This window comes from Anguilla rostrata, chromosome 5, assembly GCF_018555375.3.
Source record: "Anguilla rostrata isolate EN2019 chromosome 5, ASM1855537v3, whole genome shotgun sequence".
In the NCBI taxonomy this organism is placed as follows: Eukaryota; Metazoa; Chordata; class Actinopteri; order Anguilliformes; family Anguillidae; genus Anguilla; species Anguilla rostrata.
In genome coordinates, this window is record NC_057937.1 from 62,887,295 (window position 1) to 62,957,991 (window position 70,697).

The 70,697-nt window shown below is 46.9% G+C and overlaps 5 protein-coding genes and 1 long non-coding RNA gene across 10 annotated transcripts in view; 4 read left to right on the forward strand and 2 right to left on the reverse strand.

The window, feature by feature from the left end:
• The window catches only part of LOC135255903 (protein NipSnap homolog 3B-like), a 5,089-nt gene extending 2,107 nt beyond the window's left edge, over positions 1-2,982 (reverse strand). Inside the window, exons 1-3 of the mRNA XM_064337678.1 lie at positions 2,625-2,982; positions 1,061-1,268; positions 284-442 (exon numbers count right to left, since the gene is read on the reverse strand). Of these exons, the coding sequence (XP_064193748.1) occupies positions 284-442; positions 1,061-1,268; positions 2,625-2,708 (451 nt within the window). The 5' untranslated portion in view covers positions 2,709-2,982. The remainder of the gene's footprint in view (positions 1-283; positions 443-1,060; positions 1,269-2,624) is intronic.
• Positions 2,983-7,658: 4,676 nt separating this feature from the next.
• Positions 7,659-12,107, forward strand: LOC135255905 (exosome complex component RRP40-like). The gene is made up of 4 exons (XM_064337681.1): positions 7,659-7,923; positions 8,517-8,666; positions 9,266-9,417; positions 11,193-12,107. Exons 1-4 carry the CDS (start codon positions 7,729-7,731, stop codon positions 11,398-11,400), a joined length of 705 nt encoding a protein of 234 aa, XP_064193751.1. The 5' UTR covers positions 7,659-7,728; the 3' UTR covers positions 11,401-12,107.
• An 11,788-nt stretch (positions 12,108-23,895) lies between these two features.
• On the reverse strand, positions 23,896-42,412 carry LOC135255904 (beta-1,4-galactosyltransferase 1-like). Its single transcript, XM_064337680.1, has 6 exons — positions 41,259-42,412; positions 37,022-37,257; positions 31,478-31,665; positions 27,663-27,785; positions 25,557-25,661; positions 23,896-25,453 (listed from the first exon to the last, which is right to left on the reverse strand). The coding sequence occupies exons 1-6, from the start codon at positions 41,560-41,562 to the stop codon at positions 25,318-25,320; spliced, it is 1,092 nt and encodes a 363-aa protein (XP_064193750.1). The 5' UTR covers positions 41,563-42,412; the 3' UTR covers positions 23,896-25,317.
• LOC135255906 (uncharacterized) lies at positions 31,662-38,538 on the forward strand. The gene is made up of 2 exons (XR_010330311.1): positions 31,662-32,156; positions 37,635-38,538. It is a non-coding gene; the product is annotated as an uncharacterized LOC135255906 (long non-coding RNA).
• Positions 42,413-48,874: 6,462 nt separating the features above from the next.
• On the forward strand, positions 48,875-60,602 carry LOC135255929 (RE1-silencing transcription factor-like). The gene is made up of 5 exons (XM_064337760.1): positions 48,875-49,227; positions 51,901-52,840; positions 53,061-53,144; positions 54,060-55,814; positions 56,387-60,602. Exons 2-5 carry the CDS (start codon positions 51,910-51,912, stop codon positions 56,590-56,592), a joined length of 2,976 nt encoding a protein of 991 aa, XP_064193830.1. The 5' UTR covers positions 48,875-49,227; positions 51,901-51,909; the 3' UTR covers positions 56,593-60,602.
• A 795-nt stretch (positions 60,603-61,397) lies between these two features.
• The window catches only part of LOC135255918 (zinc finger protein 501-like), a 10,877-nt gene continuing 1,577 nt past the window's right edge, over positions 61,398-70,697 (forward strand). Inside the window, exons 1-3 of one of the 5 annotated variants that reach the window (XR_010330314.1) lie at positions 61,398-61,857; positions 62,437-64,887; positions 65,283-66,793. Coding sequence is in view for 4 of the 5 variants with exons in the window: in XM_064337731.1 (XP_064193801.1) it covers positions 62,675-64,030 (1,356 nt within the window). In the remaining variant the exon portion in view is untranslated. Of the gene's footprint in view, positions 61,858-62,436; positions 67,702-68,300 lie in introns of those variants that run through there. The other 4 variants (XM_064337731.1, XM_064337732.1, XM_064337733.1 and 1 more) reach the window with 4 other exon arrangements.

Consider the following 70,697-nt stretch of genomic DNA (forward strand, 5'->3'; position numbering starts at 1 on the left):
ACAGGGGTATAGTCCTGATGTTAGGGTTCATCTCTCTAAACTGCACTGCTTTTTCCAGGCTTAAAGCACAGGGGTGTGGTCCAGATGTTGGGGTTCATGTAAAACACGCTGCTTTTTCCAGGCTTAAAGCACTGGGGTGTATTCCAGATGTTGGGGTTCAGGGCTCTAAACACAGGGGTGTGGTCCAGATGTTGGGGTTCATGTAAAACATGCTGCTTTCTCCAGGCTCAATGCGCAGAGGTAGAGGCGTGGCACCGTAGGTTTTTGATTGACAGTTCCTCACCTTCCGTGGGGGGCGTCTGAAGCCCGCACCAGGGCACCAGGTAGGTGACCTCGTTGTCCTGTGAGGTCAGCATGGGCATGGCCTTAGAGATGTACTGCTCCATCCACTGGGGGTCCTTCGCCAGGGCTGCCCGCACACCCGCCCGCTGGGCGTAGCTGTCTGGAAGACACACACGGCGTTGCGGACCGAGTGGAGCAGGAGAGCAGAATGAGGCGCGCTGAGATTCTGCTGTGCGTTTACTGCGGGCCAGTAACCGAGGAAGAGGCGATGTGTGGGGAATAAAAACACCGTTCTGCAGCCGCAGATACGGACCCTGCTGATAAAAAAGGTCCTGCAGATCCCGGAGGAATGCTCTGCGAAATGTGTCACAGACCAAAATGGACAATCGTATGCAGAATTTCGTTTTTGACTACAGATGAAAATATATGTCCTTTTTTTTACAGTAACCGTCAGTAACCTGCAAGGTTATTTTTACATGTCATTTTCATGTCAGCCTAAATAAGGGAAATTAAAAAGCATTTTATAAGCTGACCTGGCTTGAACCCATTGCCGTTTTAATTTGGCCAAACAGGTTTGTCTAACAACTGGCATAGTTTTGGTGTATTTGTCTGATCGGCCAAAATTGGAGTACTGGGACTCTGGTATTGGTCTGTCAGACAGGATTAATTCAGGAGGAGAATCTGTAGGCCATATGCTAGCAAAGACGAACAAAGATTTATAGTCTGACTCACATTAGAGGAACACGTGTAAATGTGATTTTTTTTTTCTTCTCCTCACCGTACTTCCAGATGTGGAACACCTGGTTGAGGCCTCCGTACTCCACACTCCAGTAACCCAGGAGCTCGGAGTGGGCCGTTCGCAGGTTGATCTTCTCGTTGGTCAGCTTCAGGAAGGCCGCGTTCTGCTCGGGCTTGATGCAGTACGTGCGGAACTCGTAGAAGGTCGCGTGCTGCTGCTGCGGTCCCGTGGAGATCGATGAGCGGGCCTGGTGAGTCAGGGGAGAGAAATTGGTAGACAGGTGCTGCCTCCTGCTGGTCGCATCCATGTACTGCTCACACATAGCAGTACTCTCATTCTATAGATTCGTCTTATTTATTATCCACTTAGACCAGGAGTGCGCAAACAAGGACCAATCGGTTTCAGGGTTTTGTGCCAACTTCTGCCCTGAACTATTTAACTAAAGATTTTTTATCGTCCTCGGGTACAGGAGTGAACCAGCGCAGTTTATAGAGCTGTCAGAAAACTAGAACTAAGATAACTGGTTGGAACAAAAACCAGCACGCGGACTGTGCCCCCTTGGTTTAGACATTCACCTTATTTTGTTTGATTTATCAGTTTTCCCGATAGATATGAAAGATATATATTAACCTATAAATAAAGTTTTTTGTTGTTTTTTTTTATAAGTAGAACCCCTGTAATGTCGTATAAACTACTTTTTCAGTAAGCCATTCTGTTTTATTTATTTATTTATTTATTTTTAAATAAAATATATTCCATATCAAAATTGCTGACTGCTGTCTCCGGAAATGTTTTTATCTAACACGGTGACTTCAATCCGTCAATTTAATGTTAACTCGGTGGGGTATTTACTCTCCAAGAGGGGAAAAACAACCATGGACTGTGGGGAAATTTGACCCGTCGAGCCCTAGTCCGGAACGCCCCGGACCGTAATCTATAGTGCAGGCTAAAGTGCTGCGTTTAGCGCGCGCGTTGGACACATGTCATTATCAACGGCCGTGGCATTTCTACCCAGCATTATACATGCAGTTGACGAAAGCATTTGCGTCTCAAGAAGCCATTTCCAAAAAGTAACGGAAGGGCATGGATAATCCGTCCTCCCGAAACGAAGCAGGCATACTGAAAAATTACATATGCATTAATTAAATAACCGTAGCCGATTTTAAACAAAGAATTTAATTAGTGAAACAACGTCAGCATTACATTTGTCTACTAGTAAACAAGAATGAGAAGAATTTCGACGCTACTTCTAAAGCGTCTTTACGAAGCAACAGAGTAGGGGAATTTTAATTATCAACAAGTACTGAAATAGAAAGCATAAATTTAAACAGGTAAAAGAACTGTCCCGTTGTCAAATGGGTCATTCAGCTTGCAGGGCTGTTGACGTGCAGACACACTTTGGACTTAAATAGACTTTAATCGGGCTGCAGCTAATCGGGCTAGCCTACACGTCATTTCAGACACTTGTTTGAATCGTTTACGTTATAATTTGTTTTCCGACTGCAGCGAAATATAATATTAAATATTTGACATTTTTGGTTTCCGGTGGCTGGGAAATTAAATATTTAAAGCAGCATAATACGTTCTAAAATACGCAACATACCTCGATCGAATTCTTCCTAAACTTTGGAAGAAAATTTTCTGTGATACTGCATGCTTTTCGGAGAGCTGTCCTTAATGCGGTCATCTTTGACAGAACGAACAAACACCGTATTGTCGCTATAGTGAAGAAGTTTCTGGTTGGTGCAAGTGAATGAAAACGTGCGGTGCATTCGAAAGCAGTCTACGGAAGCCGGGAGGGCGAGGAATCCCCCAAACCGCCTGTTACTTTAACCCCAAAGTTATATTTTAACTCGGCAATTATATAAAATGCCAAAATGTAACATATTAGTTGTATTACCGGTTACAGAGCGTGTTAGTAAGAGCCGAAGAACTAGTAGAAAGCAGGAGTAAAAAAAGAGATTTGCTATCGTAGCTGTCCTAAGTGGGGGGGGGGGCATTCTGCACATAGGCTAGATAAACAATAAAATTAATTTTTAAAAATCATGGCGTGAGCCATGGAATTGCGCGTGGTTTGTTTGTCTTGCTGACCGGTCCTCCTGTTCCTCCCCACGGCTCGCCCCTCTCGACCAGGGGGTCTGTCTGGGGGGCAAATTTAGGGGGGAACACATTCAAGCATTGTGTAGATGATAGTAACTGATCCGCTATCATTAACTCCCTCACCCCCCGGTTTGCAATCGCTACTCCCCCCCCCCCCCCCCACACTCCTTACAATACCCCTCCCCCCCCAGCTCTGCTCTGCACTCTCATCCCCCTGATGGAGGAACGACCTTCCCCTGTCAGTCAGGAAGGCAGGTCCACTGGCTGTCTTCTGCACCCGTCTAAAAACCCACCTTTCAGATGACACCTCAGAGCTTCCGTTTTAAAAAAGAACACATTTCTCTCTTCATCTCACAGGTCTTGAGGCAGCATACATGGCTGTAACTGCACCCATCCCTGGCTCTTCTGGTGTCTGCTGACTATGCAGAATGCACTTTTGTAAATCTCTCTTTTGTAAGAATCCGCTAAATTACTCAATTGTGTCATGCATAGGTAGGAGGTAAGTCTCTACATCAACTAAAATGAAGTAGTTTCCATAAAAATTGCCAATTGCCGAAAAAGTACTATACATTATATACACTATTTATTTCAGATTTAAATTTTATAAGCAACAGCAGTACCATCAAAAGCATCAACAACAGGATACAAATTATCAATTGCATCAAAGTGTATCTGTATCAATTTGTCAGGGAGAAAATGCGTGTAGCTTGGAAAAGCAACGTGGGAGAGGCCTTGGTGGGAAGCTAGCTATCCTGCGGCTAGCCGCGCAAAATTACGCAGCAGCGTGCGCACGGAAACTCACGCGCTCAACGTCGACCGACAAGGCTGTCTCAAAGGTGAAACCATAAAGCAAAGCACCACGGGTACTTCATATTTTGCCTTCTTACTAATCTGCGATAACGAAGCAGCACTCGGTCCTGTCAGCTGCAGAAGTTCCCACGTTGTACTCTGCTACATAAACCCACACGTTGAACACCGCGAACGCTCTGCGAAACCATGGCGAGCAAAATGCTGTTGCTGTTGTGCCTGTTTATTTTCACAGTCGGTAAGAGACTCTTCCACTCATTTTTAAGTTAGTTGAAAGTAAGACACGTTAGAGGGTTTCATGACTCGCAATGCAAATCTAAACATGATTCTGGTGGAACAAGTGTGAAAAGTGAAGTACCTTCCTGCATTTTCACTCAGTTGTAGTCGTTTTGGCGTATAGCGATATAAAGTAGTAAGTAAATGTAGTGAGTGAGTAAATTCACAAGGAAATAAATTCCGAGGATTCACACGTTCTAACTTTGTGCTTGTTACAGATGCTGAAGAAAAGTCTGGGCTGTACAGAAAGGTTTGTCGATTTCTTACAATTTACGCACTTGGAGAAATAACGGAACAGTGTCTGTATGCTGGTAGTCTTGTAACGCGTTAAATACGATTGGCAGATATTATTAAAGCCCTCGCCTCCCTCTACCTTTAGAAGTTATCTCCGTTGAGCTTTGGTTGGTTTGAGCGATAAATCTTTGGAGCCCCAGTTTTGCGCAATTGGTGCAAGTCACGTGTAACTTACGAGAAAAAAGTATACTTCCCAGTTAAATCAGAGGTTGTGAAAAGTAAAATCACAAATAATTTCCTTTCCAGGACAAGTTTAAAGTTCTTGCGTTGTGAATGGAAAATCGCTGCACATTGCTGCTCATTTATGATAGTGGGGAGGTTAAGTACAGGCACAGACAGCCCTCAGGAACATGCAACAGTTCTACATTTGCCTATTAACTAAATCAACTCAGTTAAAGCAGGCTAACTACTCCTGCAGGTTGTAGTTAGTGTCTAGTCTGAAAACCATTTGTATCACAGCCCCAGTCAAGGCTTGGTGGCCTTCTGTTCATGACACTTCTGTTTCCCTGTGTGTGCGTGTGTGTGCGCGCGCGTGCGTGAGTATAGCCTTCCTGTGGCGAAATGAGTGCCATGCACGCGTGTCCGATGAACTTTGCCCCCGTGTGCGGAACGGACGGCAATACCTACCCCAACGAGTGCTCGCTCTGCTTCCAGAGACAGTGAGTAGGCCTACAGCCGCGCCGATCCGATCGTGCCATGGCCACGACGTTACGATGAAAATGTGCGAACTATCCACGCGATGTCCGCAATCATGCAGACTACTGGGCGACTCCCGCGACTTTGGAGAATTCGTTTAGTCACCTACAACGATTGTTGCAATACTGACTGTAATCAGTTATAGTTCACACGTCCTACGCATATTCATATAAATACATAAAAACGATGGCGGTTCCCTCAGTATTTTTGCGCTTGATATAATTGGCTGGTGTATTCAGTTAAAGTCTTCATTTAAGCTTGTCATGTATTTCACTCACTTTCACAAATGTTCACAAAATGATTGTCAGTTGAGTGATTTTACTGCACTGAAATGCACTTTGAACTGTAACCCAAAAGGTGAGATTCTGTCAACCAAGCAACCAAAATGCAAAGAAAACGCTCTGCATCCCTGTGCCACAAGCACTTTACACAACACCCTACGATAATTGTACTAAATTCTATCACATCAATACCAGTTTAATTTAAACGATGTGGAGTGAAGAAGTTTTGTGTTGAAACAGATTGCCTTTCCATCCTCCTTAGCGTGCAGCAATAAATGTCCTGTTTTTCTGTCTCCAGGAACACCAAAACTGACATCTTGATCACGAAGGACGACAGCTGCTGAATAGGGGTGGTGATATCATATCTTATGGGTAGAGTGATGTCACAAGCATGATGCCTCCATTAATTCCACAATGACATCATGTGGATTTCCCTAAAGCTGTACCTCTGAATAAACACTAATTCAACTGCAGACCAATGAGATACTGGAAAGGTGTTTACTCAGCACACACACACACACACACACTCTTTACGCACACACTCTCTCTCACACACACACACACACTCACACTCTCTCACACACACACTCTGTCTCTCTCTCACACACACACACACACACACTCTCTCACACACACACTCTCTCACACACACACTCTATTACACGCACACACACACTCTGTCTCTCACACACACACACTCTTACACACACACACTCTATTACATGCACACACACACTCACACTCTCTCACACACACACTCTGTCTTTCACAAACACACACACGATCACGCACACATAGGATGTGTGGTTCCTTTCTTCATCTGATTTACAGAGGGTGGACGGGTGAAAGCAATATGTTGGAAACCTCATCCGACCAACTGTATTCACTTCAGATCAGTGAAATGATGAAGGAGGGAAGGTATGGCCTCAAGGACACCATGGTACAGAAATAAGACTGGCCAGTGTTACACTGTCATACACCAAATCAGGGATTACAGGGCAGGGAGAGCCAGTGTTCTATGACACAGTGTACACTTCATGAGCTTCAAAAACCTAACAACTGAGGTCTCACATTTAATGACCGTCTTTTATTTTTAAAATTGCTGGTATTTCCATCCTAGGAGCGCTTACACTACACACGTAGTCACAGGCTGTGGTCACAGGGAGTCACTCACTGTACGAACCGCACCTAAAGACTTGAGATAAAATCTAATAAATTTGATATCACATGATAGGGGCGACATAGCTCAGGAGGTAAGAGCGGTTGTCTGGCGGTCGGAGGGTTGTCGGTTCAATCCCCACCCTGGGCGTGTCGACGTGTCCCTCTGACCGTCTGACATTAAACGGCCATCAGGCAGGTATGCAGGTATGTCGGGCAGGTACGTCGGGGGCAGGTACGCAGGTACATCGAAGGCATGCTCGCATAGCGATCACACAAAGACTGGGGATTTTCTGAAGATCTTGAATAAAAATCCAGTAGTATCCTGCAGTAGGCATTACCTTATGTTGAGTTGGAGGAGACTGCTCATATCTGGTTGACTTTGAGGAGGCTTAGATGGCAAGGACCTTTGACAGTGGCCTCCTACAGGCCAAGAGTGGTACAGGCATGATGCTTTGAACGTTCCATAATCCCTGTGAGTACATGTGCCTACAGACCCAGGGGATGGAGGATGACACAAGAGGCAGGTTCTCCTCCAGACAGGTCTTCTGTCAATCAGACTGGAAGTGACTTCTGGATTAGGGTCCGGGTTAAGGGGAAATATTTCCCGTCCTGTTCATTAATCTACTCACTTTACATTACGTGACGTGTGATTGTATTGTGAGGTTTGGGTCTGTGAGTACGTTTTTTTCCACGCAGCATCGATACAGGTTCTTCACCTTGATCAATCAAAGCAAAATACTTCTTTCCCACTCCAACCAAGGTGATGCTTCAGCTGCTACGAATGGCTTATGAATATCTTATTACGCACTAATGAAAACGCGCTAACGGCATTATCATATTTTTCTGGATAGCTGGCTTTCATTATTTCTGTCCCACAAATAAATTGCAATGAATAGATGAAATGTACAGCGACAAATTATACATTCCTGGTAAAACCATCTCGTGTGCGCCACGTTTGTCTCCCAATACGCGTCACCACAAGATGGCACTGTCGGTTACGAAGCTTCGCTCGATAGATTTGAATGTTGTGTTTCATTATTTTCCTTCCCCCCCGGAGTAACTTCACACAAGACACAAGAAACACGCTAAGCAATGTCGGACTGTTTGAAAGAAAAAGTTGGTGAGGTTTTACTACCAGGAGATATATTTTCATTTGAAAATACATCAGAAAAAGTCATATGTGGGCCCGGACTGCGACGAAACGTAGACGAAGTTCTTGTGTGCAAAAGCGGAATTTTGCGCCACAAACACCCAAACATGTATTGGGTTGACTCTCAACAAAAACGGGTAAGTAAGCTGGCTAACAATTAGTTCTGTACTAATTAACAGTGCTTCTCGTGGAGCAAGTAAAAGTAAAATGTTTGGGTCAACAAAAGCTATTCATGGTACAAAGGTTAAAAAGTGAAAAATATGTGTCTAATAAGCTAGTTAACACAGTCATTACCACGTGGGTCAAATCATTTGGGGGCATCGCGTAGCTAGTACAGTTGCTTTCGTGGTAGTTGGATCATTTTCAACGTTTATTATATTCTATTGTATTGTTTTTCTTCTCCCTCGACCAACAGTTGAGCATTTCCATTGCTTGTTATCCAGCCGAGCAGGAGAATTTAAATGCGCTTACGTTATATTTAACCGTTAGCTCGTTAGCTTGCTAAATGTTTAGCCTGGCAAACCGGGAGGTGCCGCGTGCACCAATACAGCCGTTCCGCTGCTGTTCACTAGCCGTGACCCCAGCAAACACTGACAGACAGCGACTGAACTGCACGTCACCTCCGTGTTTCTGAGCGAGGCGGGCACGCTGGTGTGTAGAAGAGGTTCTTTTAACCCCAGGAGGTCACTGTACGTTTAACAAACACGGTTCCTCTCTCTCTTTACCTCAGTATGTCCCGGCCAAAGGGGAGAGTGTCATCGGCATTGTCACTGCCAAGTCCGGCGATGTCTTCAAGGTGGACGTTGGAGGGAGCGAGCTGGCATCGTTGTCTTACCTGGCATTCGAGGGTGCCACCAAACGGAACCGGCCCAACGTACAGGTGAGTGGTGGTGTCGGCTCTGTGCAGTTTCATAATCAACTGCTGAAGGATTTGGCCGAGCTATTTACAGAGCCTTTTTCGGTGTCCTGTGCAATGGCAAACCTCACCAGTTCCAGATCAGCGCGCTCATTAATACGCGTTTCTAAAATTACTGCAGATCACTATTACCGCGAAGCACTACCTGCCTCGTCAATACTGTGTTAATATCGGGTTATGTTTTTAGTCGAGTTGGACTCTACATGAGTTGTGCGGTCTACTCTTTAGGTGCATGACAGATTTTTGCACCCTATCAGGAGTTAATGAATCTCATGGTGATCTTTTTATATAAAATACATGTGTTACCTGATTATTTCTTACACGTTTGTAAATCCCCACCATAATCTGTCAATATGCTGTAGAGTAGAATTTTTGTCACTATTACTAAGTTAGTAACATGCGTCTGCAGACCAGCTGTGGAGTGGTGTTGGTGTGTTTGGACGGGCCGATAGCGGGTCACAGTCTCTGCTGGGTATTTGGGGTGATATTGGGGTCGGTGCAGAACCGGGGTTAGTGCAGATGAGTGCTGTTGCTGTGGTAACGCAGGTGTGCTCTTGGCGCAGGTGGGAGACCTGGTGTACGGCCAGTTCCTCATCGCCAATAAGGACATGGAGCCGGAGCTGGTGTGCATCGACAGCTGCGGGCGGGCCAACGGCATGGGGGTGTTCGGAGCGGGGGGGCTGCTCATCAAGGTGTCCCTCGGGCTGGTGCGCAGGTACGTGCCTTTACCTGTACCTGCATGCGCTTAGGCAGGTAGGTGTGTTTACCTCTACTGCCATCCTGCATGCACTTACGCAGGTACATGCCTTTACCTGTACCTGCATGCGCTTACACAGCTACATGCCTTTACCTGTACCTGCATACGCTTACACAGGTACATACCTTTACCTGTACCTGCATGCGCTTATGCAGGTACATACCTTTACCTGTACCTGCATGCGCTTACACAGGTACATACCTTTACCTGTACCTGCATGCGCTTACGCAGCTACATGCCTTTACCTGTACCTGCATGCGCTTAGGCAGGCAGGTAGGTGTGTTTACCTGTACCTGCATGCACTTACGCAGGTACATACCCTTACCTGTACCTGCATGCGCTTACGCAGGTACATACCTTTACCTGTACCTGCATGCGCTTACGCAGGTACGTGCCTTTACCTGTACCTGCATGCTCTTACGCAGCTATATGCCTTTACCTGTACCTGCATGCACTTACCCAGCTACATGCCTTTACCTGTACCTGCATGCGCTTACGCAGCTACATGCCTTTACCTGTACCTGCATGCGCTTACGCAGCTACATGCCTTTACCTGTACCTGCATGCGCTTACGCAGCTACATGCCTTTACCTGTACCTGCATGCGCTTACGCAGCTACATGCCTTTACCTGTACCTGCATGTGCTTACGCAGGTACATGCCTTTACCTGTACCTGCATGCCTTACGCAGCTACATGCCTTTACCTGTACCTGCATGCGCTTACGCATACATACCTTTACCTGTACCTGCATGTGCTTATGCAGGTACGTGTGTTTACCTGTACCGTAGTGCTGCATGTGCTTATGCAGGTGCTTGTCTTTACCTTTACCTGCATGCAGTATGCATGTGTGCTACTGACTGTGGCTCTTATTACTTGTATGCATTTATATTTATTATTATATCATGGGACTGGGTTGGCATGGTTTCTGGTAAAATGAAGGTCAAATAAAAAACAAATAATTGTTTTAGTGTTTGCACTTTAGCTGTTTTTAGCCTGGTCTATATCCCTGTAGATATAACTTGTGTGGATGTACTTACGTACTGTCGCATGGTAGGCTACTCTGTAAGAGTGTCTGAAAAAGCAGTGCATTGCTAGGTCATTTAAACTTAAAGTTTTTTAGTGGATCCTTATCAAGTGCACCTGCACAGCAGACACACGTTAGTCAAAGGACCAGGTTCGTATGTTATTTCAAGTCTTCAGTGTCACGACCAGCAGTTACATAAACTTACAACGGAACCTGAGGTTTTGTAGGGCGTGTAAGAGGAATTGACCAAAACGGTCTCATTCCAGCTGCTGGCAGAAAAAAAACTTAACTAAACTTAACTAAAAAATAAATAAAAAATATCTGGGTTAGGACACCTCGGATAACTTAAGCCCGCGTCTGCAAATTTTAAGGGTCAGTACCATATTCAATTTACGAATCCAAAAGTCCTCATCGAACATAATAGGCATTTTCACTTCATCAATTGAAAGTCTGTCAGCCCAGCCCTGGCATGGACCCCCTAGTGGTGAATGTGCGTCAGTGCGGAGCGGCTCACCAGGGGGGTATTTCACGAAGCAGGATTACTGAGTAAAACATGGAACAGCTCTTTTTTTTTTACCTCAGTCCATGTTCCAGGTTTGGGAGGGTTTGGGGTTTTACTCAGTGCAGGTGCTGCTCTGTGAAACGGGGCCCGTGCTGATGGGCGTGTGCTGCTGTGTGTGACCGTGTGCTGACTGGCGCCCCCTGCAGGCTGCTGGCCCAGCAGAGCGCGCTGGTGAAGGAGCTGGAGCAGGTGTTCCCGTTCGAGATGGTGGTGGGCCTGAACGGGCGGGTGTGGGTGAAGGCGCAGAGCATGCAGCGCGTCCAGGTGCTCGCCAGCCTGCTGGAGAGCTGCGAGAACATGACGCCGCAGCAGCGCCACGCCCTGTTCCGCCGGGCGGCCAACGGCGCCTCCTGATGGCCCGCGCCTGCCGCTGCGCCCCGCTCCACCCGCTAACCCCCCCCACCTGCTGCGCCCCACCGCGCCGCGGTTTGGGTGGGGGTCCACGCTGGGAGACGACTGGACTGGAGGTCACCGTGGCGATGATGTCAGAGGAGCTCCCTGCTAACGCCTGGCAAGCGTTTTAACAACACTGCAACTGGACCTCTCCACCTGCTGCCAACGTTTGATGCTAACCCCCCCCCTCCATTTTGACAGTGGTGCCACCCAGTCACTGCCATTAATGAACCTCTCCCATTTTGCTTCCCTCCCACGTGATTGGACAAATGGGGAAGTGATGCGCTTTCACAGCAGCCAATGAAATGTCCAGAATGGAGTTGGGTGAAAAATGCAGACTTTCCTTCAGTTATTCGGCAAATGGAGCATGCTAATTTTGTTCATCTTGGGGGGGACTTTTTTATATCAAATGTATGCCAAGCACCCAAGAGAACTAGAGGAGGAGAAAAAAAAATTGGTTTTGAGAGAAAGATCTAACGTCAAATATGTAACTTGATATTTTGATGGAATGCTATATTTTGATTTGTCTCATGGACGTAACTTGCAAAACGGTTGTTTCTATGAGATGTGAAGTGTTTTCACTTAAATGTTTTCATGGTTTACCCTTGGCAGCTCTGCATGGGTTGCATATGAATATTTTTTTGTAAATAAATTAATTCATGAACACATTTCAACTTGTTACAGTCATTTGTAAATCACTCTCAACTAGGCAAACACAAGTATAGCATTTTAAGCAATCTATATGTTCAGTTATAAATATATTTTTCTTTCATCCCATGAATGTTACCACATAACTGCATGACTCTTAACTTGTGGGGAGAAACGGTCAACTGGAGAAGCTGCATTTTAAGTGAACAGTTCTTCGCCAGGTTTCACAGCTTTATAGAATATTTCTGAAGAAAAATAACAAAAGGACAACTTCCATACTGTCCAATTAAGTACTGTTACTGCATTATTATAATAGTTGTGTTGTTAGTAACGCGCGCTGTTAGCGCGTTTTGTTGTTAGCATGCTAACGACTGGAGTAGAAACTGAACACATTCCTGTTAAAGCCGGTTATGCACATCGTGATGTTGTGTTTGTTTGCTTCTCTCTTGATCCGACTGATCAGTGGATTTACTGAATGTGATCTCTAGTTCCCCAGAGCCCTGGGCAACGGTGTGCTCTTATAATTACTCCGTCTTGTACTGCGGCTGTAGAAAAGTAGTTCCACATCCCTCTCTGCTTAGTTAGTTTTATCTCATAAAAAACACGTTTTCAACGTACAAAAATGCCAAGTTACTAAAAAGTATTGATATCAAAATGACGCCAAGTTACGATACTACAAACAATATAGGCTATCTTGCCTCACCGAAATGACATAAGATGTATCTCAAAGCAATGCTACCCAATATTTCCTCAGTTCTTTCAAGTCACTTGGCCCTGTGTATAAGCATGCACTACATGGACAGGCCAAACATATGTGTGGATGGCTCTCTCACAGTCAAGATTGATTGAATAGGTGTGTGTATGTCCAATTTGTATTGGTATGTAGGCCTATGTATTTCGCTGCCCAGGCTTTCTGTTGCGTGAATGATAGTATGTTTCTTGGTACAAGTGTGTTCGTGAATGTGAATGTAAGATGCTGCCAGGGAAATGTCCCCATGCGGATAAAGAAGTTCTCTCTGTATGTATGTACAATATATGTTTTACATGCAGTATTTATAGTACGTAGCAAATATACAATAACTTGCACATGTACTCAAATTCAGTTCAGAAGCAAGTATAAACATGTTTTCTGGAGAAATGTGCTTCCTGTCGTTGCTCAGCAGCAGTTCTGTACATTAATGAATTTATACATTAATTTCAATGTACAATGTTCAATGTGTTCCATGAGGCAATTCAAAATATTTGTCTCTTTGATCTGACAGAAATTTTGCATGACATTGTGAAATGGTAATATTAGAAAACACAGGGCCAAGTGACTTGAAAGAACTGAGGAAATATTGGGTAGCATTGCTTTGAGATACATCTTATGTCATTTCGGTGAGGCAAGATAGCCTATATTGTTTGTAGTATCGTAACTTGGCGTCATTTTGATATCAATACTTTTTAGTAACTTGGCATTTTTGTACGTTGAAAACGTGTTTTTTATGAGATATCAGTTCTTTTTGCAAAGCGTTTTATTATGAGAGTGAGAAATGCGACCCTGCAAGAAACGGTTGTGGATTATGGCTATCGTTGTGTGAATCTGTACAGTCTGATGAGCGTGTACCGTTCAGCAGTTTCGGTTTGCTATATATGTAAAACAGTGGCTGTGAGAAAGGATGCAGTGGCGTAAGCGTAAACGCATCAGGAACGCAGATGGAATATGGTATGTACTCACGGATTTGACGTCCATCCAACGAGCCTTGACTGACAAAATAATCAACATGCCCGTAGAATTATAACTCCCTAGGTCGCAACTTGTGTAGCCTTCTGTCCTGCTCCGTTTTCTGTTATTTCGTGGAGATGCACTTTTAGTGTTTGTAAGGTTTATCCTTCTGTCCTGCTCCATTGTCTGTTATTTCGTGGAGATGCACTTTTAGTGTTTGTAAGGTTTATAAGGCATTTTGATAGGCTTATCTGCAGGTAGGAATCCTCTTCGCTGTTTTGCTAAACGAGAACCGGAAAACATGATAGTGGAGAATAGGAGCAGACGCATATGTCCCAGCAGGCTTTGCATATGAGAGAAAACAACAGTGTGAGAGAAATGAAAATGAAATTACGAAATTCCGTAGTTGAAACAATATGTTTTTAGCAGAATGGGCATGTAGGTGAAGGTTGACATGATCACGGAGTATAGTGCGAAGTAAATGGAGTGACCATGAGCGAGCTTATATTCCTTATCAAATGGTATATATAACAGTCGGTATTGAATGTTAGTTGTTGAAGTGGAGGGTTAAATAACATTGCACTCATTATTTGCCTGTACTGTAATGTAATCTTTTGCACGAATGTTTTTTTCTCATGTTCAGTGCTAGTAGTTATACTTATGAGTGAATCATGATTTTAAATGTAATGTTTTAATGCGGAGTTGCAGAACGTACACGTAGTAAGTGGCTAGATACTATGTGGCTAGATAGAGAACAGGGCGAGGTAACATGAATGTAGAAACGTGGCGTTTGCTGATATTAAGGTTTTGTACGGTAGCCAAGTGAAGAAATATAGTTAGTAGAAATGGCACAGTGGTGAACTGGTGTAACTTTTAAATAAAATGAATACATTTGCGTCATGAAATGCATATGGGTGGCCGTGAGTGAGTGAGGTTTACCAGTCTGTGACTTCGTTAGCTAATGCCATAGCTATGCAATGCGTGAAATATCATTAGCGAATCTGTCGGTGGTTTTAAAGAAGAACACAAGCCAGTAAGCACAGAAGAGCTTCCGTTGAGTCCATATGGCCTAGCAATATTGTAGCCGGTCAATAACTGAACGTACAGACGGTAAGTCATAATGCATATATCTTAGCAATATTGTAGCCGGTTAATAACTAAACGGTGAACGGCGGGTAGATATGGTGCAAAAGCAATAATTAAGAAGTAGTAGACAATTATTAGTGATGGTTGAAGCAGGTTAAAGAAACGTGTTCCAAGCTGGGTTTGAACCTAGGACCCCATGATCCCAAGACTGTAACCTTACCCACTAGGCCACAGGCAGACTAGCTGTTTGAACAGGAAATGTTTCAGAGTAAAAATGTATGGGTATTTTGCGTGTGTATGCGCGTTTTTGATTGGGTCGTGTAGGTGCAGATTTGGCTGGTGTCAGTGAAATGTCCAATGGGGAGACATGTTGTTAGTGGGATAGGCGGCAGGAAAAATAAGAATGAGAAGAAGAAGAAGAAGAAGAAGAAGAAGAAGAAAGAGAAGAAGAAGTAGAAGAAGAAGAAGAAGAAGAAGGAGAAAACGCAAAATCCCCTTAGTTTGGGGCTTTATTGTGTGGACATGTGAAGTTGTTTATGAATTCTGTCTGTTGAAATGGGGTCAGAATGAACAGAATTTAATGTTTTTAAGGGCTGAGTGTCTGTGGCTGTTGTGGTTATTTCTGTGGGGAACCCTGAAAAGTGCCAAAGTCTCGGTGCTGTATAGGTATGGGGCATGCCCCCGCCAAGGCGTAACTTGGCGGGATGGCATACCTGCCATCCCAATATCCAGTCAAAACTAGATATAAATATTACAGTGATTTCCTAACGAAGACACGGTAATCCGTAAGCACTGAAACTACATTCAAAACACACAATGCAAAAAAAAAAAAAAACGGTCAGACCAACGTAAGGATGTTACATCATAGGTTTTTCTACAGGGTTCAGTGGTGGATGAGGATTTTAATAAATATGGATGAAACTCAAATGAGTGAAATCTAATTGATTATGAATAATGATGAAGAATAATGTTTCAATTTCAGAAGGTTGCATGTATGTCAGGTATTAAGAGAACAAGACCTTCATTTTGGTATTCGCTGCCACCTGTTGCTGAATTCCAGTATTGCAGTTTCCTTCATTCCTTGAACCAAAATTTTCCCTTATTTGCTGTGCCGGGTAAGCTGCTTGTAAATTCTTATTTGAATACACATCAGTATCCTAGATGGGGCTGCACGATTCCAACGTCCAACAATAGTTAAAATTATATTTTCCTTTGGCCACCGAGGGGGTGGATTAAAATTCCAGTCTTTGTGTGTAATGATAAACCAAATGTTTCTCCCTTTTACTGGACGAGTTTTGCCTTCTGTATTTAGTTTTTTTTTTTTTTTTAGAGAGGTTCAGCTGTCAGGAAAACGCTCTACAGATGAACAGATACTGTCTGCGGCTGGCACGCTAATCTCAGAGATTTAGTTTTCCTAGACGCAGGGCCCTGGGAAACGTCATTCCGATCCCCGTTTTGGTCGGGAGTCAAACCGCACATCCACCATGGCAACGGGAGAGGCGGAAAATTACGCGCGTGACAGTTTCAGCGTATCGGTAGGAGAATCTTGCGCGGAGGGTTTGCGCCACGTACTGCTTACGTACGCTGGGGTTTTGACTCCCAACAACGTCAAAAGCAGACCCGGGCCAAAACATTATTTTGACATGCTTCGGGTCAAAACTCAAATTTATGCATATTCCAATTGTAAAAGAAACGCCAGTTGTTTTTCAAGAATATTCTTAAAGTAATCATTTAGTGTAACTGCATGTACTGGTTATACTGGCGCACGAATTAAGCGCTGGCTGTCTGCCACGTGCAGCTGGCGCCCCTCCATTTATTAAATGTAGATACAAGGGATCCGCGCGCCAGTCCCAGGCAACATGTCAGCGGTTTCTGCCATTATTAGAGTGCCAGAGCAAAGCGGCTAATTTTTTATCGGCAGCTGAACATAGTTTGAGTTTAAAGAACAGTATGCGACAGAAGGAGATTCGATGTCTCGTAAATGACGCAGTATGATGTTCTGCCCGGCAGGTCCGATTTGTTTTAAAAAAACATTTCGGTTAAAAAAAAAGTGCTACTGCAACTCCTTACTTCCCAGGGGAAAGAATTCAAACGTTTCCGGGCTCTGATAAGAGCAGAGTTTGTTTGGCTGAATGTGGAATTTCAGGGGCCTCTAGTTATTGATGGGAGTGCTCTGGGGTTGTTCGATTTTTATGACCAGTTTCTCCACAACGCAAGAAACATTGAACATTGTTCCTTTTTATAAAGAGTTGTGTTGACAGACTTAACATGTGGGTGTGTTCAAGTATTACATTATCATTCAACCGTTTAAAAAACGCCTTTTGTTTGAGTGACTTACACACATTTTTAACAATATATTCATGCAGCTGAATATTTTATTGAAACGGTTCAGGTGAAATACCTTTCCTCAGTGATGCAAAGGCTGTGCCCCATCTGGGAATCAAACTGGCATTCTCTGGGTTATAGCCCAGGGCTTTAACTCCACTACCACACAATGCCCCTGCTCGCATTGTAGTATAAAACACCGGGAGCCGAGCTGTGTCTCTGGTTCCTCCGTTCTCTTAAATGATACGAGGACTTGTCCCATTTGCATGGACACTTCAGAAGGCGCTTTTGCATGTGCGGAATACGAGGCTTCTGCATGTAAATCCAGGTTAAATAATTATGCCGGGAGTAAGACCAAATGTACCAAATTGTACTTTTTTTTGGTGGGGGGGGGGGGGGGGGGTTGGGGGTGGAGTTCCCCTCTAGTCGTGTGTGGTTGTTCTCTCCTTGGCAAACTGCAGTACTGCAGGAGACAGTCCCCCCCAGTACTGCCCCCCTCCACCTCCTATTGTCTGCTCCAAGTCACACACAGACCCACACACGCATATGCATACACCCTCTCACACTCAGGCACACACACACACACACACACACACACACACTCTCTCGCGCACACATTCACACACACACTCAGGCACACACACACACACACACTCTTTCTCTCTCGCACACACACAAACTCTCTCTCTCACACGCACACTCAGAACACATACAGACACACTCAGAGCACACTCAGGCACACACACACTCTCTCTCACACACACACAGGGTCTCGCTGCAGGATGATCCTCTGCAGGTCATTGTGGATCAGGTTTCAGAGTGTCTCAGCTTGTTAAGTTGGTTGCCGTGGCGCAGACTGGGTCACCTGTAAGTGATCTGTCACAGGTGGAAATCAGACCTTTTAGAGTCATTGTAAAAACGTCTTTAAAAAAAAAAAAAAAGATAAAAGTCTTCCTGCACATCGCTGGGAGTTTCCAGCAGAGTGGAGGGTCTGGCCGCCGGCCTGCGTTTCTGGGCGTGGCAGATTCACACCCAGGAGGCCCGAGGTAATGCTCTCCCTCCCTCTCATATGGAAATTCTGTGTGCAAATTGGGTGTTACCTAGGCGACAGCAGAGTGGCCAATGGGGAGTGGTTTGAAACTGTCTGTCGTCAACAGTTGAAGAGAATGGACGTTTCTTTTAAAACTGTTGGCAGGAATATTACTTATATTTTTTAAAAGCTGAGGAAACTTCTTGATTGCATATTATCCACGGTCTGCTCTTGATGTACGTGGACAAATAGAGCACTAGACTTGGGCAGTTGACTGAAAGTAGTGTAGTTTCAGAATTTGATGTTTTTATAGCTGCGATTGCTGCCCAACACCTGCTCAACTGGAGGTGGGCGTTACTGTTCCTGCCCTGAAGCACTGAAACAGCTGTGAGTGTGTGTGTGTGTGTGTGACAGAGAATGAGAGCGAGAGTGTGTGTGTGAGACAGAAAAAGTGTGTGTGTGTGTGTGTGTGTGTGTGTGTAACAGAAAGAGAGTGTGTGTGTCTCTCCCTTGTTTGCGTGAGAGGGAATGTGTTCTTGTGCGTTTCTGTGCTAAAGTCAAATCAAATGCACTGGATAAATCTTTGCACTGCAATGGAAAGCACGTTTACACACACACACACATGCAAACTGAGCTACACCGGCTTACTGTGCTGTAATTGCCTCTCGGGTTCTGTGCGTCAGCTCAGGACAGGAAGCTGGCTGGCGGGTTCGCTGGGTGCCAGAGGAGTGATTTGTCATTGAGTCATGGAAGACTCGAGGCCGCGAGGCCCCAGCTGAGCTCGGTAAAGAATCCTGGCAGGCAGGCGTGTCTGGCGCCCCCGGTGGTGGGAGGTATTTATGGTGGCTATGAATGGGCCATTCCAAATTCGGGTGGGACTGGCGATGCCAAATCAGTTGCGTGAGAATGTGAGACTCTCTCTGATGAACAGGCTGTGAGTCGGCACAAGGTTGGCATACGGGCGTTACCGACAGAGTAGTGGGAAATGACGATATTTGTTCATTATTTTATAATGAATGTTTGGCCGGTATTTTTATTTTTAAAACAGAATCGGGGCCCCTGAAGGGATGTGTGGAGAACTGTGGTCCACTTTGAACAGCAGCCTGCAGGACGTCACAGAAGTGACCTGTTGACTTGGTTGGAAGATATGTGGACAGTTGCACAATCTGAACGCGATAGTGTTGTGCAAACTCTGCACTGTGCTGCAAAGCGTGCGCTTGTGTTGCTGGAGCTCGTATCTCTGTCCCAGCTCGGCTCGGTTACCCAGGAGAGCAACAACATGCAGACGATTTAATTTATGGTTCAGCCACTTATCAGGTATACTCTTACAGAGAGCCACCGATACAGTCAGGTCATGGTCCTCAGTCTGGGCCCCACCTGCCAATCAAACATAGAACCTTGCGGTCACAAACCCCGTTCCCTAGCGACTGTACCACACTGCTGCCCCATTGGTCAGTTCACGAGCAACTGTACAACGTGACGTGAAAATCGGTGTGCTCGAAAATCAGCGTGTGGTCTGAGGAAACGGGATGCTTCAGTCCTGAAGTACGATAATCATTCCGTTTAATGTACTGCTGCTCTCAGACTCTCAGACTCCGGTTTGGTCCTTAGATTTAAACGTCGTAAGCCGACCTCGTTTACGGTTGTCGAAGAGACCGCCTGGTCCCGGTCCCGGTGCCTGGTCCTGGTCCTGTGCCTGGTCCTGGTCCTGGTCCTGGTCCCGGTCCCGGTCCTGGTCCTGGTCCCGTGCCTGGTCCCGGTCCTGGTCCTGGTCCTGTGCCTGGTCCCGGTCCTGGTCCTGGTTCTGTGCCTGGTCCTGGTCCCGGTCCTGGGCCTGGTCTCGGTCCCGGTCCTGGTCCTGTGCGCCTCGGTGGCTGTGTACACTCGGTGAACCAGGCTTTCTCAGTCCCAGGGCAGAGTCTGTCCGCGCCGAGCCAAAGAAAACAGCCAGAACTCGGACGGGAATTAGCTTCAGCTTAGCGGCTTTCAGCGGGAACCCCGCCAGCCCTGCCGCCTCTGGGAAGATCTCCGCCGGTGAATTCACTCCGCACACACAAATGTTTATTCAGCTTTTAAAAACGCTCCCTTTACCCACGCACAACAAAGACTCTCCTTATATGGACATTTGATATACCGCCGATCTGGATTCAGGATTTTTTTTTGTGTGTGTGTGTGTGTGTGTGTGCGACAACGAAAGGCGGTTCTGTTTTGAGCGTTTATCTGGACATACTGTTAGTATCGAGGCATGATACTGGTCACTTGAAATACACATTATAGTGTAATTTGTATAGGTTAATATATAGAAATATTGGAAAAAATATACCAATTATTCACACTTGTGTTTAGTGAAATGTTTTAAATTAAAAAAAAATATATTAAATAAAAAAATTACATTGGCATATTTGCCTCCATATTTTTGAAAATATTATTAATAGTGTATCTTTTTTTCTCCAGCTTATGGTGGCCTGTGTTCATTTTGTTTGGGCACTAGTAAGCTCTCCTACATTATAAGTCTGACTTTAGGAAGTGTCTAAAAATGGCATGTTCAAAAGAACCATGAATCGCTCACTGTTCAGACATACCAAGCTTTTTAAAGTCTATTTAAGTGGTGACTGCCAAGTCAACCTAATTATAGAAACTTTGTTATAGAAACTTAAAAACCATTTGCTGAATAGTCACTACATTTGAATGTTTAATATTAAATAAAATAAAACCGATAACGTTTGTGAAATTGAATTTAGGAATCTGGCGACTAACAGATTGCTTACAAAAAAAGGTCTACTTAACATACAATAAATGTTTTTTTTTTTTGAAGTGTCATTGATGAACCCAGTTTGACTACTTTACGAGTTACAAAATTTAGAACCTGAAGCACAAACCAGTACTGGCTAAAATCTGAAGCCCCTGCCTGCTAGAATTAGTGTTTATGGAGTTTCAGGAAGACCCGTGACCTTTGACCTGACCCTCCAGCTCCACTCAACGGCAGCTGACACTGATATCAGGCTCTTCTGACTGTGTGTGTGCGTGTCTCCAGGTGTGTTTGACATCGGCTAATGGGAGAGTCGGGTTTCTATGACATCACAATGGGTGGACTGCATTCCGCCTCCAGTCAGCGACGTGTTCTGAGCAGGCTCAAACGCAGCAGAGCAAACCGACTGGTTCAGAATGGCAGCTTGGCGAGTCACTGGCACCGCATCATAGCCCCGCCCATTTTCCTTCTCATGGCACCTTCCTCTCTTTTCACATTAGCTGGGGTTAACTCTTCCTCCCTCTCTCTCTTCCTCTCTCTCACTCTCTTCCGTCCTCCACGGCCTTCAGTTTACATGTCCTCTAATCCACACACACAGATGTCTGAGCAGCGCCCCCCCCTCGCGCCCCCCCCCTCTGCTCTCATAATAAATAAGTCGTTGGCGGGTCGTCTCTCGCGGCGCTCTGAGTCCCGCGGCGGTGCCGGCGGCCTGGAACTCATTACGGCTATCAGACGCAGGCGGGACAGCTGAGCCGTGTTTACACGCCCCTCTGACACGCCACACGTCCCTCTGACACGCCACACGCCCCTCTGACACGTCACACATCCCTCTGACACGCCACACGTCCCTCTGACACGCCACACGTCCCGCTTCCTGACCGCGCCCACGTGTCCTGGCGCTCGCCACTAAGCATCAGAAACCGCACGCGGGTCGGAATCCTCCGCACCCGGAGAGCGTCTGGGTCGCATTCTGGCGGCGTCGGGTCTGAGCGCGTCTTTTCTTGTGGTCTGTGGTTTTTCCTACTGACGGCATCCCATAATAAGCGTGAGGGAGTCCCCGGACACCCGGTTGCTGGGCTGGTCGTCAGGGTTGGACGGAACACCGAGCGCAGCAGCCAGGAGAAACGCGATCTCCATCTAAACGCACAGAACGGAATATGCAAGGGCTAAACGTCCAGCGTGAGCAGCGACCCGGGAGCAGCGGCTCAGGCCTCACCACCCGTCTGGGGGGGACCAGCAGGGGGGCGAGTGGGGGGGATTCATGCGTTCAGCTCATGATATTCGGTGCTTGTTATCCTCCCCCCATCCAGATCTGCGATTGCTGCCACCCAATCCAGGTCCACAGTTGCAACCCCCCTCTCCCCATACCCTTCCTGCTAAGAGATGCCCCCCCCCCACCTCCCACAGTTCCTCAGGGTCAGCCCCCCCATTCACACTGATGACCCCACCCTTACATCCCCTGCGTTCAGCGGACGCCGGTGCACTAGTAGCGTAGCATAGCATAGCGTAGCGTAGCCGCTCTCTCCAGCACCACCACAACCACCTAAAACGCTTCCTTTCGCCAAAGAATAACAGTCTGGCCGAACAAGCACTTCATTCAGCTCATCAACCTGTTCAAACATCCTGCCCCCCCGTCCCTGACACCCCCTCCCCACGTGCCCCTGTCTGGACAGCTGTGTGCCGCCCGTTCCCGGGACAATGACCTCATATGCTCCAGCAGATCCAGTGTGTGCGTGAGAGGAGAGTGTGTGTGTGCGAGTGAGAGAGAGGAGTGTGTGTGTGTGCGTGAGAGAGAGAGGAGTGTGTGTGTGAGTGAGAGAGAGGAGTGTGTGTGAGAGAGAGAGAGAGGAGTGTGTGCTTGTGAGAGAGTGTGTGAGAGAGAGAGAGAGAGAGAGAGAGAGGAGTGTGTGCTTGTGAGAGAGTGTGTGTGAGAGAGAGAGAGAGGACTGTGTCAGTCAGTGATGGTTCACACACACATAAATTAATTTACTACAAATGGCATGTAACATTTTAGACTCCTGGTCCTGTTCCTGGCCAGTCAATCAGATTCATCCCCATGGCAGTTGGGCTAGCCAATCAGATACATCCTAGTGGGGGTTCGACCAGCCAATGAGATACATCCCCGTGGGGCCTGCCACTCCTGCCAAGTTTGACAAAGTGGGGTTTTCCGTGAAGGGAACTGGCTAATCAGGAGCCTGTCTTTCATTTGCATGAAAACAAATTTACCCAGTGAGATGCAGGCAGATATGGAGTAAAACTGCAATGGGGGGGGAGGGGGTAGATAGCATCTCGCCGGACTGCATGTAAACACGCTGCGGAGTAAAAGAGCCTCTGTGGGGGGGGCGAGGGGCAGTAATGGGGGGGGCGAGAGAGAGGGAGAGACAGGGAGAAAAATACCTGAACCTGTCCCCAGCTAGCAAGGGAGGGGAAGAAAGTAGTGCGTTGGAAATTTTGCGTGCCTGATTCTGTTAGCACTGACAATGTTCAACAACATTGTAAAAAATGAACGATGTGATACCACTCCAGATAAGTGATATCTTGGCAATGATACAAAAACCCAAGACCTAATATTCTGGAGGTGTTGACAACATTACAACCGGACTTTGGTGCACATTTGGTCAATTTTGAAATAGAGGATTTTTTGCATATTAAGATTATAATCACTCATAACTCTGTTACCTTTAATTTTGGGGTGATGGAAACGTGTATGTAATGGGGAGAGGCTCCGTGGTGCAAAGAGACGCTGCAGTTTTGCACATCAGTCAGAACTTTAATGAGCACCAGAGGTGCTGACCACAGTGAATGTGTGCAACACACCAACAGATCACCCAGGCGGCCGGAGATGGGGCAACGCACCATTTTAAAATGAAATCAGAAAAAAAAAAGAGTTTTCACAAAAGCAAAAACACAGCATTTTATATTACATATATTTATATATAAATCAGTTCAAGTTTCTTTCTTTTTCCATATGCTGTGGACCCAGAGCACAGGCTTACAAGCTTGAGACGACGAGAAAATAACAAAAATACTTTTAAAAAAATTTCAGGAAATTATCAAGCCTCTCATTTACACAAGCATCCCCGAAACAGCAACTCAAGTTTGATTTGGCTCTGGTTAATCTCAGTCTGTCGTGGCAGAAATCCGGTATCCCAGCATGCATCAGTGCCCAGCAGCTTGTGTCCCCCCCTTAAGTTTAATAAAGTGGGACCCCTGACACAAATTATAACCAAACCCTACACTGCCAGACAGACCGAAATCCCACAACACAGCTTAGCTTGCATTCTCTCTCGTTCTTCTGCGTCACCAGACTGAAGCAGAAGGACCAATGAGATCTTTCACTCACGAGTAAACAGCCAATCAGTGACATTCAATGTCCCCCGTCTGGCTCTGCTGCAGCAGGGTGACCTGAAGGCCCGTGCAGGTGAGCGGAGCTCCAGAGGACAGCAGGTTTTTTGGAGAAGGGACGTGTCTTTGGGAGCGGTGTGCCTGAGTGAGAGGAGGTTTCAGATCTTTGGGTCGGCCATCTTGGCAGGAAGTGTTCGGTACAGCGAGTGAGGATGAGGCTGTAATCCCACCGTGTGACAGACAGTAAAATCAGGTTCGTAAAAAGATTGTAAAAAAAGGTGTTTTGGCTGCTGTACAAACACAGTAAAACAGACGCAGGGCTGGTTTATCTTCCGTGATTCAGGCCGGTGTGGCTGTGACCAGACTTTAAATAAAAGGACAATTCGTACATAACTCAACCGCACAAGCATGTCTCCAGCAGCGCAGTAACCTCCTTTAAACTGCGAGCGCAGAGCGCGCTATAAAGAGACAGAAGGAGCCGCAAGCGGGCGCTGCGTTTCGGTGAGCTTCCCGCTGCAGAGGACGCCGCCTCGCAGCGCCGGTCTGAACACACGTCCGCTTCAGACCGATGGCTTTAAAAAGGAAAACATCTGCCAGGAACAGCAACATGTTCACATTTGGAAAACAAAAACAAAATAACAATGAAGTCCTCCGGCTTATCCAAATGCTTTGTGCAGCCAGTCCGATGACAGATCCTCCACTCGCTGATATTAACAGACCCCCAAGGCACGTTTCACCCACAGGAACACACATTTAACATTTTTAAAAACTTTAAAACGCATACAATTCACCGTCGGCTGTGCAATCGCTGTGGAGAGGCCGCTGGACCCTCCCGCCCACCCCGGGACCCACAGCAGCCACTGCAGGTTTGGTTTTGGCATTCATGATTTTAAAAAATTTTAATTTTTTATTTTTTTTAATAGATTTTTAAAAAATAAGATGAGAAAGAAACAGTAAGGTGAGAGAAGCCCTGGTTTCGTGGCGGGGGGGCTACCTCTCGGGCCGGCCCACGTCCACGGTTATTTTGGTGAAGAGCTGGTCCTTCTCTATGTTCACCACTTCGTACTTCAGCGAGTTGATGCCGTCGCGGTCCATGGTCTGCCGGGTGTGCGCGATCCGGTTAAACCTGCAGGGGGAGCAGTAGAGCAGGGCGTCAGAGCTGACGTGCGGGGGATGGGGGGGGGGCCACACGGCGTGGCGTGGGGCGTGACTCTTGGGCGCCGCCGTACCTCTGCGGGTTGGCCTCGTTCTTGGCGTCCCGGTTGTGCCGGATCATTCTGCACTTCCCGATCTCGGCGCTCGGCCGCGAGATGGACATGCCCCTGGCGCTCAGCCTGCGGAGAGAGAGGGGCCGGGAGCCGTGAGCACCGCAGGAAGCGCCCTAAACACACACACGCGTCCCACAGGAAGCACCCTAAACACACACACGCGTCCCACAGGAAACGCCCTAAACACACACACGCGTCCCACAGGAAACGCCCTAAACACACACACACATCCCACAGGAAACACCCTAAACACACACACATCTCACAGGAAACGCCCTAAACACACACACACACACACACATCCCACAGGAAACACCCTAAACACACACACACATCCCACAGGAAACACACTAAACACACACACGTCCCACAGGAAATACTCTAAACACACACACACACACACGTCCCACAGGAAACACCCTAAACACACACACATCCCACAGGAAACACACACGCGTCCCACAGGAAACACCCTAAACACACACACGCGTCCCACAGGAAACACCCTAAACAAACACACACACACGCGTCCCGCAGGAAGCACCCTAAACACACACACGCGTCCCACAGGAAACACCCTAAACACACACACGCGTCCCACAGGAAACACCCTAAACACACACACGCGTCCCACAGGAAACACCCTAAACACACACACGCGTCCCACAGGAAACACCCTAAACACACGTCCCACAGGAAACACCCTAAACACACGCGCGTCCCACAGGAAACACCCTAAACACACACATGCGTCCCACAGGAAACACCCTAAACACACACACACATCCCACAGGAAGCACCCTAAACACACACACGCGTCCCACAGGAAGCCCCCTAAACACACACACGCATCCCACAGGAAACACCCTAAACACACACACACACGCATCCCACAGGAAACGCCCTAAACACACACACACACCTCCCACAGGAAATGCCCTAAACACACACACACACCTCCCACAGGAAACACCCTAAACACACACACACGTCCCACAGGAAACACCCTAAACACACATACACATCCCACAGGAAACACCCTAAACACACACACACGTCCCACAGGAAATACTCTAAATACACACACACACACGTCCCACAGGAAACACCCTAAACACACACACATCCCACAGGAAACACACACGCGTCCCACAGGAAACACCCTAAACACACTCACACACGTCCCAGAGGACTGATCACCCCACTAATCACTCCACACACACGAGAGCAGCTCCAGGGCTCATGCTGCCAGGACAGCTGCAGTGACAGTGGCTGAATAACAGCGCCATTGTTACAAACACTTCAACAGAAGTGTGAACACATTCTTGCTCATGTGTAAATGTGTATATATACAGTATTATTCTACTCATTCATAACTCAAAAGGAAATGGAATGGCAAACTGAAAGAGCGATTGTCCAGCCTGGTCCAGTGAAACAGGGCCTCTCACAGATACAGACGCAGACTCTGAGGGAGTCTGTGGAAGGTTCTGGGAGGTATTTGTTTAAACAAATGCAGAGATGGAAAACGCCAGGCTCTCCCTTCCTTCCTCCCGCAGCCACGCTCAGCGCTCCACGCTCAGTCCTTCTGCCGCAGGAGGAAACTAACGCTCTTATGAAACGCTGTGTGGCTTCACACGAAATGAGAGGATGGTGAGAGGAGAGTGTAGAGTTTTACCTGCGCAGTGCTGGTCAGGTGTGAACCCCAGTTTTACCTGCGCAGTGCTGGTCAGGTGTGAACCCCAGTTTTACCTGTGCAGTGCTGGTCAGGTGTGAACCCCAGTTTTACCTGTGCAGTGCTGGTCAGGTGTGAACCCCAGTTTTACCTGTGCAGTGCTGGCCAGGTGTGAACCCCAGTTTTACCTGTGCAGTGCTGGTCAGGTGTGCACAGGTGTGAACCCCAGTGTTACCTGTGCAGTGCTGGTCAGGTGTGAACCCCAGTTTTACCTGTGCAGTGCTGGTCAGGTGTGCACAGGTGTGAACCCCAGTTTTACCTGTGCAGTGCTGGCCAGGTGTGAACCCCAGTTTTACCTGCACAGTGCTGGTGTGCGCAGGTATGAACTCTCTCACCTGTTGAAGATGTCATCGTCCTCCCCGCCCCAGCCCCAGTAGTTGTTGGGGAAGCCGTTGATTTTCAGGTACTGCTCCTTGGACATAGAGGAAACCCCCCCGAAATACTGCAGGTAGGGCAGCCTGTAAAGCAGAAGACCCCCCCAGATTAAAAACAGAACGTCAGGCCTGTACCTTAGCACTGCAAGAGTCTCTGCCTGCACTGTGAGAGCTGGTGAGCTGTCCTACACAGTAACCACTCTGTGCCCCTGTCCTTAAAAAATGAGCCCAGGCCAGTACCTGTTTATTACCCAACAATGGATTTGTCGCCTTTTTAAAATAAATACAAACCCCCGGGGATTTAACAGCAGTTTGATACGAAGGAGAAGAAACAGCGGGGCACAGAAAGGCAGGAGACTGACGGCGTAAACAGGAAAATCAAACCCCCAGAAGAACAGCTTCGTCTCGCAAGAACTCTGCTTCTGAGCAGCGAGCAGGAAACGGCTGACGTGCAGGCGGGTTCAGAAGCACCGGGCGCCCGCTCACTTCCTGCCTGTGCGAGACCCTGCAGGCGGGTTCAGAAGCACCGGCGCCCGCGCACTTCCTGCCTGTGCGAGACCCTGCAGGCGCCAGGGCTGACACACCAGCACTGACCCCAGATCAGCTTCCCCAGGCCACATCCTAACCTGATCCCTCAGGAGGTAAACGGCCGAACTGAGCCCAGATCAGGGCCTGTGCTCATACACCCGCTGAGAGCTGGAGTGCACATGCAGCAGGGGTGCACAACAGGGGCCAATCCATTTCAGGATTTTGTGCCAACGCTTATTTAACCAGCCCAATCACATCTTGTTATCTTGATGTGTGTATAAGCACCAGCTACAGCCGCAGACTGCAAGTGTATCCTAGAGATTTCATTGTGCTCAAGTAAAGGAATGAAGTGGTGTCTATATCTATGGTAATATATAGATATACTATATCTATGGTAATCGGTTGGAACAAAAACCAGCATGCAGATCGGCCCTCCATTCTTTATGAATACAGACTCTGGCACTATATTCAGATGCTTTATTAATACAGACTGTGGCACTGCTGTCACATGTCTTTGCCAGATCAGGCCGCTTGTTTGATGTGAAACGGCTGTGTGTTTAAGCGGGGGGGGGGGGTGGTGGCTGTGTGTGTGTGTGTGATGTGTGGTGTGTGTGTGGGTGGTGGGTGTGTGTGTGTGTGTGTGTGTGTGAGAGTGTGTGGGGGGTGACTGTGTAAGTGTGTGGGGGGTGGCTGTGTGTGTGTGATGATGACATCGGGGCCATTAGCCCTGTGTAAGAGCTCGGTCCTCGCCGCCGTGTCTCTGGGATTAAAAGCAGCTGTTCTGCGTGTCGTCCAGGCGGCTCGGCCCCCGTCCAGAGCCCCCCCCCATCTGTGCATCTCGGGCCAGGGGGGCTGCTCCAAACGGGAATCCCGCCATTTACCGCCAATTACCGCCAGGCAGGAGGTCCCGCCCCCGCGCTCCCCCCACCCCCCCCACCCCCCGCGCAGAGCTTTCCCTTTACGACTCGCTTTCGCACAGAACTGAGCAGCTCCTCCGTGCCCTTGAGCATAAACACACAGAGTGTGTGAGAATGCGCGCCGCGTTCGAGACTCTGGGTAAGAGCGTCTGCTGAACGTGAACGTGTCCCACAAACCCAGCCCGCCCTCCGCACACGGGAGACTGGGAGTTGCTATTTTACACTTTCACTACGGATATGCAGTCCCTCTATAAATAGCACTGCTCTCACTAGTGTTACATTCTCTGAGCTCTGGACAGACAGCCCAGCACAGGAGAGGGCAGGGGGGAAAGCACGATGACCTGTCAGCCACTAACCTCAACGAGGAAGCAGGAGTATCGCTACTGATCACACCCAACAGAACTTTGTGGCCTTCCTGTATTACGATCACATACTTTTAACATAACTGTGCTACTATTCTTATAATAATTTAACTGCCTATATCCATTTTTTAAGTTACCAAAACCCATTCACAGATCTGACCATAAAACAGTGTTAAAGCGTGCAGTCTGTGTCTCTCTGCACGTTAGGACGAGCTGCCATTTTGTGCTCTCTCCAAGAGGACGTGTGTGTGTGTGTGTGTGTGTGTGTATTCTTGATTACAGCCTCCTGCAGGGACCGCCTGCGGGGACATGGGGCCAGTCCTGCTCTCTCTAAGAGGACGTGTGTGTGTGTGTGTGTGTTCCTGATCCTGGCCCCTTGTGAGGACCTCGCGCTAGTCTCCAGTGCTGCGCCTGCTCTCAGGACCCAGTGAATAATTCAGAGGAGGCCCCCCCCCCCCACCCGCACGCCCCCCTCTCCGGGAAGCTGTTCCCGCGCGCGGCTGCTCCCTCCACATTATCACCAGCAACAGAAGACCAGGAAACCGCAGAGGAATTTCATTTCACCTCTTCCTGCTAAAAACCCCTCAGGTTCTAAAGGATTCCTCTTTAACCCTCCTGTTATGTTGCGGGTCAAATTGACCCTTTTTAAAGTTTGAAAATCTAGGAAAAATACTTAAAATTATTTTTTCAGTATGAAACTTCTTCTACTGGCCTTAATTAGTGTAATCAACATTTAATGAAAATGGTTCATTTCATGTATTGCAAACCCTGTATGGGATTGACCGGAACATTTGCTGTCCCTAAATGAACAGAACAGGAGGGTTAAACGCTCCTGTAAAACTTCGCCCCCCCCCCCTTCCTTGTTCCTGCAGCCCCGCCCGCAAAATAGCATTGTATACCAAGCTCAGAAAAAATAGAAACCCGACACATTTTAGAATTACACAGGCTTTGGGGGGGGGGGGGGGGGGGGGGGCGGTTGTGATGTGGAAAAACAACCCCTCCCCACGCAAACAATGCAGACGCACCATTTCACATGAATAAAGACGGCTCACGGGCTTCCGCATAGCTGCAAGGTAAGGAGACGGCGAGCGTGAGAGAATTTCACAGGGAGGAAGGTGGGGGCGGGGGGGGGGGAGTGAAGGCTGATATCAGCAGGGCATGCTATTAATCCAACCCCAAACAGGCTTTACAGCAGAAACAATGACTCCAGCAGGGATGGTCTGCCTCAGGAACAGATCATCACGTGAAACAGAAACAGGACGAGCAGGATATTTGCACACAGGTAACCTCACATGTCTGCATGACTGCCACTCTCAGGGAAGACCTGCGCAGGTGGAGAGACAGCGTCTGCACTGCCAAACCCGCTTGGGATCGTTTAACTCCGCTTACAGGAAGACCAGTGAGGGAGAGAATACCTTTCCTTCCTGTACAGCTATATTTACCAGAGGCTCCCATCCAGAGAAACTCACACAGCTTTCACTATTTAGACACAATCCGTTTACACAGCTGGATATCAACTGAAGTGCTTCAGGTCGAGCACTTTGGCTCAAGGGTACGATGGCAGTGCCCAACCTGGGAATCAAACCTGCAAACTCTGAAGCACAAGCCCAGTTTCCTAACTCTTACACTACACTGCTGCCATCCAGGACTCTCTGCTGTAGGTGTATGTACAGGTCTATGTGTAGGTGTGTGTGTGTAGGTACAGGTGTATGTTCAGGTGTAGGTATATGTACAGCTGGAGGTATATGCACAGGTGCAGGTGTGTGTGCTGGTCTATGTGTAGGTGTGTGTGTGTGTAGGTACAGGTGTATGTTCAGGTGTAGGTATATGTACAGCTATAGGTATATGTACATGTGTATGTGCAGTTATAAGTGCAGGTGCATGCGCAGGTGTAGGCGCAGGTATAGGTATATGTACACATGTATGTGCAGTTATAAGTGTAGGCGCAGGTGTAGGCGCAGGTACGCACTTGAAGCCGAATTTGTCCATAGACACAGACAGGTGGCGGGGCTGGCTGTAGCACTTGTAGGTGTTGCGGTCGTCCATGGGGATGAGGTCCACATCGCTGAACACGAAGCAGTCGTAGTCGTACTCCTTCAGGGCCTCTGCGTAGCCGACGTTCAGGAGCTTGGCTCTGTTAAAGGTTTCGTCCCCATACTGAACACAGCAGAGAGAGACAGGAGCCTGCTCAGAGCCAGTCCTCACATGACATTACAGCAATACTGCTGCCATTATTACTACTAGCATTATTATAATTATTAAGAGTAGCAGTTTCAGTAGTAGCTGTAGTTAGAAGTAGGTGGAATTGTAAATGGAAACTGTCCTTTAGGTTTTACATTGTCCTGTAGGTTTTCATTCAAACACTAGCACCTCATTCACAAGCACACCTCATTCAACAGCTAGAGATCTTTGTTGAGCTGCTAATTAGTCAGAGTCAGAGATGCCAAATTAGGGTTGAAATGAAAACCTACAGGACGGTAGATCTATAGGAACAGGCTTGGTTGCCAAGTGATTTGCCGTAACCTGATGTCACCGTTTGTCCTCAGCAGAAGCACAGGAAGGCAGTGTCTGCACGGGACAGGATGTGGACAGTAAGGGAGCGGTGTCCGAGGGTGATCCACACTAAAAGCAGCCAGCTCATCACACAGGTGAGACCGGTTTCCCCACTCACCTGTTCCTGAAGCTCCTAAAACAGCCACCGCTGCCAAACCGCATGTTCACCAACCAGTGAGAGTAAATAAGACAACTACTCATACACACACAGAGGCATAAGACTACAACTACTCATACACACACAGAGGCATAAGACTACAACTTTTTTTTTGTACGTCGCTTTGGATAAAAGCGTCTGCTAAATGAATGTAATGTAATGTACAACTACTCATACACACACAGAGGCATAAAACTACAACTACTCATACACACACAGAGGCATAAGACTACAACTACTCATATACACACAGAGGCATAAGACTACAACTACTCATACACACACAGAGGCATGAAGACTACAACTACTCATACACACACAGAGGCATAAGACTACAACTACTCATACACACAGAGCATAAGACTACAACTACTCATACACACAGAGGCATAAGACTACAACTACTCATACACACACAGAGGCATGAAGACTACAACTACTCATACACACACAGAGGCATAAGACTACAACTACTCATACACACACAGAGGCATGAAGACTACAACTACTCATACACACACAGAGGCATAAGACTACAACTACTCATACACACACACAGACATAAGACTACAACTACTCATACACACACAGAGGCATAAGACTACAACTATTCATACACACAGAGGCATAAGACTACAACTACTCATACACACACAGAGGCATGAAGACTACAACTACTCATACACACACACAGGCATAAGACTACAACTACTCATACACACACACAGACATAAGACTACAACTACTCATACACACACAGAGGCATAAGACTACAACTATTCATACACACAGAGGCATAAGACTACACTACTCATACACACACAGAGGCATGAAGACTACACTACTCATACACACACACAGGCATAAGACTACAACTATCATACACACACACAGACATAAGACTACAACTACTCATACACACACAGAGGCATAAGACTACAACTATTCATACACACAGAGGCATAAGACTACAACTACTCATACACACAGAGGCATAAGACTACAACTACTCATACACACACAGAGGCATGATGACGGAGAAAAACTGCGTGTTTTTAATGTGTTTGTTTGTTATGAAGCTGTAGGGCAGGGTGTTTGCAAAACGCTGTACCTTCAGCACAAACTCAATTAACCAGGCAGAGTCTACCTGTATAGACACTACCTGTACAGTCTACCTGTGGGGTCTGGGGAAGGGGAGAGCTTTTCAGTTGGAGAGGCTTCTGGGGTCCTCCGTCCAGCCCTTATCTCTGAGCTCCATGTTTAATGGATGAGTTTGGAGAGGGAACCTGTCTCGTCTTTATCGGGCGGGGGTGGGGGTGGGGTGGGGTGGGGAGAGTCTAATCAGGTTTCTTCACTCACTGTGAGAGAACCAGAGAAGTGCCTGTCTGATGGGGGGGGGGGGGACGGCGTTTTTGTTTTCAGCTTGTTGTGCAGCTGTGGAGGGAGAGGGCTCTGGAGAATAGAGGATGCTGGGATAGCTTTTTGTTTGAAAGCGTTTTTTTAAGCCACGACACCAAAGCTCTACCCTGTTCAGCCAGCATCTGATCTTCCCGTCGCAGAAGGAAGATTCCCATTGTTAAAAAAAAAACCAGTTTTCCTTTCAGTCTGTATAATGGACACATCACACGACCCACAGTCCCCTCTGCTCATCCACCTGAGAAGCCCTCTTCAGCCAAGGCCCCAGCTCAGTGTCTCACAATCTACTGCAGTGGAGGGGAACTACACAACATTACTTTGTGGAACGGAGGGAGGGAGCGAGGGAGGGAGAGGGGGATGGAGGGAGGGAGGGAGGGAGAGGAAGAGAGAGAGAGACTGAGCAGAATGAGAGAGGAAAGACCCGTAGCGGTCACGCAGCTGTGTAGTGTGATGTTTATGAAACCCTTGAGCAAAGGTGCTTAACCCAAACTGCTCCAGTACGAGTCCTGCTGTACACATGGGACACAAGCTGGGCATTACGCTCGGGACCATCCGCCAAATGCAACAAAAAACAAAAAATAGCTACAGCACTCCAGAAATCCAAGTTTGACTTTAACAAGGCCTCAAAGATAGGGGTCTCAAAACTCCAGTCCTAGAGGGCCACAGTGTCTGCAGGTTTAACTCCAGTCCTGGAGGGCCGCAGTGTCTGCAGGTTTAACTCCAGTCCTGGAGGGCCACAGTGTCTGCAGGTTTAACTCCAGTCCTGGAGGGCCGCAGTGTCTGCAGGTTTAACTCCAGTCCTGGAGGGGGCGCTGTGTCTGCAGGTTTAACTCCAGTCCTGGAGGGCCGCAGTGTCTGCAGGTTTAACTCCAGTCCTGGAGGGGGTGCTGTGTCTGCAGGTTTAACTCCAGTCCTGGAGGGCCGCAGTGTCTGCAGGTTTAACTCCAGTCCTGGAGGGGGCGCTGTGGTATTTTGTGGCTGAAACGCACTGAAATCCAGGGTGCAGAGGGGCTGGAGACACTGGACTCTGACACCTCTGGCGGTTTGAGGGGTGAGCTCACAGAGAGATGGCCCCCAGGCAGCGCTCAGCTTCCACAAAGCAGGTGTGACTGAACCTTAACACCAGCGCCTGAAACTACACGTGGCGGGTGGCGGGTGGGGTGTGGGGTGATTACAAAATGCAAAACATCTTTTTGCCATGCAAGACTGCTTCTGAAGCTCCCCCATTTGCCTGCAGCCTCTCTCTAACCTCTGAGCACGAGCAAGCAGCAGAATCTTCACTTCACCACCACCTCACAAGCCCAGGTGCTGGGTCGCCTGCCTGAACTCGGCAGGGGCCCAGCAGCGCTTCGGGACTCGCCCCAGCCTGCAACTCAAGCCCAGGGCTGGGTCGCCTGCTGAACTCGGCCCAGGCGTGGTCGCTGCTGAATCGCGGCCAGGCGCTGGGTCGTCTGCCTGAACTCGCGGGCCCAGGCGCTGGGTCGCCTGCCTGAACTGGGGCTCAGCGCTGAGCTGATCCAGGAAAGCGCGGCCTCTTCTCAAACTCAAATATATGCGTGAATATAAAGCATTTTAAATCACATGGTCAGTATGATCACACGGTTAGCATGATCACACGGTTAGCTCATGTCACCCGGGCCTGCTGGGTTTTAATTGGCTGTCAGCTCTACGGTGACGGGACAGACCCGCTCCTGTGGACCCTCAGGTTCTGCAGAGGCAGGGCCGGGCCAGCCCAGGCCGACCCAAACCCGCGCTGACCGCCGATCCGTTTGCATCACGGCGACGCCATTCGTTTTTGGATTCTAATAAATTGTGTAACTGGGAGAAGCCGCAAGTTCCACAGCAAATTCGGGCCTCATTTTTCAGCTTTTGGACCGACGACCCCTGCTAACGGAGGAAGGTCGTCCCTCTCACAGCTTGCGCGTCGCACCGATGAGCGCGGCTCGCTGAAAGCAGACTCACACAGAGAGCATTTCCCCTCCGAAAGCAGTCTTTCCTGTTATTCAACAACCATCCCCCCCGCCCCCAAAAAAACTGTTTCTCACACAGTGCTGTATAACAGTAGCACGGATATGGCACATCACCGATCCACATTCCTGTTTTATCAGGGGGGGTCAATGAGCAGCACAGCTGTCCTTATCTCAGAGCAGGTCACCCTCACAGGGGTCAGAGACAGGCCACGTCGAAAACACTCCGCACCCCCCCCCGTCCAAAACGGCACATTTTTAGCACCTTTAGTTTTTACAGTATGTATGTATTTTACTGTATTTCTCGTTTGTATTTGTTGGGGGCGCTTGCTCTGAATCCTTCTCCCGGTGTTGTTGACGCAGTGTTTCCTCTGGGCGTTATAAACGTGTCGACGCTCCTGCGTGAGCCCAGGCTGCTGTGTTACGCCCCGCCCCCGTCAGTCGGAGCGCGTCGACGTGGCGACGTGGTTGATGTTGCCGTGACTCCCGCGGCTATAAATACCCCGCGCCGGCGCGCCATGCCGCGACTCGGCCTCCTGCCACGTCGTCGAGCGCAGCCCGCGGTTGCTAACGCGGTCGCTAACGCCGTGCTGCGCCGCTCGGCTCCTTCGTGCGCGCGCGGAATCTCCCTGCGATCCAGCCGACTGGGCGGAGCTTCCGAGAGAATCTGCAGTGTCTCGTTTCGAGCGAGAGCTTCCAAAAAAAACCCCCGCCCCCCCGCCTCTGCTGGAGAACTGAACAGCAGCGAGCAGCGAGCAGCGGCTTGTGTCTGCCTGCTCAGTGATAACGGCTGAAAGGATAAGCCGCCCTCCCCGGCCCTGACACCGCGTTTCCTGACAGGGGAGGAAAAAAAACCGAGCGAGCAGAAACAGGCCCCAAGAGAGCCCAAAAACAAGGCCTCCAGAGAGCCGAGAAAAACTCCAAGTGCCCGAAAATGCTTCTAACAAAGTTTCAAGACCAATTTTTAAGGGGGCGGGGAACGGGGGGCGCCGGCGATGTGGCGGTTTCACCTGCGGCTTTTCACCCAGAGCGCTACGTCAGTCTCTCCCAGCGAGGGCGTCGCCCTGAAGCAAACCGGACGAGCGTGCACACGTGATCAGCCTGCTTAGCACACCCTCAACCTCATGCTGCAGTCCTCACACACACAAAAAAAACCACTGCTGCAAAGCATGCTGGGGGAAAATGCTGCGGGGGAAACGTTCAGACCTGACGCGCTACGCAGGCGACGCGGGTTCGTCAGGCGTCAGCTCGTTAGGCCTGCCACTGCACTACATTCTATATAAGCGTAACTGACTTAGTAAGGTACACAGTGTAAAATACACCGAAACAATAACCATAGAAACAGTTGTTGTGGTGAAGAGAAAAAGGACTGCTGTGCAGCAGGTACTCGTCTACAGGTGAGCGTGGGTTATGTTCTTGCCTGGTTGATGACGTAGACCCCGTAGTCCAGCTGCTGCCGCTGCAGGATGGGGTGCAGGTAGTACAGCCAGTATTTGAGGTGCTCTTCCCGGTTCCGGAAGGGGATGATCATGGCCACCTTCTGCAGCGCGACGCAGCCGTCCGGCTTGTACCGCCCCCCGCTGCTCAGCCGGGGGTTCTCCCTCCGCACCACATCCAGGCTGACCGAGCTGCCGAACTCCACCCGCAACGGGCCCACTGGGGGGGGAGAGGGAGAGGGAGGGGGGGGGAGAGAGGGAGAAGGAGGGGGGAGAGAGGGAAGACAGGAGGGGTGAGAGGGAGAGGGGAGAGAGGAGGGGGGAAGAGAGGGAAGAGAGAGAGATGGACAACAGCAGGGTCAGAAATAAAACCTGGCTCCTCTTCTTTCCTGGACCTCCCATGGCACTTCCTCTAAACTACAGACATGGGGGCACATCACCATTCTGTGTGTGTGTGTGTGTGTGCGCATGTATGTGAGTGCGCAGGGTAAGCATTTTTGCCATGTGCTCTGGGGGATGTTATGGTACCGTTTGGCCCAGCAACAGGCCAAGTCCAGCAGTCAGCTGATTTCCCAGTGACACTTTCCTTTTTTTAAGGCCAAGCAGCTCTGGACATGTGCCCAGCCAGTCTGCAACAGAAACCCGCCAGGCTGCAACAAAAACCCGCCAGGCTGCAACAGAAACCCGCCAGTCTGCAACAAAAACCCGCCAGGCTGCAACAAAAACCCGCCAGGCTGCAACAGAAACCCGCCAGTCTGCAACAAAAAGGTAGGCCTAAATTATGCTTTCTGAACAGCTTTTTAGTAGTTTTTCCAAAAATATTTTAAGGCCAAGCAGCTCTGGACATGTGCCCAGCCAGTCTGCAACAGAAACCCGCCAGGCTGCAACAAAAACCCGCCAGGCTGCAACAGAAACCCGCCAGTCTGCAACAAAAACCCGCCAGGCTGCAACAAAAACCCGCCAGGCTGCAACAGAAACCCGCCAGTCTGCAACAAAAAGGTAGGCCTAAATTATGCTTTCTGAACAGCTTTTTAATAGTTTTTCCAAAAATATTTTTTCCAAATTTAATTTGTCTGTCAAGCAGCTTATGAGGACTGTTGTTTTTCCTCTACCAGTCCAGGGCGGAAAAAACAAGCCTAAAAAAAAAAAAAAAGACAAATGAGCTGAAATTTCTGCAGACGCAGTCTCTTTACGAAAATCCTCAAAAGCACCCTAACTGACTGAAGCACGCGGTCCAGCCTGCAAGGAATTTGCCCAACAGCTCTGTTTCCGTTTCACAAGAACAAGAAGAACGAGGAACCACAGAAGCAGAAGCACCCGTATCTGACCAGGCTGTGTACTCGCAAGTGGTGGGGAGGGGAGGGGGGGGGCGGTTATCAAAGGGCAGGGAATGGCGTCCTAGTGGCCGGACCCAGTGTAACTTTCGCTTCCCTTTTCCTCCACGGATGACGGTTACGAACTGGCCAACCCTTAACCGCCAAATAAAAACAGTTTACGATCACTTCTTGCCCTTCATTCATTCATTCTGCAGTTTTAAGAAATTGTGGCGCAGTCCGTCAGCCAGTTGACTCTCGAGCCATTTGCAAGTCTACCCCCCCCCCCTTCCAATGTGGACAGGGGTTTGATCCCCACCCCACCTCTCAGAGGTCCCCTCTCTGCTGTCTGCCTGTCTGAATAAAGCAAAAAAATAAAAAATAGCACGAGACCGTCCAGACCCACGGCGCACCTGTACAAAGTGCCATGAGTGAAACTTGACTAACTATATAGCTAGCTAGCTATGGCATGTCCTCACCTCTGTAACGTTATTTGTTGTCCGCCATGTGTCCATACATCTGTATCGGTGGTACGCGCTAACTAGGTTAACTAAAGTGGGCGAAACGCTAACATGTTAGGGCTAGCTAAAGTAACGTTAGGCGATAAAGCTGTGCTTAAAAATCTCGTGCCGTTCGAAGTGGTGAATTTGGGAGATGCACCTGCGCACGCGTCCTACTAAACGAAGCACCACCGCACCACCTGCGCGTGCGTCCTAACAAACGTCTCTCAAAGGTCGTCCATGAGTGAGTGAGTGACCACAATTTGCCATGCATAGCCCACGGCGGCAGGCAGTCCTGCGCGCCGTGGGAAAAAAAGTCCTTTTAATATTTCTAAAAATAATAGCCTAATAATTTGGAATATAATGTTGGCTTGTTCAAGCTTTTTCCATCGGTCCCAAAATTAGGATAGATTAAATAGTTCTCTACTTTTTCCTTCAAACATCTTTAAAAAAAGAGAAAAGGGAAAACGTATGCATCCTTCAGGGCTGTGTAGATCTCGGACAGTTCCTGTTACGACTTCCAGCCGAGAAAACACAGGCAAGAAAAACATCTCATAGCTCATTTTCAGATAAAACATGACTTTTTGGCCTGACTTTGCTCAAACAAAACAGTTGTAAAACAGTCAGACAAATTTACAGGTTTTATCAATTCTTTTGCAACATCTCACGACCCGTTAACGTTAGCACAGGTAGCCAACTTTTATTGCCGTCTGCTATCGTTAATTGAGCCGGCACGAACAAAGCAGATAAGACTCCATCCTGTATGACACAAACGCGCACCCTCAAGCTTTGCTACTTGCTTACGTTTGATAACAGCCGTTGCTCTATAGCCTACCTGATAACTAATAAAATGCGTTTCTCGTTTACAGTACTGGATTCTCTCATCGTTTGTTCCTAAATAACAAATAACAGAACTGGTTGCTGTATTATTCTGGAATCCTCGCTCGCGTGCAGTTTAAATGGTGATTTAAAAACACGACCTCGAGGCCAGGCATGTGGTTGTAAGGGGGGTTCCCCGGCCACACTGGGTCCAGCAACAAGGGGCAGAATTCTTCTATTTACTGCAGTTCTAAGCCTTGCTCTGGGGGCTCGCACTGACTCATAAATAAACAGCACTCAAGTGCTCCATTCAGTGAACTGCCCTCTCACAAGACTGTGTTCATAATACTGAACCCGTTCAGCTGTTGAGGACCTTCATCAGTGTCAGTGCTCACAATGGACACATCCACAAGGACCCGGGTTAAACTAGAATGAACGAGAATGAGGATTCACAAACCCCCCTTAAAAAGGTAGAGGTATAATGAGTCATTGACTAATCAAAGGAATCCGCTCTTCAGAACAAAACACCGTGATTAGGTCTAATCGGAGAGTCACTGCCCTGCCCGTTTCTTAGGTTCCATTAAGCACTCGTTCTCCCATCGGTGAGATGAAACGCAAAGGTCAAACATCAAGATAAGTTTCGTTTTGACAGCAGGAGGCAAAACTTTAACTTTCCAGACTCCCCGAAGTGGACTTCGGTTCATTAGCGCATAATCAGCAAGAACGGGGTCTCACTGTCATCAGGGTTTAGCCTATTCTTCCGTCTCTGGTGCGCAGAAAGCCCTTTTTGCTGGACACCACGGACGGGGTTTAAGTGGGATAATTGCTATTTATTCATGGACACAGAATGGCACTTTCAAACACGGGGCCAGGCGGTTCCGTGGAGTCGATTATGACCTTGGTGCCAGGCAACGCTTTTACCTGATCACTCTGTAACCAGCACAAAAAAAGACAAACAAAAGACAGACTTGGTACCGTGTACTATCACAGAGTGAACCTGACCTGCTGATTTGCCACGTAACGTACCCTAAAGAGGCAAGTGACGTAAAAGTTGCAATAACCAGTCCAGTTAGAGGAAATGGCGCATATTGGTACCACTTCACAACCCCATATCCTTAAAGCAAATTGACAAGAAACCGCCTTGGGTTAGCCGACACATGCTGCCATTCTCCTGCTAATTATCAGTAGGGCAATGTCGACTGGAACCATGTAAGCACCGTGTGGTATCAACAATTAGTATCACGCCGACACAGAACTACATCGTGGAAATGTTATTCTTGGTACTTATTTCAACATTAATTAAGACTATGATGTTTAAGAATATGTATTATGACGGTAACTATGAACGTCCTGGGATGACAGGCATGGCATCGGCCAAGTTTCGTTGGATATACAGTATAGCACAACATAAACACATCTCTTGTCTGCGCAGGACATACCATACCACAGACATACCATAATAATTTAAAATATTGAATAGTAGCCTACATGAACGGGTTATGATAGGCTACGATTAGTTTGTAATACAAGTAGCTACTCGAGAATAAACGTGACTATGCCAATACATGGGCTTAAAGTAGACTACTTACCAAGGATCGGTGATGGGTCCGGACATTTCTCCAGTACTTTGGCCTTCTCCGTGACATTCAATACAAAATTATTGGCGTTTTTTAAAGCACTGCTCGTTGCCTTGGGAATGATAACTTCAAGTGATATCGTGGAATTTTTTATATCCGACAGTACTTGCATTTGTTGGTTTTGCACGAATGAAAGGCGAAGATCTAAAGTCCTTAAATAATAAAATAAGGTAACCGAAAGGTGGACAATGCACAAAATCACGACTAAACTGCAAGTTCTGTGCAGTAAAGAGAAATTAAGAGTCGAGTCGCCCATTATAGCTACGTGGCTTTAAAACGAGTATTCACGAGCTTAACTGAAAAGTTTACTGAAGATTTTACCATAGGCTACAAGAATAACCTTAAATAGCAAAACTACTAACATGAACTGTCTAGGTAACAAGCGATCGAGCAAATATTCCTGCCAAAACCGCAAAGATGTTAGTCTAATGAAATTCAATTTGTCATAGCTAGCTAGCTAACACACTAACTTGGCAAGAGACTTGAGTGTACTTCTCACTTGGTGGATAAATTGTTTACAGACTAGCTAAGTTAACTAAAATCATTTAAACGAAATAAGTTTTGCTTGCGTTTAGTAAGCGTTTGCTTTTTAGAAAGTTATAAAAAAGTTTGTAAGTTGTTTCTTAGTTAAAAACCGTACGCCAACCTGTTTCCGAAAGAGAGCCATTGCTTCTTAGCTGTCTTCTCTAGCTAGCTATCAATATCAAGCGGGCTAAGCTAGATAGCTAATCAGTCACATTACACTGAAGTCTTTACATAGCGGTACAGCTGTCCCGGCTATGATTAGCTAGCCGTTACTTTGTTAAAAGTTTAGTTGCGAACTGACTATTTCAGATTTGCCACTAAGTCATAATCTGAAACTCGAAACCCCTGTTTAACAATTTAGTAGCCTACCAAATACAAGCGCTGCCGGATCAATGCTTAGAGTTAGTTAGCTAGCTGCATATTTTCTTGTTTTTGCTTGCCAGTTTAGTCTACATCCATGTTTCTCTGGGTGTGTGTGGCTGCGTCTTCCGGGTGTGCTAAATTAGCTCAAACTGCAAGCTAGCAAGGTCGTGACCATACTTGCTGAACATGTTCGGTCAGTGTGTTCGTGTTGAGGAGGCGTATGTGCAAATTCAACTTTACTTTCCGGTTGTACTCCGAAAAGTTTGTAGGGTGCAGTGTACCTTGACAAGGGACCCTGCGGGTCATGTGGGATTTAAATATTGTCAACACAAAATTTTCTGCAACAAAATAATCATACGTTAACAAGCCTTTATTGCCAAAAATAGGCTTTGTAAACTGTAATGTCAGATTGGAGGTAGGTACATTTTGTGTAACTGGTTGTAAATACAGGTTTTTGCATTGTTAAGTGCAATCAGTCTACTCGTCAGACAAGAGCTTATCTAACTGGGCTATTGGTGTTATATACCGTGCAATGTCCAGAATCGTGTACGTTAACGAGCGTTAGAAACGGATTGTTTCTAACTTTTTTTTCTCACTTTAACTCAGATGTAATCAGGTAATACTGTAAGTGGGCAAATTGTTGAAGCGGTTCGACAGCGCCCTCCTGTGGATTTCATGGAACATAAACCAACATGAACGGAACGACAGAGCATTTCACACACAGATGAAAGTACGTTTCATTGCACAAAATTGCAATATTTCACAATCGTTTCATCTGAGTGTTTTATTGGGTATGGTATGGTACATATTAAAAATTCTATAGCCTATATAGAGTTGACCAAATCCTACATGGTGGGGTAAGTTGAACATCCACTAGATTGTAAATGTAAACAGACTTGGCTAAAATAACCATTGAGTAAGCTGAATGTATCACGTTTTGAATCAACGTGAAAGTGTCATTAAAAACCTCCCTTGCAGAAGGCCAGAAAGCAAGCTTTTAGATGTTGTTTTATAAGAGTATTGGGTCGTATTGTTTGGAATACTTCTCATTTGCCATTGTTGGTGGGTAGATTGGCTACACTGAGCAGAGCTAACAGGTAGTTATGAACACATAATGCAGTGCATTGTGTAGATGGGTAGCCAGTCAAATTAGCCTGCTATAAATAATCAGCTAAAATTACCCTGGGTGACTCTTTCACGCCACCATTCGGGTGACATGGCTCAGGAGGTAAGAGCGATTGTCTGGCAGTTGGAGGGTTGCTGGTTCAAACCCCGGCCTGGGCGTCTCGAAGTGTCCTTGAGCAAGACACCTAACCCCTAACTGCTCTGGCGAATGAGAGGCATCAATTGTAAAGTGCTTTGGATAAAAGCGCTATATAAATTCAGTCCATTTACGTTGACAAAATGTCCAGTCCCTTTTCAATCCAGTTTAGCTGAATTCCATTTTATTTGCATAGCACACATTACAGAGACACTGTCACAAAGACACTTTACATCCATCCATTATCTATACCTGCCTATCCTGAGCAGGGTCCATCCATTATCTATACCTGCCTATCCTGAGCAGGGTCCATCCATTATCTATACCTGCCTATCCTGAGCAGGGTCACGGGGGGGTGCTGGAGCCTAATCCAGCATGCATTGGGCGAGAGGCAGGAATACACCCAGGACAGGCTGCCAATCTATCGCAGGGCTCACACACCATTCAGTCACACATGCACACCTATGGGCAATTTAGGGTCTCCAATCAGCCTTCCTGCATGTCTTTGGACTGTGGGAGGAAACCGCAGCACCTGGAGGAAACGGACACGGGGAGAACATGCTAACTCCACACAGAAAGGCCCCAAGCCAAGATTCAAACCCACGACCTTCCTGCTGTGAGGCAACAGTGCTATCCACTGCACCACTGTACCGCCCAACACTTTACATGAAAACGGGAATTTTGGAAAACTGGGAAAGAACAAGCCTTAAACCCCCAAAAAAATCCAGCAAGTGAAGAACGGAACCTCATCCCCTCTTGGTCAGCCTGGTGTCTGTGGGTATAGTTAGGCTAAATGGTAATATGGGGAAAGTGGGGAATCTGTGTTTGTGGTTGCTCAGAATATAGACTGAGGTATTAAACTAGCTTGTGAAATAGACAGTCATCAATCAATCAGTCAAATTTTATTTATTTAGCACATTCTATCTAGCATTCATCAAAGAAGTGCATATTAATATTCAGGTCTGAAGAGTAAGTCAATACACCTAGGCTTCCAGGTTGGATCATGCAATGGACTTGAACCAAAAGTGAATCAGAGCTGGATTTTAGCAGGGCATGTGCACATTAAAGGTTGGTCCAAATTCAGAGAAGAAACATGTGAACAGGTGTGGTGCTGTTCAGCATCTGAAGTTTGTCCGGGCGCTGCAGCCTGGTGGTCCAGACATTCTGGAACACGGAGCTTGTGCAGAGTAGGAAATCCCTGATGGTCCAGACATTCCGGAACACGGAGCTTGTGCAGAGTAGGAAATCCCTGATGGTCCAGACATTCCGGAACACGGAGCTTGTGCAGAGTAGGAAATCCCTGATGGTCCAGACATTCCGGAACACGGAGCTTGTGCAGAGTAGGAAATCCCTGATGGTCCAGACATTCCGGAACACGGAGCTTGTGCAGAGTAGGAAATCCCTGATGGTCCAGACATTCCGGAACACGGAGCTTGTGCAGAGTAGGAAATCCCTGATGGTCCAGACATTCCGGAACACGGAGCTTGTGCAGAGTAGGAAATCCCTGATGGTCCAGACATTCCGGAACACGGAGCTTGTGCAGAGTAGGAAATCCCTGATGGTCCAGACATTCCGGAACACGGAGCTTGTGCAGAGTAGGAAATCCCTGATGGTCCAGACATTCGGAACACGGAGCTTGTGCAGAGTAGGAAATCCCTGATGGTCCAGACATTCCGGAACACGGAGCTTGTGCAGAGTAGGAAATCCCTGATGGTCCAGACATTCCGGAACACGGAGCTTGTGCAGAGTAGGAAATCCCTGATGGTCCAGACATTCCGGAACACGGAGCTTGTGCAGAGTAGGAAATCCCTGATGGTCCAGACATTCCGGAACACGGAGCTTGTGCAGAGTAGGAAATCCCTGATGGTCCAGACATTCCGGAACACGGAGCTTGTGCAGAGTAGGAAATCCCTGATGGTCCAGACATTCCGGAACACGGAGCTTGTGCAGAGTAGGAAATCCCTGATGGTCCAGACATTCCGGAACACAGAGCTTGTGCAGAGTAGGAAATCCCTGATGGTCCAGACATTCCGGAACACGGAGCTTGTGCAGAGTAGGAAATCCCTGATGGTCCAGACATTCCGGAACACGGAGCTTGTGCAGAGTAGGAAATCCCTGATGGTCCAGACATTCCGGAACACGGAGCTTGTGCAGAGTAGGAAATCCCTGATGGTCCAGACATTCCGGAACACGGAGCTTGTGCAGAGTAGGAAATCCCTGATGGTCCAGACATTCCGGAACACGGAGCTTGTGCAGAGTAGGAAATCCCTGATGGTCCAGACATTCCGGAACACGGAGCTTGTGCAGAGTAGGAAATCCCTGATGGTCCAGACATTCCGGAACACGGAGCTTGTGCAGAGTAGGAAATCCCTGATGGTCCAGACATTCCGGAACACGGAGCTTGTGCAGAGTAGGAAATCCCTGATGGTCCAGACATTCCGGAACACAGAGCTTGTGCAGAGTAGGAAATCCCTGATGGTCCAGACATTCCGGAACACGGAGCTTGTGCAGAGTAGGAAATCCCTGATGGTCCAGACATTCCGGAACACGGAGCTTGTGCAGAGTAGGAAATCCCTGATGGTCCAGACATTCCGGAACACGGAGCTTGTGCAGAGTAGGAAATCCCTGATGGTCCAGACATTCCGAAACACGGAGCTTGTGCAGAGTACGAAATCCCTGATGGTCCAGACATTCCGGAACACGGAGCTTGTGCATAGTAGGAAATCCCTGATGGTCCAGACATTCCGGAACACGGAGCTTGTGCAGAGTAGGAAATCCCTGATGGTTGTTAATATTTAACACTATGTTTAATATTATGTGTATTTATTATGTGCAGAGTAGGAAATCCCTGATGGCTGTTAATATTTAACACTATGTTTAATATTATGTGTATTTTTATTGTGTGATATTTCTTTGATATATTTTAGATATTTTCGATATTTTGCTCTTGCTTCTACGTAGTTGCTGCCTGCCATGTCACAAGAATTTCTTTGCTCAGAATGACCTGTGTTATACTGTGCACTTGACAAATAAAAACACTTTGATTAACACACTTTGGTCCAGACATTCTGGAACACAGAGCTTGTGCAGAGTAGGAAATCCCTGATGGTCCAGACATTCCGGAACACGGAGCTTGTGCAGAGTAGGAAATCCCTGATGGTCCAGACATTCCGGAACACAGAGCTTGTGCAGAGTAGGAAATCCCTGATGGTCCAGACATTCTGGAACACAGAGCTTGTGCAGAGTAGGAAATCCCTGATGGTCCAGACATTCTGGAACACAGAGCTTGTGCAGAGTAGGAAATCCCTGATGGTCCAGACATTCTGGAACACGGAGCTTGTGCAGAGTAGGAAATCCCTGATGGTCCAGACATTCTGGAACACAGAGCTTGTGCAGAGTAGGAAATCCCTGATGGTCCAGACATTCTGGAACACGGAGCTTGTGCAGAGTAGGAAATCCCTGATGGTCCAGACATTCCGGAACACAGAGCTTGTGCAGAGTAGGAAATCCCTGATGGTCCAGACATTCTGGAACATGGAGCTTGTGCAGAGTAGGAAATCCCTGATGGTCTAGTCCAGTCCAGTACGGTGCCCACGATAACATTTGGGACAAAGACATGTTTTTTCTTGATTTAGCTCTGTACTCCACAATTTAAAGATTTGTAAACAAACAATACGCATGTGGTTAATGTAAAGATTCTCAGATTTTATTGAAGAGTATTTGTATGCAATTTGGTTTCACTATGTTGAAATCACAGCACTTTTTATACATAGTACCCACCATTTCAGGGTGCCATAATGTTTGGGACAAATTAAAGTTATATCTGAAGATGTAGTTTTAGTCACCGGTGTTCTCTTAATACTTAGTGATGTTCCGAACCGTTGGTTTTGGTAAGCCTACGGTTTAGCTGTTCTCCGTCTGTTTATTTTTCTCCTTCTTATTTCTCCGCCCCATAATGGCTTCCTTGACTTTCATTGGCCCAACTCTGGTCCTCATGTTGACAAATGCCAAAACAGACTTCAATGGCAAACAAAAGCCAAGAATCAGGATTAGATACTAAAAGCTCTCTAATACCTACACTAAGCAAGCAATTGAGCACACCTGACTAATCAGAAAAACATGTGAAGCCATTTGGCCCAAACATTATGATGCCCTGACATTAGGGGACTGTTTATAAAAAAAGTTCTGTAATTTCTGCATTATGAAACCAAAATAAAAATACCCCTTTAAATAAGCTGAGAATCTCCACTTTAGCCACATATCAATTGTTTGATTACAAATCTAAAATTGTGGAGCACATGGCCAAATCAAGAAAGAATTGTTCCTTGTCCCAAACGTTATAGAGGGCACTGTACATTACCTCAATTATTGTAACACGTATGTTTTTAAAACATATTTCTGTAAAATTATCATTAGATTTCCAAAAGGTAAACATACTTGGGGTATATTTCTGTAAATTAAATCCAGTATATTCTAATGATGGACTGATGGTATTTCAGAGTGACTGTACCCCATTATATTTTTAACTGATTATTATGCAAATAAGATGTGTATGTGTATGTGTACATGTTTTTGCCCTAAATAAGTCATTGATTGAGAAACCCTGTTGAGTTCTACCTTGTTCAAGGCTAGACAAATTTCCATGGACCTTCAAGGTACATGGAAACATGTTTTTCAGCTCTTTTAGCCTTGTCAGTTTTGCCTATAGCTGAGAATGCCGCTCTTGCTGTGTCCAGCCTGTCGGGAATAAAATTTATTGTGGAAAAATAATTTTCACATCGTGTTGCACCACTAAACAGCATAATTGCTTAAGTGATACTGCAAATGTGTTAAATGATTTATGGTCACACAAGACAAATGTGTAAGTTTTTTTGCCTAAGTGCAAAGAAATGTGTCTGGTGCAAATCCAACACAGTGCATCAGCCAGTCGACAGCATCTCTGCTGTCGGCATGGTGATGCAGCATCACCCCATCAAAGGCATCTTTGCTGTCAGCATGGTGATGCAGCATCACCCAGTCAACAGCAACTCTGCTGTCGGCATGGTGATGCAGCATTGCACAGTCAACAGCATTAATTTCATAAACTTTTATAAACTTTTTTTTTACTTCAAATGTTGATAGTGACACAATAAGTTAATTATATTTGAAATTACGTAAAGAAGTCTGTATGGAACATTTGTATTTTCCGCTGCATGTGCTAAAATGTGACATTTTGATTTTGTTATTTCAACAAGAAAAATCAATGCACCCGTTTCAAAGGTTGTTTGAATTTGGAATTTCGAACATGTTATCTCGAGCTGATTTGGCGATGCCGATCGATCAAGTGATGAGGTCCGTTTGTCTGACTGAGTACCATGGATACTCAACTGAAAAACTTTCATACACATGATATCGTCAAAGCCACTCTACGCCTCAACACAAAGAACTTGGACCATGTGGCGCCTTACAAAAATGTTATAAGCTTGATGTAAACGGGGTTTAAATGGACAACCCAAACGATGAATGGCAGTATTATGCGATAAGGTACCATGTTGCATACAATGAAAACGCACGGTTTTAAGTTAGTGCAAAATTAATTTGTTTTAAGACTTCCTTGTTGTCAAATAGGGAACTTCCAAGCCGGGGCAGTGACGCTCGTGCGCGGTGACGTCACCCATCATTGTCTGCTCTCGGATCGGTGTGCTGGAATGTGAGGGCTAGAAGCGAACAGTGCGGAAAAAAAGTGCAAATATATTTTGTTAAAAGTTTCTAAACAGAAGGTGCGTATCGACGGTAAGTGTGGCGTACGGGGGAGGCAAACGCGGCGTGCGGTTTTATGTCGGCGTTCGCCAAAGTGAAACTTTCCTTGGCTTTTTTTTCTGAAAATGGAGGGTACTTTTGAGAAAAGGGAGAGGCGCTGTCCAGGGCTGATCCAGCGCGCAGATCAGGACCACGGCTAACACTCGTACACGCTCTCCAGAAAGTTTGGGGTGTGCCATTACTGCATTTCCTCAAACTACTAGAAAGTGGCTTTCTGCACCGTTTTGATTTATCTTTGTTGCATACAATGTTATCTTTGTTCAGTACAAGCCAGAATTTTTCCTTTTCCGGACAGATAGTTGTGTGTTTCCTTTTCGGAGTTTTGGTTTAGTGTGCACTGGATTGGGCCTTGGTCAGAAAGCAGGATGGCTGGACAGCGATTTAACTCATGCAGTCAAGCAGAAGTTTTTTTTCCCAACCGATTGCACCTCCGGATAATTAGCACTGCACGAACAGTTGCCAGAGCAACGTCTCCCCGTAAAACAAAACTGTGGCAATATTCTGATTTTCCGAGCTAGGTAATGTTACGCAGGATAGCAAAGTCAGTTCACTTTCCGAAAGACAACAAAGTTTGACCTTGTGCTATTTGGTGAAATGCGAGGGAAGCATTGCTTTTTAGTACTACAATTGAAGTTGATGTGAAGATATGTTTAATGTTAAACTTAAACTAGCGAGCAGCCATGTTGTTTAAATGGCTTGTACAGCTAACTGATGTTAGCTTATTAAGTTCATTTTGCCATAGCCCATGAGCTCGCTAGTTAGACGAACAGCTTGTTAAGCAGCTACATTCGATCTAAAGTCACAGAACGGTTCAATTGTTAAATGTTTTGGATTTTCATTGCTGGACATGCATAATGAGCGTTTGATAATCTTGTTTGCTGATGAACTAAGTTGCGAGTTCCGTCGCGTTAATCCCCCTGCTTAATGAAACTCTTTCTAACTTAGGAGCGCAGGTTGGTGCTGCTGTTTTAAAATGGCCGATCACGAAGTTCACCACTGCCCCTTATCAGTAGAGGGGATTGTATTGACGTTTCTTTGCAGCTAAATATATTTCGTTAGCCGTCAGATATGGCTCATTAAATGTTTTCTCGTGTTTTATCGGGTTTGTCCTGAAATGAGCTGTCCATTAATTAGTGAAATTATGAACGTTGCTGTACTTTAAATAACAGTTTACGCCGATCATAACAATGATCTAGCTGGATGGACACGTCCGAATTGTTGAATTTTTCAGAACTGTATTTTCTCTGTCCTAATATGGAGTATAGCCTAGACGGATCATTTACGAAATTAAATGGGCAACTGAAATGCCCACAATAAAATAAATATAGGAACGGAAGAAGCACGTAATTCATGAGCTGTCTTGATTGATAGAATCAAGGGGGTCGTTTGAGTGACTTTTGGTTTTCTGCCATTGTTACGTTGAGAGTAACCTAATGTTTATTTTACATTCATTTATAAATTACGCTGTATATTGTTTACATTTAAAGTGTCTCTGTTTAAAGGTGAAAGAGGCTAAACTTATTTATATGTATTTACACCCCTTCCTTGGAAGATCTTTGCTTCTGTAATGGACTTTAGTCAACCAAATCATTGTCTTGCTAAACAAGACCTGCAACACTAAGAAAGGCTGCTAAATGAAATTCTTTAAACAGTATGTTAGCTTACAAATTTTTAAATTGCACTACATACAAACTCTTTGCGTCTATTTGTGTAATCGAAACGTAACTTTTTGAAATGCTCTAAGGTCTGAATTTAGTTCCCTTTTCATATTTCAGTATGTGCTGCCATCTCTTGGGCCGTAAAGATGACCTTTATAGTAGAAAAAAAGTTGAATGTCATCACCCAAACTACCACTATTTATTATTATTTTTAAATCGTAACGACAGTGCGTTTGAAATGAGCCAGGAATTTTACCTCATTTCAGAAAATTGCATTGCATTTTTATTTTTAACCACCTCACACCGATGAAACTAATGTAGGGCAGAGACAATAATGTTAGTAATAAGAAGAGTGAATAGCTTTTTTTTTTTTACAAAGCACATTCATGATGAAAACAAAGGATGTAAAAGTAAGGAACAATAAGGTGGTTCACAGTAAGGTGAACGGGACTCTGCAGAGTAAGTTCTCCAAACGTCGGTCTGTTTTTATCCTGTTTTTGGCAGAAAAGCTTGGCGTACTCAGGCTCCCCTCATTCAGCTTTATCAGTTAATCTGGTTCAGGACACTTTTATTTGAATTTGACTGTCCTGACTTATGCTCAGCAGTCTGTTTCTCCTTAAAACAGCCTGGCTGAGCTAGGCTGGTGATGCTTTTTCATGACTCCAGCCTGTTTTTTTTCCCCTGCAAAATTTTTTCTTTTTTTTCCTTATCATACATTTGAAAAAAAAAAAGAGTGGGTTGGAGATTATGATGGTGATGGTGATGATGATACCACAGGAGCTTATCACAAATTACATGACTTTTTAAAAAGAAAACTTGGGCATTTAGCAGCCGCATTCATCCTGAACCACTATCTGTACACACATACAGGTAACAAGCTACGACAATGACCAGCCATTACTGTCCCTGAGAGGACGTAGCAGGTGCTCAGAGCAAAAAGGGAGACGTGTTGACCCCCCTGTCCCTGCCCCCCCCCCCCCACACACAGGAGCGGAGCATGGCGCAGACGGTCCACCCCGCCGTGGTGTGCATGTTCGCCCCCCCCGTGGGCATCCCCATGGAGGGCGAGGCGCTGGCCGTGCCCCAGCTGGTCATGCTGGCTAACGTGGCACTAACGGCAGAGGGCGGAGCCTGCGACTTCGGGCTGGAGGAGAAGCAGATGGTGGAGCTGAAGACCGTGGGCAGCGGCAGCTACACGGACAGCGAGGAGGAGGAGGAGGAGGAGGACGAGGACAGCCTGCTGGGGTACGAGTTCAAGGAGCACGGCGAGATCCAAACCGCCGTCCTGCACCCGGTGACCCCGCTGCCTCCTGCGGGAGAGGGGGAGGAAGAGGAGGACGAAGGAGGAGAGCAGAGCGGCAGGGCCGGGGCCGGGCAGAGGAAGCGGGCCCCGCCCGGAGACCCGGAGCTCGCCGGCGCCCCCCCGGCGGCCGCCAAGCGCAAGCGGGGGGCCCCCCCCCCCGGCGAAGACCTGCGGAAGAAGAAGCCGTTCCACTGCAAGCCCTGCCAGTACCAGGCGGAGAGCGAGGAGGACTTCGTGCGCCACATCCGCGTCCACGGCACCAAGAAGCTGGCGGTCGTGGCGGCCACCGAGGGGGAGGAGCCGCAGGGCGAGGCGGGGCCGGAGGCGGGCGCCGCGGCGACCGGGGAGGCGGCGGTCCACAGCAAGGGGGTGATCCGCTGCGAGCGCTGCGGCTACAACACCAACCGCTACGACCACTACCTGGCGCACCTGAAGCACCACAGCAAGGGCGGGGACAGCCAGCGCGTCTACAGGTGCACCATCTGCACCTACACCACCGTCAGCCAGTACCACTGGAAGAAGCACATGAGGAACCACTTCCCCAGCAAGCTCTACACCTGCGCGGAGTGCTGCTACTTCTCCGACCGCAAGAACAACTACGTGCAGCACATCCGCACCCATACAGGTACGCCCCTCACCCACTCATCCCCTCATCCATGAACTTCATTTTGACATGGAGCATATTATCTTTTCTTCGTTCCTTTCTTTAAACTCGCAAATCTGTTCTCCTCTGCTCTTGCGGTTTGAGCGGTAATAAAGGCGAGCGCCTGGAAGTTACCTGTGCTCCCTAATCCAGGTGTGCGGTGAGTGGAACGTGCACCTGAACCCTCCTCTCTCTCCTGCAGGTGAACGGCCGTTTCACTGTCCTTACTGCCAGTACACGAGCTCTCAGAAGACCCACCTGACCCGGCACATGAGAACACACTCAGGTGAGCGGCGTTTCTTACCTGTGGAACCTGCGGAACGCTTGTAGTGCAGCGGTGATGATATAACGTTCGTACTGTACGCCCTGCACCGGGGATCTCACACACCAGCCCCGGAGGGCTGCGGTGTCCGCCGGTCTGTAGTGGGTTTCTGCCGGTCTGTAGTGGGTTTCTGCCGGTCTGTAGTCGGTCTGTAGTGGGTTTCTGCCCTTCTGTGCTTAATTCACCACGGATGAGAGCCGCGTTGAGCGTGGATGCAGCCGGAGGTGGAAATGTTCGGTGTTTGAAGCCTCAGATCAGGGGCTCATAGAGGGGCCAGCAAACGGGTTGAATTGTGTGCTAGAAAGGAGGCCAGAGAGGTCAGAGAGGAATAGGACAGGCCTGCTGCATACGCGGATCGGTCTGAACATCGCACACAGCATTGCTGCGCTTTAACTCTTCCTAATGCTAATGCTAATGCTAACTCCCTCCATTTTCTCCCCCCACTGTGTTCAATGCACCCAGCGGAGCGGTCGGTAAACTGGTATGTATGACTGTGTGTGTGTGGGCCGGTTCACCCAGCCGTGTACCGTGGAGCTGCGTCCTGTAGCTTCCCCAAATCGTCGTGCTGTTCCCCTCCCTGCATGTGACCGTGGGCTGTGCGTAATGAGGATCGAATGGAAACGAATCTTTTCTCAGACCCTAAATGTCTCCGCCAGAGAGGCAGAAGAATGTGGGTCTGTCAGAAACACAGGCGCGTATAGAGCTTTCTGACAGCTGATAGGAGGAGGCGCTGTTCAACAGTAACCCCGCCATATTACTAGGGGCCTCCAGAGACATTTATGGTCTGAAAGTCCAGTATTCCCCATTAAAATAAAGAGAATGGGCCCCCCCCGAATGTGATTTTGAGTATCGACCTCTTGTTTCTCCCCCCCCGTCCAGGCGAGAAGCCGTTCAAGTGCGACAACTGCAGCTACGTGGCGGCCAATCAGCACGAGGTGACGCGGCACGTGCGGCAGGTGCACGGCGGGCCCAAGCCGCTGAGCTGCCCGCACTGCCCGTACAAGACGGCCGACCGCAGCAACTACAAGAAGCACGTGGAGCTGCACGTGAACCCGCGGCAGTTCCTCTGCCCCGTCTGCAGCTACGCCGCCTCCAAGAAGTGCAACCTGCAGTACCACGTCAAGTCCCGCCACCCGGGCAGCGCCGACATCACCATGGACGTGTCCAAGGTGCGGCTGCGGGTCAAGGGCCCGGAGGCGGGCGCGGGGGGCGCCGGCCGGAGGAGGGCCCGGAGCGGCCCGGCGGCCATCGCGGAGGAGCAGGAGGAGCAGGAGGAGGAGCCGCAGAAACGCGGCGGAGGCGCTGGATACCGAGAGGAGCGGCGGCAGCGGGAGGAGGAGGAGGAGGAGGAGGAGGAGGAGGATTCCTCAGGGCCCATCAACCTCTCCATCAGGAGGACCGGTAAAACCGGCAGCGGGCTCGTCGCCGGAAAGGAGAGGAGGGAGCAGAGCGTTCCGGCGGACAGGGAGGAGGCGCTCCAGGAGAGAGGAGGCGCGGTTAAAGGGGAGGAGCGTAAGACGGAGAAACAGAGAGACCGGGCCGCGCCGGAGAGGAGGAAAGACAGGACTGGCGGGAAGGCCGCCAAGGTCAGCGGAGCGGCCAGGAAGGGCGGGGTGGAGAAGCAGGCGCAGGCGGAGGCTGTTCAATCAGAGCAGGGGGCGGATCAGAGCGGCGGGGGGAAGAGGAGACGGGCGGAGCGCAAGGCGGGGAGGCCGAAACGCGAGCAGAGTTCCGGGGCGATGTCAGACGCCCCGTCGGACCCGGGAGAGGAGAGAAGCGCAGGAGTCGCCGGGGAGGCGGAGGTGAAGAAAGAGAAGAGGAGCGGCGGAAAGAGGAAGAACGCGACTAAGAAGGGGGCGAGGACGGAGCGGAACGTCGCTATGGAAACGGAGGCGCTACCTGGGGTTCAGGGCGAGATCCCGGAAGAACCCCCGAAGGAGGAGTCGAAATCGAAGACCAAAGTGGGGAGAAGGAAGCCGGGGGCCGTGGAAACGGCAGCGCCAGGGAGAGGGGAGCAGCCCGCCTCGGCCACCCGGAGCAAGAGGAGGCGACTGGAGGAGAGCGAGGGAGCGGAGAGCCAGGCCCCCACGCCAAAGCGCCGCAAGGCTGAGAGACGCCCGGCGGGGCGGAGCCAGAAGGCCGCGCCCGAACCCCCGGGTGTGCCCGCGGTGGAGCCCGAAACGACCGGCGAGGGCGCAGAGGAGGATGCTGGGACCTCACTGTGCAAAGACGGCAGCCCGGTCGCAGAGTTCCGGCTCGTGCTGGAGGAGGAGGAGGAGGAGGAGGAGGAGCAGACGGCGGACCGGCTCCAGAGCCCAGAGGGCATGGGGGCTTTAGCCGGGCCGAGCTCAGGGCAGGAGGAGCCGGAGGGGGCGGGGGCGGGGGCAGCCACGGAGGACTGCTCTGCCCCCCAGCAGCTGGAGCTGGCGGATGGCAGCAAGGGGGGCCCCTCCCCCAGCCAGCCCGCCCGTGTGGCCCCCGGGAAGAAGGCCCTGCCCCCGCTGGAGCTGCCCCGAGCGGGCAGCACGCCAGGCGACGGCGAGGAGGACGAGGGCATCCACAGCCCCGACGGCAGCGACATCAGCGACAGCGTCTCCGAGGGCAGCGACGACTCCGGGCTCAACGGCCTCACGGGCAGCGCCACCCCCACGGGCACCCCCACGGGCACCCTCACGGGCAGCGCCACCCCCACGGGCACCCCCACGGGCACCCTCACGGGCAGCACCACCCCCACGGCAGTGCCACCTCCCCACCCAAGGAGTGCCCCTCCCCCACCTCAGAGTGCCCCTCCCCCACAGAGGACTGCCCCTCCCCCACCTCAGAGTGCCCCTCCCCCACAGAGGACTACCCCTCCCACACAGACCAGAGCCCCTCCCCCACCAAGGATGCCCCTCCCCACAGAGGACTACCCTTCCTACACAGACCAGAGCCCCTCCCCCACCAAGGAGTGCCTCCCCACAGGACTACCTTCCTACACAGACCGGAGCCCCCCACAAGAGAGCCCCTCCCCCACCGAGTGCCCCTCCCCCACTGAAGAGTGCCCCTCCCTCACAGACCGGAGCCCTTCGCCCACAGAGGAAAGCACTAGCCTCATCACTGAGAGCCCCTCCCCATTGAAAAAAGCCCCTCCCCCACCGAGCAAAGCCCCACTCCCATTGACATAGACCACTCCCCCATGACTGAAAGCCCTGCCCCCACAGAAATAGGCCACGCCCCCAATAAAGATAGCCCCTCCCAGACTGAGATGGCACATGCGCCGGTGGAGGAAAGCCACACCCCCTCCAAACTCACGAGTCACACCTGCATCTTCTGCGACCGCGCGTTCCCTGTAGAGGTGGAGTACCGACGCCACCTGAACCGGCACCTGGTGAACGTGTACTACCTGGAGAGCGCCGTCAGTGAGGAGCAGTGAACCCGCCGTGCCCTGGGGGGGGACGGGGGGGACGGGGGGGGGCAGGCCCCAGGCTCTCACACTGTACTATGGATCGCTTCCGGCATTTTATGATGTCAGAAGCCAGTCATTTTTCCTAATGCTTTTAAATTCGGTGTCTCTTTTATAACTTTTGTATTTCCTGTTTGTGATTCATAGTAATTGTCTTTTTCTCAGCTTTCCCAGAGTGAAAGACGCTACATCCTCAGTGCAGTGGAGACAGGAGCTTATCTTGCTGTGTGTTCCCCTTTATTGTGTTCTTGAAGGCCGGTGTGACGTAGCTTTACAGAGACGAGCATCCAAATTCTCCCAAACTGGCTCAACGTCATTGGCTCTGTGTCGATTTGTGTCTCTCTTCCTGGCCCAAAACTTTATTCCAGTTGCACTGGATCACAAAAAAAAAGTATAATTACATGTATATTCAGGGTTTGTGAGATGGACGAATCATGGGAAGGATTCTCTTGTGATATCACTGTTTGCCGCTGTTACCATGACGTCAGTGGAATATGGGATTATCTTGAGAACAGCGGAAAGACTCTTGAATTCCAGAATTCCTGTTGGTGTTTCCATGTAACCCTGGCAACCAGAGCCTTTGAAGGACTGTTTCCTGTTGGAATGAGCTTCCATTTCTTTACTCTGGGTCAGAGGTGGGCAGTTCCGGTGTGTGCGCAGCTTTTTGTTTCCACCAATTGCCCTGGCTATATGAGCTAACTGACTGTTTACCCCAACACTGGTTCACTCATAGAGGGACACATAAAAACAGTCATTCGTGTGCCAATCTAAAATGTAGTTTAAAATGTTATGGGCTAACTGAGTCATTAAGGCCAGAAGTTGGCATGAAAACCGGACAGACATGCTCACCTCTGCTCTGGATCATCCTGGCCAAGAACAGCAGTGAGTAGCGCTGCCCCTGCTGGAAAAAGGTGGCACGACGCTTATGGATGTTTCTAAAATGAAAAAGAACCAAAGACGGCCCTCAGCATAATAACAGGGCTTGTGTTTTTGTTTTTGTTTGTTTTGTTTTTTTCCTCAGTTCAGTGAAAGAAGCTCACGTTTGGCCTGGAAATAGCACCAGTCGTTCTGACTTGTTCCCACTTCACCCAGCTGCCAGTGACTGTGTGCCTGCCATGCTTTCTGATTTCTTTGAGCACTTTTGAAAGAACGTGTATTCCTTAACACACTTTTAAAAAATGTAATAAAAACATATCGTTTTTATTTGTAGCTGTAGTTTAGTTTTAAGATACTGGAGTGTGTGTGTTTTTCCACACAGCCTCCAAACTCTATGCAGTGGAACAAATATTAATTTGGTCTGCTCTGACCCGATAGCCCTACCTTCTGTCCCGATGCTTCTGTTCAGGCAGGCAGTGTTTCCCTCTGTCGGTCAAGAGCTCAAGAAGGGGTAGTGACAGTTGGCAAGTCAAGGCCAACTCAACACATATGTACAAAATATCAGATAGGGGTTGTAGGTAGACATCTTGCTGTTTTATGTTCAACGGAGTTGAGTAGGTTTCCCTTTGATAGCTGAATTATATTTCTGTGTACAGCATATTTTATTGTAGATGGACTCTTTTTATTGCAGTTGGGGTTGCTATTCATTTATATTCATGTGAAAATGTACATATTTTATAAAATTTTCTTTGTTCAACATTAAATAGTTTCTTGAGCAGATAAGTTCATTGTGAACCATTTTGTGGTCACATCATGTTTGTGCTGGTAGTGATTCAGGTCAAATAATCTGGATGAGAAAAAAAAACTGTCTTCAAACATGAGCCTTGCTACCAGCAATGGCAAAACTCCTGATTTTTTAACCGTGAGTTACCCGTTTAACTGTTGATCACAAAACATGACTTCTGGGGATGTGCGGTATCATTGTGTGACTGGTCATGGTGGGGTCATTGTGTGACTGGTCATGGCGGGGTCATTGTGTGATTGGTCAGGCAGGATCACTGTGTGATTGGTCATTGCGGGATCATTGTGTGATTGGTCAGGCAGGATCACTGTGTGATTGGTCAGGCAGGATCACTGTGTGATTCGTCATGGCGGGGTCATGGCGGGATCATTGTGTGACTGGTCAGGCAGGATCATTGTGTGATTGGTCAGGCAGGATCACTGTGTGATTGGTCGTGGCGGGGTCATGGCGGGATCATTGTGTGACTGGTCAGGCAGGATCATTGTGTGATTGGTCAGGCAGGATCACTGTGTGATTGGTCGTGGCGGGGTCATTGTATGATTGGTCATGGGGGGGTCATGGCGGGATCATTGTGTGACTGGTCAGGCAGGATCATTGTGTGATTGGTCGTGGCGGGGTCATTGTATGATTGGTCATGGGGGGGTCATTGTGTGATTGGTCACGGAAGGGGTCATTGTGTGATTGGTCAAGGCGGGCCCTCTATGTCCTGTGCTGATCAGCTCTGCTTTTCGGAAAAAGGAGGCATTGTGGATGGGAAGAGGAACGAGGTTCTGAGCAGTACATGTGATGAATAAAATGATTGTTTTTTCATTTCATGTTTTCTTCTTTTTGAGAAAATGTCCAAAGATTTAAGAAAAAAAGTATTCCATTGTTTTACTGTTGCTGCTGAAAGATGCAGGCTTGTTTTTTTTATGCCCAAAACGTGTTCTGTGACATCTTTGACAATCAGTCTACGATCGGTTCATTGCCAATTTGTAAAGGTTTGCATTGATACTATTAATGAACATTCAGTACTTTCATTTATTTTGAATTCAGTTATGGCTGCTGGCTGTCAGTGTAGCCAAGCGGACTTTTGATATGTTGTATTCAGCTGTAATAATAAAGGCAAACAGTGCAACCAATCCTGTGCGTTAAAGTTTAAAGTTTTTAAAATCAGGAATTCTGTTTGGAGCGTTTGCCTTATTTGGCGAGATTTCTCTGCCACAAAACGTGCTTCCAAAGCTGGACTTTCCATAGATGTTTTAAGTGATTCAACATGTATTTGTCTTGTTTCTGCAGGTAAAAAGGAGCACAAGTAAAACATTTTGTATGTTCATATAATCGGAGTGAAGTTGGTAAAGCTTGAATAGACTGGGTGTGAAGAAACACTGATTAGAAAGTACAGGTAAAATATCAGTAGATTCAGCTTTTTGTGCGTGTGTGTGTACGTATGTGCGTGCGTGTGTGTGTGTGCGTGCTTACGTGTGTGTGTTTGTGTGGGTGTGTCTGTGCTTTTTGAAATTTCTCTACGAGCGCCTATAGTGATTTGCATTTCCCCTGCATTAAAAAGCAACTTGATGTATGACTGTATGGCCCATGCTTATAGTTAAAAAAAAAAAATCCCGTGCAATACACATGAGAGTGATACCAAAGCAAGGCAATGCAGAACTGAAAAAGAATGTGTCCAATTTGAGTCCCTGAGTGCAGCCATCTTTCTTCCGAAAATGTTGTGGTTTCAGTCCTAAATTCTACACAGAAATGCACTCTCGAGTGGTGAGGTTCTTCATCACGATGTGTATGAACTCCCGTGCTTTAGCCCAGTGTAAAATTATCATTTATAATTGCTCTTTTCACTTATTGGTAGAATTATCAGGTATTTCTCATTTCTTTTTGTTTTCAGAGTGCTGGTACTGTTTTGCGTTCTGCTTTTCATGTAAAGTCTGTATATTTGCATTATTTTTTACCATCTGCTGTTTCTCCTGTGTGATTATGAGATATCCACTTTTTCCTGTTGAAAGTTTTTCATTTGGCACAGTGACTGTGCCACATACCTTTAACTGAAAAAAGTGTAGTCTGTTGCATTATTAGTGATCCTTACTCTGAGTACAATGTTTGGATAACTTTTACTTGTGCTGAATGAAGTGCAAATGTTTTGTGCATTTCAAAAAATGAATGAATGAAAGCTAGATGGTGATAAGAAAAATCCTGATTCACATTTGATTACTCTTTTTTATTTTTTATTAAGACCTGTTCTCTGATCTGTAGATGAACTAGAATTTCCCCAAATGTATCTGCTTCAATAAAAGCTGGAGGTACTGTGGTATCAGTGGTTAAGTTTTTTTTTTTCTCCCTCAAAATCACCAGATTTACAATGATTTTTGGTGCATATGGTCAGGTGCAGAATTATATAAAACTGAATTGGAATCTTTTGCAGGTGGAACCTTCTGTGCCCTACATGATGTCATTTTGTGTTTGAGCAACAATTATGAGCTGACCAAAAGTCTGTCTGGGCACAGCCATTATGCCAAATTAAAAATAAAAATAAAAATTTAAAAATCAAATTGCTGGCTAAATATAAAGTGTGGTGGTGATTAAATCAGTTGGAGTAAGTAGGAAGCCTTGTGATGTGTGATCTCCTGGGACTCAACCATAGAATACGTGGGTAATTTTTTGACATGTTTAAATGTCTGAAAGGTTGACTGAATCTTGAATTCTATTTGGAAAGCAAGGGTACACAGGCAAAACTAATATTTAATCGGTGCCCAAATACTTGGAAACATTGCTTTCAAACAGGGTGTTGTTAATATCTGAAATGGTTTAACCTCGATATGCAGTAAAAACAGACTCTTGTCGCGATTAAGACTATGTCTGAGATACAGATCGGGATACAGCACGAACCAGTCTGCAGTAAATCTGTATGGCCAGCGTCCAACGCATAACACTGTTGAATTCTGAACGTTGCACGTTTGGCATCTTGTACAGCTCAATTCGTTTACACATCAATTTGCACAAGCTTGAGCTAAAAACACGCAGAGAGCGCTGCAAGAAGAGTTGCACGTCTTCTTTAAGAAAGGGTCTTGGCTGACTAAAATAATCCAGTCTAACCCCCACAATCCTCTGCGTGCCAAAATAAAGAACTGCACAAGGGGAAGGTATAGCTCACTGTGGGATGGTATACAGTTACATTTGATAATCCGTTGATGAATAACCGTTGGACTGTGTGTACTTCGGCTATATTTGTCCAATAGATTTTGTAAAAATTCCTTCATCGGCTAATCCAACAGCCTGCTGTCTCCCCTCTCGCTTCATTTTTTACGTGTTGGCGCACGTACAGACATAATCTGAATAAGGGGGAAAATTCCTGTCTTTTATCAAAGCATACGGATATTACACAGTTCCATCCATGGACCTTGTGCACACTGCATGCTTACGAATATTAGTTAGTGAACGACGTTTAGTCTAATAACCTTTAGAAAGCAGTTTCCATCGGACAGATTGACCGCCTAACTCTTTACTTTCCAGTTTTAATGAGTGGGATGGACATTGGAGAGCCGGAGAAGAATGGCCTAAAATGTCAGGTAAGCATTAGCCCCCGTTTAACGTTTTTTACTGTCGTTAGCTCGGTAGTTAAATGTTGGTGATATATATTCGACTAACTAGCAAACAAGCCCACTTCGCAGTCGTGTTATGCGGATGACGCGGACAGTGAGAAAAAAGTTGTATTTGTTCTTCTGAATTGTTCTCAAGATTACTATAGTGTATGAACACGCCCTGGAAACATTAAAAATATGCCAACACCATATTACTGTCCAGCGTGTTTTGTTTGCTGTATATCATAATGTTATATTTTAGAGAGCGCAAATGCTAGGCTAACGTTACGAGCATTAGAGACCATTATGCTAGCGGTTATGCCATTTTTTTGCAGCATTCTAAATCTTAAGTAAATATGCCGAGTATAAACATTTCAAATACCTATTTAATTTGATACTTTTTGGAGAGCTAGCTACTGGAGTGTGTTCCATCAATTAGAACTTACCAACAAAGTACACCAATTACCAAAGCGAGCCTAAGTAATGTTGCTAGTTACATTTTTGTCAGGTTAATGCGCCTGTTGTTAAAGTTTTTTTTGTCTTTAAACCCATGTGCCATTACTTCAGAAAGATTGAATCTCCGTGCAAGCTCCGGAAGAGATCAAAGACTGGTCAGAGCCAGGAAGTTGTCATAACGACTCGCATGACCAAACCAGCGAGAGGAGAAGTGTCGCTGGATAATTTCACCCAGTCATCAAATACCAAAAGGAGTCTCACGCCAGTACTTGACACATCGGGACAGTACACGAGTTGGCTGTGTGGTTTTTGATCATTGTAGGTTTAAAAGCCACAGGATTGTGAGGTCATGGAGTTGCTCGACTCCAGTGAAGGGATTTATTTACCTGTTGTGAAAGCTGGTGCGATAAAGACAGAGAGAGAAGAACTGGACTGCTCTCCATTGGAGTGCCCGACTCAGGAAAACCTACAGGAAACCAACGAATGGTTCGAAAGTGCAGAAGAGACTCCTGGAACCAGCCTGAGTTACAACATCGTAAAGATTGAGACAGAAGAACTGGGCCGTATTAAGCGTGAGCAACACGCTGACACCCTAATTAAGACAGAAGCTGGTGAGCAAAGCTGTGCGGAACCAGATCAAGTTGTTGTCTGTGAGCCTGGTGAACATGCTGCTGGTACGGTGCAGAGTGAATCCCATCTGTGGTTTCCCCAGGCTGCTACACATCCGCAGATGTACCCCACTGGGGTCCCATATTTCTGCACTGTGTGTAGTAAGACCTTCCGCCATTTACAGAGCTTAAAAGAGCATCAGATAGTGCACACGACAGAGAAACAGCACATCTGCACGGACTGCGGGAAGAATTTCAAGAGATCAAAAAGCCTGGTCATTCATAAGCGCATTCACACAGGAGAGAGACCGTACAGTTGCACCGACTGTGGAAAGAGTTTTGGGCGGTTGGGAACCCTAAAGACTCACCAGAGAATTCACACGGGAGAAAAGCCGTACTCCTGTGCAGATTGTGGTAAATGCTTCAATCAACTAGAGCACTTAAAATCACATTATCAAATTCACACGGGAAGGAAGCCGTACTCTTGTACACAATGTGGAATGAATTTTGGTCATTTAGGAACCTTAAGGAATCATTTTCGCACGCACACAGGAGAGAAACCGTACTCTTGTGCAGAATGCGGAAAGAGTTTTTCACAATTGGGAACCTTGAAGACTCATCAGCGTATTCATACAGGGGAGAAACCGCACTCTTGCTCAGAATGTGGGAGGCGTTTTAATCAGTTAGAACACTTGAGGACACACCAGAGAACGCACACAGGAGAGAAACCATATCCTTGCAAAGAGTGTGGCAAATGCTTTAACCAGTTAGAGCACTTACGAACACACTTGCGAATTCACACAGGAGAGAGACCATACTCATGCACAGTATGTGGAAAGAGTTTTGGTGCCTTCGGAACTTTTAGAGACCACCAGAAAATCCACACTGGAGAGAAACCGTATGTTTGCACGCAGTGTGGGAAGAGTTTCAAACAGATGGAAAGCTTAATGCGGCATCAGAGAATTCACACCGGGGAGAAACCGTACACTTGTACCGACTGTGGAAAGAGGTTCAGTCAGTCGTGGAACCTGAAAATTCATCAGCGAAATCACAAGAAGGAATCCCCTGAACCCAAGAGTGCAGACAGTGTTCAGTAACTGAGTGAATTGATACAGTCCTCCCACTGTGAGGTCTGTCCCTTTAAGCAGAAATGTACGTGTTACTCATTGTTATTGCTTAATCAACATTTTCTGGTACTGCAGGAGACTCATACGTGTACGCAAATTCAGTTGGTGTCATTATTTTATCGTTTATTTTTAAATTATTCTAGTATGTGGGGCTGCTGGGTGGCTCACTCAATAAAAGTGCTGTTTGTGGCGAAAGAGCGAGCACCACGGACTTGGATTGTATCTGACTCGTTCCAGAACTTTTTTAACAGTTTCTTTAAAAAAAAAAAAAAAAAGTGTTCCAGTATTGCAATACAAAAGGAAGTGATGTCATAGGGACATCCCCAACTGCTCACCCATTGGCTCACTCACAGTTAGAGCCCAGACAGGGCTCTAATTAAGCAAAGCCCTGTGTCTCCAGTGTGCTTATCTTCAGGAAGAAGAACAGCCTGTCACAGTTTTACCTCAGGGGCTTCGATCTCTGGACCTGAAGGTGACCTGGTTTCCATGAATTTTTGTGATCTTTAGTTAGACAGTTGGGTCAAAGACTTTTGTATGGTTGGGAACAAAATTGACCCTTGCTTTAAAAAATTATGACATAGAGGTGCTCATGAAACCATACTGGTGTTCTGTGACAGATGTGGTTTCTCCAGTCTTACCAGACACTAGATACCCATGAGGAACCATTTACTAATGGAGCTGCTGTTTTTACCAAAAAAAACGAACACTTTTTTCAAAATCAACTACAGTCATGAAATGGACGCTGCCACCACGAGAAACAAGAAATGGCGAATGACCCGGTCTGTGACCAGGCTTATGCTGTCTGTTCAAATCTGTGTGTTATTCGAGTGAGTCTACAGGTGTGTGTACCATGTGACCACACCCTCACAGCTGTTGATCCAAAGGCCTGATGGAATTTAAATTAAGTGAGCAGGCTTATCATGCGGTTGAAATTTGGCAGAATGGCCGCACAGTGTAACATCTAGTCTATTTTCCAGTTATGAATTGTGGGAATGTACATTAAGATGATGGAGAAGAATGGCCTAAAGCATTAGCCCCCATATAACGTTTTTTCTGCCGTTATCTACCCAGATAATGCAGACAGCGAGGAAAAAGATGTATTTGTGTTGTTCTCAAGATTACTATAACGTAAACACGATGTGTAAATATTAAAATATGCCCAAACCATATTACTCTCAAGCGTGTTTTCCTCCGTGTAATGTGTTTTAACGTTGTATTCCAGAGATGGCAAATGCCGGCTACGAGCATTCAGAACACACTGTGTGAGTGTCCGTGGTGAATAGAACAGGACAACAGGACTCCTGCAGGCATTTAGGACCAGTCCACTGTCCACATCATCACTCTGATTGAATGTCTTTCTTATGTCAGGGAAAGATAATCAAAGCTTTTTACCCAGGCATTGGGAACAGTGAAGCTTCTTTGTGAGGGTTTTAACGATATTTAATGTTGCTGTCTGGTGCAAATCTGACAGCTATGAAAACATGGCCTTAGCCTATTCCACTTGTCTAGTCAGTCTCTGTGACAGCTTTGGGATTTTTACCTCTGTAACTTTCCACAACTTGTACAAGACTAACAATCTTTTCCAGGTACATGCAATCTACAATAGAGGTGTAGCTTAAAATTATAAATAGAATCCTGTAAATAGAATTTGCCCTTGTACAAACAGGAGAGTATATTCATTAAATTCTGTTAGAAATTTTTTTTTTTTTTTCATTTTTTAAACTGTGATAATCAATTGGCAATATATTTTCCATATGGAATTGTTCTTCTTTTTTTGTTGTGTGGGTCACTTTATAAAGATTCTTACAAACATGAGAGTAAAATGAAACACCAGTGTTGGTGTTGTTTTTGTGTCCTTTACAGGGTTTAATTTTTACTTTGTTGAAATTTCCCAACTACATAGACTCAGCTGCCATGCATGCGATGCAGTGCCTAGATTATGTGTATTCAAATATATATGTAACTTAACATGCAGCACAGGAAATTAGACCTTATCACTTAGAGATTGTGAGGGACCCTGTAAATAAAGGCTTAATTGTCAGATTGGTCTCTGTTTCAGAGGTTAAGTTGTACTGCTGAAGTGAAAATGGCTGTTTTTAGTGCAAAGCAAATGGTGAACTTGTCCTGTTTCCTCCTTTTAAAAGGGAAATAAGTGTTCTTTGTTTCAGTCCTAAATTCCACTCAAAAATGCACTCCTGAGCGACAAGGTTCTTTATCACTGTGAATGTGTGTGAACGTCCTTGTTTTATCCCAGTGTAAAATGATCATTTATGATTGCCTGGTTTCACTTATTGGTAGAATTATCAGGTATCTTTCATTTATTTTTGTTTTCAGAGTGCTGGTACTGTTTTGCGTTCTCCTGCTTTTCCTGTAAAGTCTGTATATTTGCTTCTTTTTTTACCATGTGCTGTTTCCCCTGTGTGAGTACACTATATCCACTTTTTCTTGTTAATAGTGACAAAAAAGTTTTTAATTGGTTGGCACTGTGAATGTGCCACAGACCTGTTAACTGAATAAAATGTGGGTCTGTTGCAAAGTGTTTGGATAACTTATCTGCATTGACTGAAGTAAAAATGTTATGTGCATTTCCAAAATGAATGAATGAAAGCTAGATGGTGATAAGAAAAATGCCGTTTTACGTTTGATTACTCTTTTTATTAAGACCTGTTCTCTGATCTGTAGATGAGCTATACATTCCCCAAATGTATCTGCTTCAATAAAAGCTGAAGGGTACTGTGGTATCAGTGGTTCTCTTATGTGCATTTAAGAGGGGGTACAGAGTTCACCCCGACTCTCAGTACAGTTTTACATTTCCTGGCTTTATGACCTGTAATTGGAGTTTCCGATTTCTCATCTTGCGTCTTGGGGGTACAGGTACCATATTACAGTGGTGTTTACATTTTTTTGGGTCCCAAATGGCCATTTTAATTTATTTATTTCTCCAAATCAACAGATTGCCCATGTTTTTTTTTTTTTTTTTGTTTGTTTGTTTTTTTGGTGCGTGTGGTCAGGTAAAGAATTATGACAAAAATTCCAAGATTCCGATCCATGTTTTCATATGTGGAAACTTAATTACCCCACGTGATGTGTAAATAAGCATGTCATATTGTGTTTGAGCAAAATTTATGAGCTGACCAACGTTTGTCTGAGCCCTGCAGAGAGCAATGGAATTCTTCTTCTTCTTCTTCTTGTCAGTTTTCGGCAGTGTAGACGCAACTAGGCGTATTACTGCCCCCCACAGGATAGAAATTTAACAATTGCAGCTCATACTCTCATATACAGCCCTGACTCATGCAGGAACTGTAAAACTGTGTTGGTGATCAGCTGGTGGTTCTCGCTTTGGAGCAATGGAATTTCCTCGACGTCTTCTTTAAGAAAAGGTATCATCTCTTACTCCCACAATCCTCAGCGTGCCAAACTGCAGAACTGCAACACGGGAAAGATATACCCCCCCGCCCCCCCGCTCTTTCCAAATCTCTCTCTTCCTTACTAATGTAGGTGAGCAGGGTTCGACAACACTTAGCGAGGAGTTTCAATCGGACAGAATGGCCGCTCCATTTATTTAACATTTAGTCTATTTTCCAGTTTTAATCAGTGAGAATGTAAGTTAAGATACAGAGAAGAACGTCCTAAAATGTAAGGTAAGCATTAGCCCCCGTATAACGTTTGTACTGCTGTTATCTAGGTAGCTAGATAGTGTGAGCATTGTTACATAGCCTTGCCGGTGTTGTATGTTTGGCTAACTATAAACCAACTTCACTAGCGGGATACCCCGATAACGCGGACAACGATGAAAAAGTTGTATTTTTGCTTCCGAGTTCTTCTCAAGATTACCATAACGTAAACACGATGTGTAAATATTAAAACTATGACCTCTTGACTAAACCAGATGTTACTCTCGTGTTTTGCTGCATCTCATGCTATAACGTTATATTTCAGATAGCAAATGCTAGCCACGAGCGTTCAAAACCATTATGCTTTTTTGCTAAATTCTAAATATAAAGTATGTTTAAGTGCAATTGCCTGTTTATATTTAATACATTTTGGAGAGCTATCTCGGAGTATGTTGCATAGTATCTCCGTTACAATTGGTTGCATCAGATAAAACTTGCCAGTACACCAAACAAATCCAGCCAAGTGAACGTTGCTAGTTAGATTTTTGTCGTGTTAGTGGGGTTGTTGTTAAAGTTTGTCTCTTATTTTTGTCTTTTTAAAACCCTCGTGTCATTACTTTGGAAAGTTAGAGTCTCCGTGCAAGCTCTGGAAGAGGTCAAAGACTGGTCAGAGCCAGGAAGTTGTCATAAGGACTTGCATGACCAAACCAGACAGAGGAGCATCGCTGGATAATTGCATAAAATAATGAAAACAGACTTACTCAAGTACTTGACACATGATAGTAGATGACATGATCTGGATAGTAGATGACATACACAAGTTGTTTGTGTGGTTTTTAATATTTGTCATCTGAAAAACCACAGGATTGTGAGGTCATGGAGTCGCTCGACTCCAGTGAAGGGATTTATTTACCTGTTGTGAAAGCTGGTGCGATGAAGACAGAGAGAGAAGAACTGGGCTGCTCTCCATTGGAGTGCCCGACTCAGGAAAACCTACGGGAATCCCAACATTACAGAGATGCGTCACAAAGCGAAACCAACGAATGGTTCAAAAGTGCGGAAGAGACTCCTGGAACCAGCTTAAGGTACAACATCACAAAGATTGAGACAGAAGAACTGAACCATATTAAGCGTGAGCAACACGCTGACACCCTAATTAAGACAGAAGCTGGTGAGCAAAGCTGTGCGGAACCCGATAACAAAATGTTTCCCTACACTGAGACGTTTCGGGATTCACAGAGCTTAAGAGAAGATCGGCTAGTTCACACAGGAGAACAGCACATATGCACAGACTGTGGGAAGAATTTCAAGAGATCAAAAAGCCTGGTCATTCATAAGCGCATTCACACAGGAGAGAGACCGTACAGTTGCACCGACTGTGGAAAGAGTTTTGGGCGGTTGGGAACCCTAAAGACTCACCAGAGAATTCACACGGGAGAAAAGCCATACTCCTGTGCAGATTGTGGTAAATGCTTCAATCAACTGGAGCACTTAAAATCACATTATCAAATTCACACGGGAAGGAAGCCGTACTCTTGTACACACTGTGGGATGAATTTTGGTCAATTAGGAACTCTAAGGAATCATTTACGGACACACACAGGAGAGAAACCGTACTCTTGTGCAGAATGCGGAAAGAGTTTTTCACATTTGGGATCCTTGAAGTCTCATCAGCGTATTCATACAGGGGAGAAACCGCACTCTTGCTCAGAATGTGGGAGGCGTTTTAATCAGTTAGAACACTTGAGGTCACACCAGAGAACGCACACAGGAGAGAAACCATATCCTTGCAAAGAGTGTGGGAAATGCTTTAACCAGTTAGAGCACTTACGAACACACTTGCGAATTCACACAGGAGAGAGACCATACTCGTGCACAGTATGTGGAAAGAGTTTTAAAGCCATTGGAACTTTTAGAAAACATCAAATGATCCACACAGGAGAGAAGCCGTATGTTTGTACACAGTGTGGGAAGAGTTTCAGACAGGTGGACAGTTTAATGCGGCATCAGAGAATTCACACCGGGGAGAAACCGTACACTTGTACCGACTGTGGAAAAAAGTTCAGTCAGTTGTGGACCTTGAAAAATCATCAGCGAAATCACAAGAAGGAATCCCCTGAACCCAAGAGTGCAGACAGTGTTCAGTAACTGAGTGAGCTTATACAGTCCTCCCACAACGAGGTCTGTCCTTTTAAGCAGAAATGTATGTGTTACTCATTGTTATTGCTTAATAAACATTTTCCAGTACTGTGGGTTAGAGACTCTACGTTTTACGTGTGCCCACAGTTTTGGTTCATTCCAGTTGCTTATTTTCACTCCTTCCATCTTCAGGTGAAGCATCAAATCCTTCAACGAGAAGCATATTTCTATGGTGATGACATTGTCCCCATTATTTCCAGTGAGAGGCGATTCTTTACATACGCAAGGCATGCTGGGATAGCTGAGCAATGGAAGGCAAGCTGGGGAAGGGACCATGAGTGATGGGGGAACCTGGTGCGATAACCAATCGGATTAAAGGTCTGATGTGTAAATTGTCTTGCATTTAAAATTTTTATTTCCCCATTCCATAGTTCTGTCAAGGAGAGCCCATTTATTTTGCTGTGTTGGGATTTCCAATATATATACTATTGATATACATTTAATAAACACAGTGTGTCAAAAATAGAAAACACCCACAAGCTACCAACTGTGGGAGGCAAGAGCGGTACCAGGCGATTTCATCAGAGGGTGTGTGTCTTCACCCTTCCTCATGTCCTTCCCTCGCTCCTTAGCGCCACCCACTGGAGGACGCAAATAAGAGATGCAGGGATGGTATACGACAGGGTTTGTGTATCAGTCTTATCCAGAAAGGACCGGTGTGAGTGCAGGATTTTGTTCCAACTGAGCAGTAACACACCCGATTCTACTAATCAACCTCTAGAGTAGTCTTTGCTAAGGACCTTGATTAGTAGAATCAGGTCTGTCACGGCTTGGCTAGAACAGAAGCCTACACCCACACCGGCCGTTTCTGGATAAGATTGAGG

Bases quoted from the DNA above. Each gene is read 5' to 3' on its own strand.
- LOC135255905 (XM_064337681.1), top strand. From the start codon at position 7,729: ATGTCGGACTGTTTGAAAGAAAAAGTTGGTGAGGTTTTACTACCAGGA. The intron at 8,667-9,265 runs GTGAGTGGTGGT...CTCTTGGCGCAG, and splicing joins GGAACCGGCCCAACGTACAG to GTGGGAGACCTGGTGTACGG. The intron at 9,418-11,192 runs GTACGTGCCTTT...CGCCCCCTGCAG, and splicing joins TCCCTCGGGCTGGTGCGCAG to GCTGCTGGCCCAGCAGAGCG.
- LOC135255904 (XM_064337680.1), bottom strand. From the start codon at position 41,562: ATGGGCGACTCGACTCTTAATTTCTCTTTACTGCACAGAACTTGCAGT. The intron at 37,258-41,258 runs GTAAGTAGTCTA...CTCCCCCCCCAG, and splicing joins GGACCCATCACCGATCCTTG to TGGGCCCGTTGCGGGTGGAG. The intron at 27,786-31,477 runs GTGCGTACCTGC...TCTGCTTTACAG, and splicing joins ATGGACAAATTCGGCTTCAA to GCTGCCCTACCTGCAGTATT.
- LOC135255929 (XM_064337760.1), top strand. From the start codon at position 51,910: ATGGCGCAGACGGTCCACCCCGCCGTGGTGTGCATGTTCGCCCCCCCC. The intron at 52,841-53,060 runs GTACGCCCCTCA...TCTCTCCTGCAG, and splicing joins GCACATCCGCACCCATACAG to GTGAACGGCCGTTTCACTGT. The intron at 53,145-54,059 runs GTGAGCGGCGTT...CCCCCCGTCCAG, and splicing joins GCACATGAGAACACACTCAG to GCGAGAAGCCGTTCAAGTGC.